Source organism: Sceloporus occidentalis, unplaced genomic scaffold (assembly GCF_023333645.1).
Source record: "Sceloporus occidentalis isolate IW3139 unplaced genomic scaffold, rSceOcc1.0.p SCAF_20, whole genome shotgun sequence".
Taxonomy (NCBI): Eukaryota; Metazoa; Chordata; class Lepidosauria; order Squamata; family Phrynosomatidae; genus Sceloporus; species Sceloporus occidentalis.
The window spans coordinates 4,861,811-4,916,485 of NW_028317000.1; the positions used below are offsets into that span (position 1 = coordinate 4,861,811).

The 54,675-nt window shown below is 46.3% G+C and overlaps 3 protein-coding genes across 6 annotated transcripts; all 3 read right to left on the bottom strand.

Moving 5' to 3' along the window:
• Window positions 1-6,785: 6,785 nt before the first annotated feature.
• C2CD4D (C2 calcium dependent domain containing 4D) lies at window positions 6,786-11,736 on the bottom strand. The gene is made up of 2 exons (XM_089483597.1): window positions 11,106-11,736; window positions 6,786-9,207 (listed from the first exon to the last, which is right to left on the bottom strand). Exon 2 carries the CDS (start codon window positions 9,118-9,120, stop codon window positions 8,056-8,058), a length of 1,065 nt encoding a protein of 354 aa, XP_089339723.1. The 5' UTR covers window positions 9,121-9,207; window positions 11,106-11,736; the 3' UTR covers window positions 6,786-8,055.
• Window positions 11,737-21,742: 10,006 nt separating this feature from the next.
• LOC149301831 (acyl-coenzyme A thioesterase THEM4-like) lies at window positions 21,743-32,285 on the bottom strand. Of its 2 annotated transcripts, none has more exons than XM_089483111.1 (7): window positions 32,154-32,285; window positions 29,602-29,824; window positions 26,519-26,678; window positions 26,235-26,400; window positions 25,226-25,336; window positions 24,249-24,373; window positions 21,743-23,804 (listed from the first exon to the last, which is right to left on the bottom strand). In XM_089483111.1, exons 2-7 carry the CDS (start codon window positions 29,728-29,730, stop codon window positions 23,758-23,760), a joined length of 738 nt encoding a protein of 245 aa, XP_089339237.1. In that variant the 5' UTR covers window positions 29,731-29,824; window positions 32,154-32,285; the 3' UTR covers window positions 21,743-23,757. The 2 variants fall into 2 exon arrangements, with proteins under 2 accessions (XP_089339237.1, XP_089339236.1); XM_089483110.1 differs by having other exon boundaries at window positions 29,602-29,911.
• Window positions 32,286-36,882: 4,597 nt separating this feature from the next.
• LOC149301832 (protein S100-A10-like) lies at window positions 36,883-51,123 on the bottom strand. Of its 3 annotated transcripts, XM_089483095.1 has the most exons (4): window positions 51,016-51,114; window positions 41,719-41,797; window positions 38,414-38,576; window positions 36,883-37,362 (listed from the first exon to the last, which is right to left on the bottom strand). In XM_089483095.1, exons 2-4 carry the CDS (start codon window positions 41,772-41,774, stop codon window positions 37,198-37,200), a joined length of 384 nt encoding a protein of 127 aa, XP_089339221.1. In that variant the 5' UTR covers window positions 41,775-41,797; window positions 51,016-51,114; the 3' UTR covers window positions 36,883-37,197. The 3 variants fall into 3 exon arrangements, with proteins under 3 accessions (XP_089339221.1, XP_089339222.1, XP_089339223.1); XM_089483096.1 differs by lacking the exon at window positions 41,719-41,797 and having other exon boundaries at window positions 51,016-51,123; XM_089483097.1 differs by lacking the exons at window positions 41,719-41,797; window positions 51,016-51,114 and adding an exon at window positions 44,737-44,834.
• Between the last annotated feature and the right edge of the window lie 3,552 nt (window positions 51,124-54,675).

Here is a 54,675-nt window from a genome sequence, read left to right on the forward strand (position 1 = left end):
GCCGCGGTTGTTTAAAGTGGTATCGAACTGCATTATATCTACAATACGTAGACCTTGTGGCACCTTTGAGACTCACTGAAAGAAAGAAGTTGGCACCATGAGCTTTCCTAGACCTAAATCTACTTCCTCAGATGCATTTGGTGGAGTGGAAGCCAGACACAGACATCCCGATCTCCTTCGTGCGAGAAACTCCTATGGGGCAAGAAAGGTGGCAACCTCCATCCAAGGCCCCAAGATGCAGAGATTCAAACTCGGGGTCCTCACAACGGAGGCCCTCGAAAGCCTTGGGACGAGGGGGAGAGATGTGTTGCTTTCGATCCCACCTACATTTGTGCACAATTTTGTTCCTTTGCACAAATTTTGTATGTTCTTTCCGGGAAGCAATACAAAATCCTCACTTCGGCTTCCAGCAGAGCCATGTTGCCCTCTAGTGGCCAGGAACTGTCTTGCGCCCTCAGTGCTTAAGATGTTTCCTTCTTGCCAAAACCTATGAGAGTCGAGCCAGATTTCCTTGAGACTTTTAACAGCCAGGCGGTTGTTATATAACCGGTCCTCTGACTCACGTGTTTTCGAACGCAGGGTTTTGCTTCGCAGGGCGGGGCGCGTCAGTTTTGGTTTTCAGGATTCGTTTCGTTTCCCAAAAATCCGGGTTTTCGGAAAGCGGGAGCCCTTGCGGTCGTGCGCAAGCTTCACCTGTTGAATGAGATTGCTGGGTTTGCAGATTTCACTGGGTGTGTGTACACACACATATAATAGAGAGGGTGAAATACATATATATGTATTAGTGTGTATGCATGTGTACCCACATTGATTTCTAGTACACACACACACACACACATCTGTAACATCACACTTGAGTCCAGACTTCACTAGCTCGCTCGCTCTCTCTCTCTCTCTCTCTCTCTCTCTCTCTCTCTCTCTCTATATATATATATATATATATATATATGTGAGAGATACAGAGGGCCAAACCCATGTATATATATCAGTGTGTGTGTGTGTGTGTGTGAGAGTGAGTGTGTACTGGAAATCAATGTGGGTTTTGCCCTCTATCATCATATGTGAGTCCAGATTTCACTGGGTATGTATACACACACACACATGATAGAGAGGACCAAACCCATGTATACAGTATGTATCACTCTGTGTGTGTGTGTGTGTGTGTGTGTGTGTGTAGTACATATATATTAACTCGTTTCAGTAAGGCTTTTGACAGGGTTCCCCATGACATCCTTGCAAACAAGCTAGTGAAATGTGGGCTAGACAAAGCATCTGTTACATGGATTTGTCATTGGTTGGCCGGCCAAAGCCAAAGGGTGCTCAACAATGGCTCCTTTTCATCCTGGAGAGAAGTGACCAGTGGGGTGTCAAGTGGGGCTCTGTCCTGGGCCCAGTGTTATTCAACATCTTTATCAATGACTTGGATGACAAAATTGGGGACATACTTATCAAATTTGCAGATGACACCAAATTAGGAGGAATAGCTAATACCCCAAAGGACAGGATCAAGATTCAAAAGGACCTGAATAGACCAGAAAGCTGGGCCAAAGCTAACAAAATGAACTTCAACAGGGAGAAATGTAAGGTACTGCACTTAGGGAGGAAAAAGGAAATGCACAGATAAAGAATGGGGGACACCTGGCTGAACGAGAGACTTATCCATGTGAAAGGGATCTGGGAGTCCAAGTAGACCACAAGTTGAACATGAGTCAACAGTGCGATGCGGCAGCTAAATAGGCCAATGCAATTTTAGGCTGCATCAATAGAAGCATAGTATCTAGATCAAGGGAAGGAATAGTGCCACTCTCTTCTGCTTTGGTCGGGCCCCACCGGGAATAATATTGTGTCCAGTTCTGGACACCACAATTCAAAAAGGACATTGAGAAACTGGAGCCATGTGTCCAAAGGAAGGCGAAGGTGAAGGGTCTGGAAACCACAAAGCCCTATGAGGAACGACTCAGGAAGCTGGGGATGTTTAGCCTGGAGAAGAGAAGGTTAATAGGTGATGTGATAGCCCTGTTTAAATATTTGAAGGGATGTCATACTGAGGAGGGAACAAGCTTGTTTTCTGCTGCTCCAGAGAAAAGGACCCAGAGCATTGGATGCAAGCTCCAGGAAAAGAGATTCCCCCTCAACATTAGGAAGAACTTCCTGAGAGTAAGCGCTGTTCGACAGTGGAACACATTCCTTCCTTGGAGAGTAGTGGCGTCTCCTTCCTTGGAGGTCTTTAAGCAGAGGCTGGATGGCCATCAGTCAGGGATGCTTTGATTGGGATTTCCTGCATGGCAGAATGGGGTTGCACTGGATGGCCCTTGGGGTCTCTTCCAACTCTATGATTCTATGATTGAATGTGGGTCTGGCCCTCTGTATCATCACACTTGAGTACAGATTTCACTATGTGTGTGTATGATATATATATCATATGATATTATTATTACTATTATTATGTTTATTTATATCATGCCTTTCTCCCATCATTTCAGCTTATCAATATCCTTCCTTATCATTTACTCCTTTGTACTAATTGCAACCCCTCCCTTATAGATAAAGTGATCCTTGGCTTATCAAACCCATATTGATGGCTTTGGTCCTCCAGTTGTTTTGGACTTCATGGCCATCTTGGGCCAATGGCTTGGGATTCTGGGAACTGAAGTCCAAAACACTTGGAAGGCCAGAGTTTGGGAATCACCGGATTAGAAGATCCACCTCCAAGTTCATCCATGGAGAGATGAAGGTCTTAGATGAGCTGGATCCACCATGGATCAGATGGCGAAGGAGTGGAGGAAAGTCAGGACAAAATGGAGGTTGACCCATCAGGGCTGGACTCTTTGATATTGATGATTGGCACTTGTCCTGAATGTCTGGTTCCACCTTGATAAGACTTCTTATCTCCACATCTGGGAGTATCTCCACATCTGGATAAGGGAAGGGCCCTTTGCAAACCTGTTCTGGGATAAACCTGGTCCGTGTGCGACTCCTTCCAGACAAGGTTTGGTGAGAAGGAGCCTTCAAGGTCCATTTGGGTTTCTGTACCCTCCAACTTGGCCATTCCCAAACTTTGGTCCTCCAGATGTTTAGACTTCATCTCCTAGAAGCCCTAGACATCTTGGCCTACAGTCAGGAATTCTGGGTGCTGAAGTCCTCAACATCTGGAGGACCAAAGCTTGGGAACCCTTGCTTCCAAACTGTACCAATCTGGCCACAACCGGAATAGTCGATCCTCCAGGAATCGAACCCTGGTCCTCCAGAGTTGTAGTCCAACGCTCGGACCACTACATCGCATGCTTTCTAAACCAGGGTTGACTCAAAGGTACGCAACGACAATGATGACAACGGTCCCAATATAGATACAAAAGGACCCTGTGCTCACATCCTTTGCAACGACAGCCCCTTGGGTTTTCTCATTTTGTAAGAAAAGGCACAAGAGCTGCATCCAATTCAGCAGTTGGCAGCCTTGTCAGAACAAACGCATGACAAATAATAACAACAACCTGAAACGGCTAAGTAGGCCAACAAGGTCCTATATAATAGATGCTATCGACCTGCTAATTCTAGCTCTGCACTTAAGAATTAAGACCAAGGAGTTGCAAGACTATATTGACCCAGGCTTTTATTGATCGATCGATTGATTGATTATCCTTTGGATAGGATAAACATTCAGACACACACTTATGTATAAGAACAAAGAGAGAGAGTGTTAGCATTTGTCTAGAACCGAAAGCAAACTGCTGTCCCTTGCCAGACACCTATATTCTATGACCATTGACTGATATCGGAAAGTACTGGGTTATATAGAAATGGATAAGCTGACCAGTCTTATTAGAAATAAGCATAGAATATATAATGTTCTATGGTCATTATAGTCTAACAGCTGGAATCAATGCTGGTCCAAGAGTGCTCTCTGGTGGTTGATATTGGCATTTCAATACACATTTTCTGATGTGAAGGCTTTTCATGGCCTGCATCCATGGGTTTGTTGTGGGTTTTTTGGGCTCTGTGGCTGTGTTTTAGAAGAGTTTATTCCCGACGTTTCGCCAGCATCGGCAGCTGGCATCTTCAGAGATTTGTCAGATATAGCCATGTCAGTCAGTAGAATCAGTATCGAGAGATCTTGCAGCAGCTTTGAGACTCACTGAAAGAAAGAAGTTGGCAGCAGCATGAGCTTTCCTAGACTGTGTGTGTGTGTCTGTGCCTGGCTTCCACTCCACCAAATGCATCTGAGGAAGTAGACCAAAGTCTAGGAAAGCTCTTGCTGCCAACTTCTATATTTGCTATTTTAGGTACGGGACACCATTTTAGGATGGCATTGCATGTAATGGGATTTGGGCATCCACAGATTTTGGTATCCACAGGCCACCCTGGAACCAAACCCCAGCAAATACTGGTCCTCATTCACCAATTGAATGGGAGGGAACCACAAAGCGATAATGCAAGCAGAGACTGACAACTACCAGCAGCTAGAAAGCATCCTTGCCTGTAGGAGTGTGTTATGAGAAAGGCATCACCGAGTCAAAGGAGGCAACAGGAATCAAGGTCCAAGGGTCGAAGATGCCAGGGAGTCTGGAGACAGGTCTCAGGGTCAGCAATGCTGGCCAGGGAACCAAGGAGCTGCTTCCAGGCCTTGGCTGTTAAACAGCCTGACTCCAGCTGATTCCTATCAAGCCTGGCTGAGCATCTTTCTCCTAGAAGGCCCCAGGTGTGTCCTCTGCCTCATCACCTGCAGGTGAGTCTTGCTTTTGTCTGCAACAGCGAGATTGGCAGGCTGGAAGACTGACCGGCCATTAAGGGTGGAGTTGGGGCGTAGCGTCCACATGACACATGTGCCAATTCTGCCCCCATGGCAGCGCGTTGTGCGCCACATCACATAGCACACAGCATTACGGCGCTCCTCCGACCCTGCGTTTAGATGATGCAACGCCAAAGGAATGCCATAAAGCCACGGTGCCCTTTCCAGGGTGCGGTTGCCGCGGCCCCGATTCTGGTGAAGATGGAGGTGGCTGCAGGCTTCTCTAGGCATTTGTAGGTCCTCCAGCATGATTCTAGGATCAACCTTTGGCAGATGTTGACCACAGAGTTGCACTGGAGGACCTGGAGATTCCTAGAGAGGTACAGTGGGGCCTCTGCATACGTGGACTTTTTTTAAGCGGCTTTGAGCGTATGTGCTCAAGCCGCTGGGCGCGCGCGGGGGGCAAAAGGAGCAGCGCGTCCCATTCAGTTGAATGGGCACGCGCGCTGTTGCGCCGCGTGCGCGCCTGTTGCGCCCCGCGCACCTCCGCGCGCGAGCCCCATTGTTTACAATGGGGCTCGAGCATAGGCGGAAATCACCATACGTGGCAGGATCCAGAACGGATCCCCCGCGTATGGTGAGGTTCCACTGTATTCTCATAGGTAAAAAGAATAGCGTTTTTTATTATTTGTGGTTTCCCCACATTCACGGGGATCCTTCACCCCGAACCCCAACGAATGTGGCGGAAGCACTGTAGAGTCACCCCTCCATTTTCACAGACTTGAGATCTGTGGTTCTGGTTATCAGCGGAGGGGAGACTCCCATTAATGGTGCATGCACCTGTGGCACATATGCACAGCTGTGCGCAAGAACGTGAAGCCATTCAAGCCTATCTGCGGATTCCCAAATTCACGGGGCCCCAGGAACTGATTCCCCGCAAATTCAGAGGGAGGACCATGAAAAGAGCTCTCCAAAGTGATGGATACTATCCTTCCTTTGGAACCACTGCCCCAGTGATAAGTTGGACGCTAGACCCCTTTCATTTTAAACCCTTCCCTCTCTGAATCGAATCTGCGTTCCTCTCTGCTATTCCCAGTGGAGTAGCGGAAAATACGTCCCCGACTCCAACAAAAATGAGGGAGATAACAACGACACGCGCAGCTTGGACAGATGGTCTCCTATAACGCTACTTAAATATTGATCCTGGGGGTGAGGTGGGCGTCAGAGACGTTTTCCATTGCGCAGTCACAAGCGTTTTAATGGCTTTAGAGGAGGGGAAGGAAAAGCCCCAAATGCGGAGGGATGTGGAAAGAGAGACGAGAGGCAAAATGTCATGCCAATGCTTAGTGCGCACACTGTGCGTAGGGTGAGGGAGGCAGGACGTCACAGAGCATGGCGATAGGTGCAGAACTGTTTGCTAAAATAGCGGTCCATTTATCCACCTATCTATTATCCATCTACTTAGCCATCTCCCTCACTTCCGTCTATCTATCTATCTCTGTCTCTGTCAACTACGCATTTATCTATCTATGCATCCACCCGCCCGCTCATCTATTCTGTCTTTCCTCTTTACCTCTCATCTATCCCTCCATCCGTCAATCTGTCTTTCTTTCTGCCTTCATCCATTTCTCTCTCTCCATCCATCCACAGGTTGACTTTTTCTTAAGACGTGTTTTCGATTTTGGAATACCTGCATTTGCACATAAAAATGAGATACCTTGGAGACAGGCCCAAGTCCAAACACAATATTCACTGATGCTTCATATTCACCATATACCATATCTATCTATCTATCTATCTATCTATCTATCTATCTATCTATCTATCTATCTATCTATCCACTCATCTATCCTCCCTCCCTTCTATCCATATCTATCTGGAGTTGATCATATTGGGGCTGATTTCGGCATTAAAGAGAGATTAAATTGCATTTAAAGCGTCCCGCAAATAAAGCAGAAATGGCGAGTCGTTGCGCAAGTGATTATCACACACAAAATGATATCGGAAAGGCATTGTCACTGAAATCCCGAAAGCAAAAGGATGCGCGTTAATGCTTCTTTGTGACCATTTTAATGGCGGGTTTTGTGCGAAATCATTACACGTAATTGCATGATTTTTCCAGGATATTCACGGGATAAACTCCTGGATCTCCTTCATGTGATAAGCTCCTCTGTCTGCCTATCTAGCTTCATCCATCCTTTTTTCAATCATATCATATCATATCATATCATATCATATCATATCATATCATATCATATCTATCCATCCATCCTCCCACCTGTCCAACCAGTTGTCCATCTGTCCATCTGGCTACCAGTTTTTCCCATCATATGGCAATGTATCTTTCCTGCTTTTACCTATTGAACATATTGCGGATACATTTCCACACCACACGCTGCTGCAAAAGGTGTCTCCATGCCACACTGAATATGCGCAATTCTCTGTGGCTTTTGTGTCTCTGTGTGTGAAGGGGGTGGTGGTCACTCTTTTAGTGAATTCCCCCCATTCTTCCAAACCTTCAGATCACCCCAACCTCACTCACGCTTCCCTCTTGCCTTCCACCTCTTGTTTCGGCTCCTTAGCCTTTGGCACTCATCTCCTGAGTCGGCTATGAGAAGGAGCAATGGAAACCAGCTGTATGAGCCATGGGTTTTACTCATGGAGTTGCTGACACAAAAGAGCCAGCCAATATATAATCTGGGGTTTTAAAGGATCACGCGAAATCCCATCGTTCCACCCCACCCTACTTGCGTCGCTTGATGACAGCTGGAAAAGAAGCTGCAGTACCACTTCTGGCCTGCGGCATTGGTGGTGCCCAAGAGCAGCAGAGACCAACCCAACAGTGCCCCCTGCTGGCAATCATGAGAGCATGGACCAAAAATTGGGAAGGAGCTGATTCTTCTTGGCGTTTATGGATCGATTCGGGTCTCAACCCATCCATCTTTTTGACTGCGGCCATTTTGGGTCAAAATATAATAGCAATAGCATTTACATTTCTATACCACTTTATCAGTGAACACAGCACTCCCTAAGCTGTTTACGATCTGTAAGCCACAAGTTGGGTCCTCATTTTACCGACCGATGAAAGGATGAAAGGCTGAGTCAACCGTGGAGCCCTGGGTTTGAACTCAGAACCATGTGGCTGTAGTACCGGCATTTAAACACTGCCCTACCAGGGCTCCCTTTATAAGGAGGAAAGGAGACAAAAGGGCCTCTTTTGTTGGGAAAACTCTATTGTAGAGATGAAGGGAGTAACCGAATGAGGCTCTCCCAATAGCCCTGCTTCTTCCTGATGCCATTGTACCACTTCTTGTGTGTTGTTTCCCCTTTCAGGGCAACAGAGAATCAAGCGGGACATCGCATTCGCCCAACACGGTGTCCCTCCGCATCCCGGAGCCTTTGTTTAGTACCTTGAGCCTCAGGCTGAGCCTGGGAAGTTCGTCGGAGGAGACACCCTCAAAGAAAAAGTCCTCATTGAAGATGGGGTCTCGGCTCCTCTTCACAATGGCACTGCGCTGCTTCTGCCTGGCCCCTGGGCGCAGCCGAAGGGAGACACAACAGTGGATGTGCCGCGGGTCGCAATGGGAAGGGTAGAAGGCCTCGGCATTCACCAACCGGATGCGGAGCCTCCCTTGCGGTTGCAAGTACTCGCTGGAGAGCCTCAGTCGTCCCCCTTTGCTCACTGTCAGCATCACCTCCTTGGTGAGCCTCTCATGGCAACGGATCCAGCCCAGCGGGAAAGCCGGCAAATGTGGCGGAGGGGCCAGGCAGCCCCAGAAGGACTCCTTTTCCCGGCGGGGGAAGCTGGGGCTCGTGTCAGTGGAACTGGTCTCCTCCGTGGACAACGAACTCGGCCGAGCAGTTGTGAGGACATTACTGGAGCGGCCCGTAAACCTCCGGCGATGCCTGTGGGCATGACACAATGGAACGGCACCCAAGGAGCGCATCAGGAGTGGAGAGCTGTAAGGGGAAGTCTCGGCGGAGGAGGCCGTGTCACTGTCCGGAGCCAAACCAGGGTGTGATAGGGGTCTTGTGGTTGGAGAGGAGAAAGTGGCAACGTGGCACTGGTGGGGAGATCGTCCACCGTGGAAGAGAGACTCCCGTCGGCGAGTGTGCGGACTCTCGGGAAGCAAGGGGAGGCCAGAGAGCTGAGGCATGGAGGAGGCCCCATGGAGATGTCCGCCGGCCTGGATTTCCTCCGAGTTCTCCACTTGGATAATGTGGTCTGTGGCTGACCGGCCCTCGTAGGCTTCTTCAGCCTCGCTCTTGCGTGAACGCCGGCCTTGAAGGGTAGCCAAGTTGGGTGGGATAAAAAACGGAGGGATTTTGTCCGGAGTGAGCACGTTGGGGCAGGACACAGGTGGAAGTTTGGAGGCTTTCTTTCTGGAGAACATCTCAGGTTGTGAGGGGAGAGCTGAAGGAGGTCAACACGGCGTGTGAGATAGATGCCCACAGAGATGGCGGGTAGTCAGAGTTGAAGTCTGTCAGGACAGCCCCGAGGGAAAAAAGAAAGAGAAATGGTAAGACCATTGGAAGATAAGCATTACTTTCAGTTGTTTGAGCCACAAACAGTCCTAGGGTGTTTTGGGCTCTGTGGCCATGTTCTAGAAGAGTTTATTCCTGATGTTTTGCCAGCATCTGTGGCTGGCATCTTCAGAGAACGCTGGCATGGAAGTGAGAATATGCATTCTCTGAAGATGCCAACTACAGATGCTGGCGAAAACGACAGGAATAAACTCTTCTAGAACATGGCCACACAGCCTGAAAAATCCCACCAAAAACTATGGATGCCGGCGCATGAAAGCCTTTGACTTCACAGTCCTAGGGTGCTTTGCTGTAGAAATAATGCAACTTGACACCACTCCTATGGAAGGCTGGAGTTTGTAGTTTTGCAAGATCTTTCGCTTTCTCTGCCAAAGATTGCAGATGCCTCACTAAACTACAAATCCCAGGATTCTGTAGCATGGAGCCATGGTAGTTATAGTTATATGCAATAGTTATATATGGTAGTGTCAACCACTTTCCCCTTGGCACCATCCACTCCTGGAATACACTCCCTTCCAGAACTCCTCAGCAGCGAATTCAACCCTTGAGCTGAAAGAGGCTTTGCACCCTTAACAGCAAATCTAAGAAGTATGTATCCCTCCAAATGCTGATGGTCCCAAAGCTGGCTGCTGGACGGTGTAGTCCAACAACATCTGGAAGGATGCATAAATCCCAGCCTTGTTTTACACAGTGGACAATGAAGCCTGAAAGCTACCTTCCCACCCTGAACCAAGGCGAAATGTGCTTGCAACCTTATGCTGCAACCACGAGGCAACATTGCTTGCAACAAGAACTTCCTATACATTCCTGTGATGTTTTTTTTTACTCCTCCTGCCTATTTCATCAGCAAGGAGAGACATTTCCAACCACCAAACCCCCCCAAAATGGAACCCAGCCATGAAATAGCATGCTTGCCAGAGCGTAGCTAAGTCGCTCTTCCCCGCTGACGTTAGTCCTATGGTCTCCTGAGCCCTGTGAAAAGTTCCTGAAATGTCAAGAGACGGCTCGAACATGGGGAGCTATGTGCAAGCATCCGTGTGTACAGCCGAACGGAGACGCAAACCTTTGTGACTTTGCGTTCTTCCTGGAAAATCAAATAATTTAAACTCTTTTCTTTTCCTGCGGTGAGAGGTTCTTCAAAAGCTGGGCTGTGGAGGAGGAATATCTGCAGAGATTCCTACTCTTGTCTTGTCTTATCCACCACGATTTACCACTTTAATTCTAATATGACTTATTATTATATTGCACTTCTTATTCTTTGGAGAAAACAAAAGAAAAAGATTAAATGCTTCTGTTTTGAAAAGATTCTATACGGATCTGTCGGTCGGTCAGTTACAACTCACTCCCTGTTAGCTACCCCTCTCTTCTTCTTCATTTTTCAATCTGTATTTTTAATATCTACAAAAAGTACATAAAAACTAGCTTCCACAAAAGTTGCACAATACAGAAGGTTGCTAAAATTACCCTCTAACCAATATATATATATATATATTACAAAACTTCCACAGTCTCTTTAATACCTGGGCTCCAATCTTTCACGCCGTTTTTCTTATCCTCGTTTTAATACTCAAAGTTAATTTTTTAATTCTCTCTGTAAAGCCAAAGAGAACTTTTTATCTGTACAGGCAAAAAGCAAAAGCCAGATTTTTGTTGGTCCACAACAATCTTGCGAGGTACCCCTCTGGATAAGTCTCAAGAACCTCTTGTTCCTCTCCATCGGGAAGATGGGCATGGCATGGCATGGCATCTCTCCGCTTGGAAAAGTTTTCCTCCCCGTTTCCGGAGCGGGAAACTTTCCCTCCAACCCGCCAACCCTCAATCTGGCACAACGTACCTCCCATTTTGCCCCTGTTCTGTCTCTCCGTCCGGGTGGCATCCCCTCGCTTGCTTCTTCTGAGCTTCAGAAGACCAGCTGGCACCTGGCAAGGCATTCATCCTGCTGTTTATACTTTGGGTACTCCAACGTCACTCGCTTATGTGACTCACGGCTCTGTTTCCCACTAGAGGGCTCTTGAGGGTAGAAAAACCACGACACAAAAAACACACCAGAAAGGTAAAGTATGGACAGGAGTATGCCGAAGAACAGAACATAAGTCACTTGGGGTGGGGTGGGGGAATAAGGACAGAAACAACAACAACAACCACGAAGCAAAGGAGCCTGGGTGACAACACATAGCTATTTCCAGAGGCTGAGCGACCTGTTTTGATTCCTCTTCTTGTTCAAGCGTCAGACTGACATTTCACTCCCGCAATTGTGTTCCTTTGGCCCCGTGCCCCGAGGCCTCTCCACTTTGGTTTTCTTGCTGGGAGTGCTAATACAAAGGAGCCATTCTTCCGAGCGACGGCAAATGTTTGCAAATGCTTGAGTGCTAAGCCCCTTCTCTTCGCTACGGTGAGCTGTTACTGCTTTACGCAACGCACATAGGCCACGGTCAAGGGACTCGTTTCTCCGGTTCAACGTGCTTCTGGTGTGGTCCTCATATAGAATCGTACAGTTGGAAGAGACCATAAGGACCATCCAGTCCAATCCCATTCTGCCATGCAGGAACTCTCAGTCAAAGCATATTTGACAAGATGGCCATCCAGCCTCTGCTTAAAGACCTCCAAGGAAGGAGACTCCACCACTCTTCAAGGCAATGTCTTCCACTGTCGAACAGCTCTTACTATCAAGAAGTTCCTCCTAATGTTGAGGTGGAATCTCTTTTCCTGCAGCTTGCATCCATTGCTCCGGGTCTTATTATCTGGAGCAGCAGAAAACAAGCTTGCTCCCTCCTCAATATGATATTCCTTCAAGTACTTAGAGGGCTATCATATCACCTCTTAACTGTCTCTTCTCCAGGCTAAACATACCCAGCTCATGATCTGTTGGAGGTTTGGCGAACTCTGAGACAGAAGGAAAGAAGGAAGAGTATTTTCCCCCCCTCAATTCAAAGCAAGGAAATTTAAGAACTTAATTGGTGTTCCCTTTGCAGTCCATCTAAGGCTTGTCAAAGGATTTGATCCATTCACTGAGAGCCAAGAGCTCCCTTTCTGGCGTCTCAGAAAGAAAAGGTGGTGGAACCGGAGATTGGAAAACGGTGACCTTTCCTGGGACTGTGGAGGGGGGCAAGGTTTACCAAGCACCATTGTTTTCTGCCACACCATGGAGCGCATGAATGTAGGTCAGTTCCTGCATTCCCCCTTGCCCCAAACCTCAGTGCCGCGTGCGCAGGATCGTTCTTGGCATGCAAAAACAAAACACCGCAAAACCATCTCTGCCCCAGTAAACTTCAAGGATGTGTTTTGACATTTGCTGCTTGGCAACCTCCTTTCTTTCCGTATTCGCTCAGGCTGTGGAACGCCTCGCCACAGGATACTATAGTTTGAAAAGCAGAAAAAGAGAGAGAGATTTCCCACTTGGAAATGTGGTTATGTGGATTGACTTGCCAATACATTTTTAACCCAGTAAGAAGCCCCTGGAAGGGTTAACGCAAAAGAAACAGCACCGATTCTTATTTACAAGCTCTCCTGTTGTAAGAGATTAGACATAATATAAGATATGGACCTATAGAGAAATATAGAAAAAGGGATAAGTAAGGAAAGGCGGGTGATTCTTCTTGATAATACAATAGATGTTGTCCAAGGAAGGTGGAAGGCATAAGGAGGATATAGGGAAGGTAACAATGGACCTTATCACACTAGCAAAATCCCGCTGAGAAATGGGATTTGGAGTAGAATTACATTTTAAAAATCCTGCAAATGCGGAAAGTTTAGAGCACCTCATTCCCGCAAACATGAAATAACACAAAGCTAAAGCAAAGGTAAAACACAAAAAAATGGCAGCTTTTCACTTTCAGGAGCCTTCGCTTTAACTTCACGTTATTTCATGTTTGCAGGAACGTTGTCTGATAAATGGGATCATCATCTGAATCATCCCTGGTCCAGCCCAGCCTGTTATTGTCTCCTCCCAGTAAGTTGTATTATGAGACCCAACATAGCGCAGTGGTTTGAGTGTTGGTGAACCTTTTAGAGGCTGAGTGCCCAAACTGCAACCCAAAACCCACTTATTTATTGCAAAGTGTCCCTCTGGCTTTCTAGTAACAAACTCTGGCAAACTCTGTGCTGGGGCGACGGCACATGTGCCTACAGAGAGTGCTCTAAGTGCCACCTCTGGCACACATGCCATAGGTTGGCCATCACTGAAGACCAGGGTTCGATTCCCTGCTCAGCCATGGAAACCCACTAGGTAACCTTGGGCAAGTCACACACTCTCAGCCTCAGGGGGAAGGCATGGGCAAACCTCCTCTGAACAAATCGTGCCCAGAAAATCCCATGATAAGTTCGTCTTAGGGTTGCCATTAAGTGAAACATGACTTGAAGGCACACAACAACAGCAAGAGACCCAATAGTGATGGTGAACCTTTTACAGACCAAGTGCCCAAACTGCAGCCTTATTTATTGCAAAGTGCCACGTCCCTCTGGCTTTCTAGTAACAAACTCTGGCAAACTCTGTGCTGGGGCAACAGCATGTGTGCCCACACAGAGGGCCCTGAGTGTCACCTCTGGCATGCGTGCCATAGGTTCGCCATCACTGTGCTAACCAATGAGACCATCTCTAAATAAAAGCATTTGTTTTCTGGTGGGTGACTTGGAGGTCTCTCATTCATAAAGTCACCATAAGTCAAAGTTGATCTGACGTCAGCTGACAACAACAAAATATTCAAGGCTGTATGCGTCTTTATCACTCCATTCTTGTGATGGACATTGGCGGCTGCCTTATGTTGAATCAGATTCTCATTTCTTCCAGCCCAGGATTTTCATCTCTGGCTGGAAGCCATGGTTCTTGAAGGGTTCATGCAGGATTTCTTCCTTACTTAGAGATACCGCTGGAGGCTGAACCTGAGACCTTCTGCATAGGAAGGTCTTACCCTTGGTCTATCCGACCCAATATTGTCCACTGGATTGGCCAACCTTCTGTTCCATTGGCACTATCCCATTTTAATTAGGGGATGGCCAGATAATTAAAAAGTCGTTACCAAAGCGCCCAAGGTGTAATTAGTCCCGTCTGGGGAGAGGAGACGTAACTCCGGCGTCTGCAGCCTGGCATTACTCACATCCTTTTCGCAGGCTCAGAAAACGGGCTTTTCGTAGAATGATCCCCGAATGACTTTGGAGATAATCTGGGCAGAACTTCCTATTCCCAGGATTTAATGAGCGCATTTGTTTTGCAGGGACCCAGTTATTATTCATTAAAGCGGGATTCACTTCATCCTTCCTCCAGCTGTTCCACGGTTCACTTTTTGTTTTCATGACTGCGTCTCAGTTCTCATGTTGCCTCTGAAGTTAGGAGCTAAACCCATCTTAACAGACCTGTAATGTAACTGGGTCTTGTCCAAGGATATTACTAGCCCAAATTAATCAGGAACCTTAGAAATGTAGACATCGAAGGGGTACCCCAGATTCACCTAGTCTGATTCGGACACAGACAAGCGTCCATCCAACATCTGCTTTAAAAACTTCCAACAAAGGAAAATACACCATTTTGGATGATGATGATGATGATGATGATGATGATGATGATGATGATGATTTCTTACGTGTCCCTGTGGATTATGGTGGGGAACAACAACAAACACAAAAGCATATAAAACCAATTCATATTAAGTTGGTAGTTGGTTCCATTACTGAACAGTTCTTATCATCATAATATTTCATTGGAATCCTCTTTCTTTTAATTTGGATCCACTGGTTTTGAGCCTTATCCTATGGAGGAACAGGAAACCTTCCTCCATCTTCCATGATAGCCCTTTGGACATCTTTAAATGTTGCGTGGGAGGAAGGGATAATGGGTTTTATTCTTCATTGCACTTTTACCTGTACTGTAAGCTGCCTTGATCCAACTTGAGATGAGGATGAGGATGATTATTGTATCACTTCTCCATCTTCTCCAAACTGAACATACATCATGGCTCCCTAAGTCCCTAAGATGAGGCTTGATTTCCAGACCTTTGACCATCTTGGTTACCCTCTTTCAGACATATCCCAGCTTGTGAATATCTTTCTAAAACTGTTGTGCCCAGAACTGGACACATGCAAAAGTGAGACTATATGCTTCTATCCTTTCTCTTCATCTGGACAGTACAGTTCTGTACAACAGAGACCACCCAACCTCCGTTTAAAGACCTCCAAAGGTGGAGAGTCCACCACCCTTCAAGGCAATTTATTCCACCATTCAACAGTTCTTTCAGTGACAAAGTTCTTTTTGGTACATTTTCTGATGCCGTTTCTGGTTCAAAAGGTGGAAGAAAGTGTTTTTATCAGACCAAGTTGGAGGGGAAATGAATAACGAAATCTGAAAGAACTCTGTGTAACAGGCCAGGTTAGGCTGGAGATGACTCAGACCATGATCCAAGGAGGAGATCACCTTCTGTGACACAATTAAGATGGGTATAAAAGGCAGCCAGCTCCACGCTGCTCTCCAATCCATAGCTTGGAAGCCTGCAGACCGCTATACTGACCAACCAAGGTGAGCTGAAATTTCATGCTATCTCATAATAGGAAGAGCAAAGAATGTGTACTGTGATGCAAACGTTTAGATGAAGCTCCATTTTAAAGAGGCTGTTCCCAAGAAACTGAAAATCCAAATGCGTGGAGAAAGGTTAGGTCACATTTTGTAAGGGTCTGAGGGATTTCACCGTGGGGTGTATCATGGCAATTAATATGGGGCACTTGGTGGACGGTTCAAGAATAATGAATGTGATGGATAGAGAAGTAAGAGACTAATCCTGGGCTAACTGGAGTTGTTCCTTCTCCAGGCCACAGAGAAACGAGTTGGAAGATGGCTTACCTTCTGGAGAGCATCCACGCCATTGCTGAAGTCTTCCACCAGTATGCCCAGTGTCACAAGGGCACCTTCACCCTAAACCAGAAGGAGATGAAGTTACTGATTCAGGAAGAGTTCGCCGAGGCCATCAAGGTAAGTAGAAACCAGAACACAAAATGCTTCCCTTCCATTTAAATGCACAGCTGATGCGATTTGTTAAGACTTCTTATTACTAACAGGGTTCTACAGATTCCAGGGCTGAATGTAGTATTGCAATGTGACATGTCTCTAAGACTTGTTGTTGCTGTGTGCCTTCAAGTTGTCTCCGACTTATGGCGACCCTAAGGCAACCATATCATGGGGTCTTCCCTTATGTTCAGAGGTAGTTTGCTGTTGCCTTCCTCCAAGGCTTAGATAGTCAGCTGTCATGGCTGAGCTGGGAATTGAACACTGGTCTCCCGAGTTGTAGCCCAACACTAAAAAAATCACTATGTCCATGTAAATCAGGATGGGAATCATGCACATTTCCAGATGTCTTTGGACTCCAGCTGCCAGTATCCCTCATCATTGGCTATGTTGGCTTAGGCTGCTGGGATCTGGAGTCCAACAATATATAGAGAGGCACATGGTTTTGACTCCCAGTATAAAGGAATGTGCATGAACACTAAAGCACCATATAATGCTTTGGCTGATGTTTCATTTTGGATAAGAAGAGTCATGATGGATCTGAGCAACTACCTATCTATTTCAAGATTCAATTCCCACAGAGGCAGAAGGGATGCCCCATTGGGAAGCCAGTAGCAGGGCAGATGTACCATAAAACTCCCCAGGAACACACACACACAAAAGGAGCTGGGAATGCTTTGAGGCTCCTAATAGGAGGCTTTGTCAGAGGGTGACATGATATCAGATCACACAACCTAAAGAGCTGATTTCCTTCTTTCCCCCTTTTCCCCACTTCCCAGGACCCCTGTGACCACAAGGCCCTCGACCTGGCCTTGCACCAGCTGGAAGGCAACAAAGGTTTGATTGACTTCGATGAGTATCTGCATCTCATCTTTGGAGTGGCCAAGGCTTGCTACAATGACATGGGGGCAAAGGAACGCCTCTTCCAAAAGGGAAATAACACTTGTTACCTCATAAAAAGAGTCCCACGTAGGGAGGAAAGTCCCTGCCACCAAGGTACTAAGAAAGAATGGGAAAGAACCAAAATCCACAGGAGAAGAGATGCTGACAACATGTGTCTCCGTCCATGTGATCGTAAGAGAGATGGGGAAGAGAAGAGGAATTGCCTTGCACAAGAGTCCAAGGCCCAGAGATGCCACCATGATTGCAGATTTGAGCTTTACGAGTGGAAGGATGAAGACATGGGCCAAGGATGCTGCATGTCCAAACAGCAGACTGATGTGAAGACATGTTGGCAGTCCAAGGACTGTGAGGCATGGGAGGATGAAGAAGTGGACCTAGATCTTTCCCTGGAGGAGGAGGAGGCAGAAGAGGAGGATCGAGCCCTTTTCTTACTTCAGCTGCAGCAATGGGAGAGTGATGAAAGAGAGAGAGACTCCTACCAAGAGGCAAAAAGAGAGGAAGAGAAGAAGCTATGTCGACAGAGAGAGGTTGAGTGCCAAGTGGAGGGAGAGAACCTGCACAGCCCATTTGAACCTGAACCAAAAGAAGGTAGGAGGAGGAGGAGGAGGAGGAGGTGGGCAGATGAAGCTGAGGAGGGGATTCAGAAGAAAGAGCAGCAGTATGAAGAACCTGAATGCCGAGAAAGAATTGCTGAATGTAGAAGGTGCCTCTCATGTGAATTTAGAGAGGAGAGCAATGAGAGAAAGAAAGAATATGGATGGGAGAACCTGGAAAGGGAAAGCAGGAGACGAAGATCTCAGGGATGTGAACAAGGATTTAGAGAGGAGAAGCAGAGAAGGCAGCATCCTGACCACCTTGGAAGAAATGATGAGTGCAGGAGCGCTCAGGGACATGAAGCCACCAGAAAAAGAGAGGAGAGTCAAGGGAGGGAGCATAGTCCCCGAGCTGAAGATCTGGACAAGGAAAATGGACAGAGAAGACATTGGGGACGTGAAGAAGGATTTAGAGAGGAGAGGCAGAGGAGGCAGGAAAGTTGCCGCACTGGTCACCTTGGAAGAGATGTTGAGTGCAGGAGCCTTCATGGACATGAGGCCACCAGGCTGAGAGAGAAGTGTCCAAGAAGGGAGCAGTGTTCTGGAGCTAAAGACCAGGACAGTGAAAATGGAAGGAGAAGGTCTGAGGAATGCGAAGAAGTATTCAGAAAGGAGAAGCAGGCAAGGCGACAGTGTTATCACCCTGAAGAGCTTAGAAGAGAAGTTGAGTGCAGGAGCATCCAAGGACATGAAGCCACCAGAACTAGAAAGGAGAAATATTCTGGATCTGAAGACCTGGAGAGGGAAAATGGAAGGAGAAGATCTCAGAGATGCGAAGAAGTATTTAGAGAGGAGAGGCAGAGGAGGCAGCAGTGCTACCAACCTGTTTACCTGAAAAGGGAAGCTGAGCAGAAAAGGTCTTCAAGACGTGAGGCTGTCAGTCCAAAGGAAAACAACCAAGAGAGGCAGCAATGCCGTGACTCTGAAACTCTGGAGAGGGATGGTAGGAAGAGAAGCAAACCTCAAGGACATGAAGCAGGGCTGAAGAAGGAGGTTCAGAGGAACCGGCATTTCTGTGAATCTGGCCGGAGAACTTCTCAAGCCCATAAATCAACACCAAGAGAGGATGGCCCAAAAAAGCAGAGCTATTATGAACCAGAATACTTGGATTGCAGAGATGTTGAGGAGAGGAGTTGTCAAGATGCAGATCTCCTCCAGAGAGAAGACAGACAAGGGAGGGACTGGTGTTATGACTCTAAGCCACTGGAAAAGAGGAGTGAAATTAGAGAGTCATCACAAGGACAGCATTCTGACTCTTCTGAAGATGAGGGAAAGAAGTCTTGGTCCTGTCAGGTGGCACTGGAAGAAAACGCCTGGAAGAATCCCCTCTATTATAGGTCTAAACTCCTTGCGAAAGAGTGCGAGAGGAGAGAAGGTCAAGCTTCTGGAGCAATGCCGATGGATGATGTCCCGAAGGCAAAGAAGCAGTCTTGTGAACACCTTAAAAGAAAAAGAGACCGGAGAAGGTCCCTGTTGACTGGGCTTAAAGCCACAGTTGAGAAAAAGAAAGAGTCTCCAGCAGAGAGAGAAGAGGGTCAGGGAAAGGAGCACCACTGTGAACCTGAGACCTTGGAAGGAGAGTTTGTATGGAGAAGGCCCCAGCAATCTGAGCCTGAACCCAGAGAATGTGAGCGAAGGAGAGAGGTTGCTTGACCGCCAGCGAATTGCTGAGTCTCACCCCATGATCAAGAGAAGAGAATTAGTCTTCTAGAGAGAATGAGGACTCCTTGCCCCATTAGAGCTCTGCATTTGCTAAATATCTCAACTCCTCTATCTGAAAAGAACCAAGGCATGCCAAAGTCGAAAGGTTCCAAAGTACTGACCTGGATTATTCTTCTTCCCTACTATTGCTTGAAGGTCCTTGGGTTGCAGCCTTAAATAGATGTTTTCCTCTCCCACATAGCTTGCTTCTAGCTGAGATAAAAGATCTTACAAATAATAATCAGCATTGTGTCTTTTGTGTTAACATTGTTTGCCAGTGCCTCATACACAACAGGGGTGGGCCGAGGGGCAGCCTGCATGTTTGCCTTCCGCCGTTGCCCACCCTGATTTACACAACCTACGATTCAAATAAGTCCAGCTGCATCTTTTCGTTAGGGACATTTTTCTTGCAATGCTAGAATTTAAAACCATGGTAGGAGGTAAAAGCAAGACATAATTCCAAACCATTCTGATTTCCTCGCCCCTTTTCTTACTTTCATTAGCAAGTGGGCAGCAGGGAGTGAGCAAGGATTTCTCTTTTAAGTCACTGAAGACTTTCATTAGTCCTGAAAGAAACCTATTTAGAGAAAGGCAGAAGCGGCAGGTCAAGCACCAGTCTTGACCTTCAGAGAGGGACACAGTCATCTCTGAAGCTCCAGCAGGATGCCAGATTGCCTTGTTTAAACCCGCAGGCTATGTAAGGTCTCCTCTGTGTTTGTGTATAGCTGTTCTGCATCTTGCATTTTGAGTTCAAGGAGTAGTTCTTTAGATAAATATCCCCTTTCTGGGTTGGAGTTGATTTCAGGCAGTCAGTAAGCAGGCAGGCCTAAGGTGGAAAATCAGGTCCCTGGATAGCTTTCTATGAAGTTGTCCCCAGAGGGTTGGCTCTGGTTTGTTGCTTGAATTTATTCAAGATGCTGAACAATTTGGCCCAAGCAGACCACCATCATACCTCTCCCTTCAGAGCTTTTCTGAAGAAGGGGCAGCCTTACCGTAGAAGACACTCAGCAGATGCCTGAAGACCAGCCATACTGATTTTTTGTGGGTTTTTTGGACTATGTGGTCATGTTCTAGAAGAGTTTATTCCTGACGTTTCATCTACATCTGTGGCTGGCATCTTCGGAGAATGCTGGCATGGAAGAGAGTTGGGTAACGTCAGGGATAAGCCCTTCTAGAACATGGCCACATAGCCCGAAAACCCCACAAAAATCTATGGATGCTGGCCATGAAAGCCTTTGACTTCACACCAGCCATATTGTCCATCCATTCAAGTCTGATTTCAGGATCAGAGGAGGAAGAGCAGGGTTCCCCCTGCATCTAGGGGAAAGAAGAAGGCTCAAGCATCAGGCCCAGACTCTTCCCCTGATGCAACCCAGATGATGGTCGAGAACAACGAAGACACAGGGGAGCTCCTGGGAGATTGATGGCCAATGCTTGGCACCAAATTAGCATCTCTGATTCAACAGCCATTGGGATTGGTCCTTCTTTCTTCACCATTCAATAAAGGATGTGTGTGTGTGTGGTGTGTTTTCAGCCTTTGCCATCTCCCACAAGGGGACAGAGGTCCCACAGTGCCACAGGACTCAGAGAGAGCTCCATGATTAGGAACCATCAAGACTTTAGAATCACAGAGTTGGAAGAGACCACAAGGGCCATCCAGTCCAACCTCCTGCCATGAAGGAACTCTCAGTCAAAGCATCCCGAACAGATGACAGATGACTTTAGATGGTGTGTTATGACAGGTGGTCCCTGTTGGGGATAAAAGTTGCACCATCTCACACAGGGATCTTGAGGGTAGTTAAGAGGTCCATCACTACCTTGTTCCACCTGTGTGACCACCAGCTGTGATGGACCCCTTAAATACCCTCAAGATCCCTGTGTGAGATGGTGCAACACTGGGGGCTAAGGTGGGGCCCTCCACTCCCACCAAATGTGAGGACCACCACAAACTTCACTGCCATAACCATGGGTAAGCGGTTTTCCCTTGGCAGTGGAGGTTTAGGTAGAACCTCATCCCTGGTGGAAAAGCCATGGGATAAAGGGGCAGAAGCCCCACAGTGTCACCTAGTTGGATTGACAAATGGATTAAAGCTATGTGTCTCATAAACAGTGGCAGGTAAACTTGTAGCAATTGATAAATGGTTCCATATCCCTGTTTTGTTCGTAATCGGGTTTCCTAATCCCAAAAACTCAGCCAGTTTATTCTGAACTCAGTTATTGATCGAATACAGACCCTAAGGGCAGGTGGTGCCTTTAGCCAAGGAAATAAAAACTCCGACAACACAGTTAGAGTCAAAAATATAATCTCTGACATAGACCCCCAAAGGAAATCTCTAATTATACATACAATAATCAAACCAGTATACAGATAATATACCCTGTCAGTAAAACGTAAGTGCTTCGGAGGAAGGAAAACCTTGCGTATTCCCTTATTCCTCTATCTAAATGCTCTTCATTTACAATAAATAAAACAACAGCCCAAAATTGCCTCGCCCCTACTTTAGTTGCCTATTTCTCCTTTGCTTCTGGTTGCTGCCAGGAGGAGGAGATTTCTCAAACAGGTAAACACAATATTAATTTCTTGAGAATCTCAATTCACTGTGAAATTTCTTTTCCGATAGTGCAATCCAGGGCAACTGTTGGGTGGCATTGGAGGGTTGCAGGGGGCATTTTTGATATGTTTTGGGGTCACACCAGACCACTGTAGGCCTAGGAGGTATCCTTTTTTTTAAAACAAAACTAAGTGAATTGAAGGTCACTTTCTGTTTCTGAAGAAGGCCACTCTTGGTATAGAATGGTCTCTAGAGGCACTGGGAAGCCTTTTGGGGCAAAATAAAATAATTGACAAGGGATCATGAGTCCCCGAAATAGCTCTGGGTGCCATGCTTTGCCTAAAGCATGCTCTAACCCAAATAGGCTCCTGCATTGGCAAATAATAAAAATATTCAAAATAATTTGCTTTTCATGCAAAGGCTAGAATACCTTGGAAGTACCACTGTCCTCAAATGCTGAAAGAAAATGCTCCGTTGAACTGATGGCTATGTAGTTGTTTGGTCACAACCACATGAGAAAGTGACCGAAGGTGGAGTCAGTCCCAAATGCACACATTGTGGTCCCTTGAGGGATCAAAGATGCTGCAAATGTGTCCTCTGCCCTCCTGCCTTAATAGGTTACCAGCATGTGCCAAATAATACTCATTGTGTTTCAGTGGAGCCGTGTATTTGAAGAATTGCTATTTCTGACACACTATATATATATCCTTGAACTGAGCTGGTTGAAGGCTGCTTTGCAAGCATTTACCTTGGGCACACACTCACACCCATCTAATATTTTGATGGTGAGAAGTTGCCTCCATATACTACTTATCCACCATCAAAACCTTCCCATCAGTCCCAGGGACTGAGCGAGGGGTTGATTCCTAAGAAGGATATATAAGAATAAACTATAATAATACTATTTGGTCCAAGTCATTGCTCTGGAAGACCCAGCTATTGTATGTGAGTGTGTGGAAACATGTGTATTGAATTTCCAAGATCTTTATTTCCACACTCAGAAAACATATATATTAAAGGCCTGTATTTCTAGGAACCAAGGTAATAGTTTGAGTCTCACTTATCCAAAATGCTTGGGACTAGAACTGTTTTGGATTCTTGATTTTGTTCCGGATTTTGGAACAGTTGCATATACATCAGCAGACGTCTCGGAGATGAGACCCAAATATGAACATTACCTGAAGGTAATGTTATACACAATGTTTTAAATAGTTTTATGTTTGAAACAAATGTGAACCATTGGAAAGCAAAGATGTCACTCTCTCAGTCAATCGTATGGACAATTGTGGAGTATTTTGGAATTCTGAATAAGGGGGACTCAACCTGTAGGAAGGTTTCCTTCCAGTGACAATTACTGAAGAAGCAAGGGTTGGTTATTAGGGAAGACTTAGTAACCTTTTATGATCATGGAAGACTACCTTTGTTTGTAAAAGGTCTCCCAAACAACGCCTCCTGGAAATGTAATACTGAGGGTGAACCTACCAAGATTTGCACAGATCACTATGGCTAATGAAATAGGACCAGACCAACACCGATTGCATACTAGTGAGAAAAAGCAGCACAGCTAGGGTTCAAGGGTGTGTAAGGGAATGCCCCAAAAGCTGGTGTAAGTGACGTTAAAGGCTTTGCTTCTTGCTTGAACCAGGATGAGAATGGATGATGAGGAATTCTGACCGGCTCCGTTCAAAGACAACTGGCCAGAGGAGAGGACATGGCTTCCTCATGAGAGGCGCAAGAGTGTCACTTGGATCATGCTTGGTTGCTAGAGGGAACTGACTGCAGTTGGATGAAGAGACCTAGTTGGGGGTTGGTGGGAGAGACAGAGAGACAAAGAGACAGAGAAGAGAAAGATGTGTCAGTTAGTCAAGGAACAAGCTGATTTCCCCCTCCGATAGGCTCTAATGTCAATGACTTGACCAAGCTAGCCATTAAACATCCCATGGATTCTTTTGAGGAGGTTGGTAGATGCTAATTACAGATGTTGCTACTGTTATTACTATGATGATGATGATGAAGAATTTATATGCTACTCTTTCCCCTAACAATGGAACCCAAAGAGCTTTACAAGTCGCTAAAATTAATACAGGGGAAAAAACCACACAAAAATATCACCTCTCTCTACATATATAAATGCAAGTAGGATACAAGTTGGTATTTCTCAAGGCTACAGAAATGGACTCATGTTAACTGTCAAGCTCAGGGTCGTTAGGATGCCATGGCTGGGTCAAGCAAGTGCATACCTGTGGCATCTGCATGAACAGTCCGCCCGTCGACGCTCCGCATCTCTCCAGTGACAAACACCTTCCTGCCCTCCACTCGGTCCAGTTTGCTCTCCACCAGGACCACAGAGCCCAGTGGGGTGGGGCTGTGATGAGAAAAGTGTGCTTGTCATTAAAAAGAGGGCTTACTGTTCCGTTGTAGCAAGAGCATCACCGAATCTCTCAGGGCCCTTTAACAGGAGAGGTTTAGGGGGCAAGGTCTGACTTGAAAGTTACACACGTGTGTGTGTGTTATGTGCCTTCAAGAGACCTCTTGACTTACAGTGACCCCATGAATTTCATAAGGTTTTCTTCAAAAAGGAATCCTCAGTGGGGCTTTTGCCTGTTCCATCCTCCGAAATATAGCCTACAGTACCTGGTATTTTTTGACAGTCTTTCATGCACAAACTAATCAGGACTAACCCTGGTTAGCTTCTAAGATCAGACCAGACCTGAAATCTTTAGGGTAGACTGATGTGTGTGTATATGTGCCTGCATAGTTTCCAAGACCAGACAGGATCTTGGACCTTTAGACAAGTAGCCTGCAACTTTACAATGTATGAAAACATTGTTTAGATTTATATACTGCCGATGGCTCATGTGAACCTATAGGCATCTCCTGTGTTTCAACACCCCATGTTTCAACAACCTGTTCTTTCTACCATTCTAAATTACTATCTGGTACCATATATTCAAAGTATGGTTCGCTCTTTCGACCATGTGTAGAATTAATGTGTTCTGGTTGTGTATAATTCTTGCATGGCAGGAGGTTGGACTAGATGGCTCTTGTGGTACCTTCCAGTTCTATAATTCAATTGAAAGGCATACATATTCACATACATACATTCAGACCAAGCATGAAGTCCCAGCAGCTGAGCACAAGGCAGGAGAGAGTTCATGACAAAATCCAATCCTGACTGCTAAGTTGTACTTTTCAGGCACAAGAACATTCGTATTACCTTTTATAGTTAATGTTGAGGTTAGCAGTCATTGCCGTGGAAGTGACACACATAGCCAGTGATCCAAGGACCATGTCCAGAACGGTGGCGACGGAACCTCCATGTGCAAATCTGGAAAACGAAATGGAAAAAAGAACACAAGAACAGTTGGACAACAAAGGAGAGAAGTAGGAGATGGACAAAGAAGATGAACCATATCAAAGGCAGAACTGAGGGGCGGGGAAAGACGAGGGTGGCTTGCGAGGCATAAAAAGCCTGGGCTGGGAATAGAGACATGTAGACTCTGTTCAATGGACTTTGTGGGGAGCTGTGCCTACCAGTCTGCAAGTGTAACTGGAAGAGGGAAATGGGAAGATTGAAGGGAGTGGGCTAAAGAGACTAGAGAGCAAGGGAAACCTTCACCCATTTGCAAGCATCTGAAGGTCCTAAGCCTTTGGGGGGGGGGGGGGGTTGTCAACGTGAAACCCCCACAAATACATGCAGCCTCATGACTACATGCAGTTTCTGTGGCCCCTCAGTGAGCCCTTTTCTGGTTTTCTGGCGGCCCAGAAAGCAGCAATTCATAACAGTTTAAAACGCTAGAACATGTTGGTAGTAGTGCTACATACTGGAAGGCTTGAGTTCAGATGCAGTGTCTGCAGTAGGGAAATCAGATGAATAAAATGTCACAGAGGAACTATGAGGGGGGGGTCTCTACAGTTGGTGGCCATCATGGTGGGACAGGAGAAGGTCCTCCCATTGGTGGCAGAGGTGGGGATAAGGGAAATGGCAGTAGTGTGATAGATAGAACTCCTCATCCTTAGTGGCAGCACTGAGATTAGTGGAAACCCTCACATCTGGCCAGTTCTCAAAGCTACAAACTAGCCAGCTTTCAAAAATGGGTTTCCACTTTGCCACTTTTGGGGAGGCATTTGGGCAATCTGTGTAGATGCAGCTGTTATCATCCCTCATAAGAATATTATCTGTCTCTGCAAACAAGGAAACCTGGGTTGTTCTTTTTAAGCCTCACCCTGGGGGTCCCTCGAGATAAGGACCAAATTGGACGACGCATGCCATCTTTTTCTCTGAGCGGTTCAGGAACATGGCATATTCAAAGCCCATGCCTTCAGCATCAAGGTTCCTGAGGAAGAGACGAGTGCCTTTATCCTTCAACTTGTACTTTTGCTTCACACTCTCTGTGGGAACAGCAACCATTAACATCAGATACCCAAAACAGAGACAGTGCTTACATTTGCAGAAAAGATTTTAATGGAGAGAGGGAAAAAAACGTTGGAACAAAGCCGAAATCCTTACCCGGGTAGTGTGCTAGACTATGCCGATAAGAAATCAACCTTTCCCACGTCTTGTCTTTCGTCATCTCTGTGAGCTTGTTGAACTGATCCATCATCTCCTGGCTCCAGCTTGAATTAGGGAGGGAATAATCCTTTAGCTTCCCAGAATGACAGAGACGGATCTGGATGGGGTTTGGGGGCGGGGAGATTAACAAGTTACTATGAAATATAGATGGGCATCAGAAGACAAGAGATTCCAGGTTTCGTGGTCACCAAGTATCCTTTCCTCTTCTCTCAGCAAAGGGCTATCTGCATTTTGAGCTGCTGATCATTTTGACTTGCTGATATCCTACAGGCATACCCTCCAAGTAACAAAGTTGCACAAAGTTTTTCTAAACCCATCTAGACCCCCTTAGAATAATAGAATCATAAGACTGGAAGAGACCACAAGGGCCATCCAGTCCAACCCCATTCTGCCATGTAGGAAATCACAATCAAAGCATCCCCGACAGATGGCCATCCAGCCTCTGTTTGAAGACCTCTAAGGAAGGAGACTCCACTAAACTCCAAGGAAGGAGTTTGTTCCACTGTCGAACAGCCCTTACTGTCAGGAAGTTCATCCTAATGTTGAGCTGGAATCTCTTTCCCTGTGACTTGCATCCATTGCTCCATTGGGTCCTATTCTCTGGAGCAGCAGAAAACAAGTTTGCTCCCTCCTCAATATGACATCCCTTCAAGTATTTAAACAGGGCTTTCAATCACCTCTTAACCTTCTCTTCTCCAGGCTAAACATTCCCAGCTCCCTAAGTCGTTCCTCATAAGGCATAGTTTCAAGACCCTTCACCATTTTAGTTGCCCTCCTTTGAACATGCTCCAGTTTCACAATGTCCTTTTTGAATTGTGGTGCCCAGAACTGGACACAGTATTCCAGGTGATGCCCGACCAAAGCAGAATAGTGTGGCACTATTACTTCCCTTGATCTAGACACTATACTTCTATTGATGCAGCCCAAAATCTCATTGGCCTTGTTAGCTGCTGCATCGCACTGTTGACTCATGTTCAACTTCTGGTCTACTTGGACTCCCAGATGCCTTTCACATGTAGTCTTGTTTGCTATCCAGCTAGAAATCTTTCTAGCACCATCAGCATGTGGGTTTGGTGAAGGAGAGGTAGAGAAACACAAACTTTCAGTAGTGTGTCTGCTGTAAAGAATGCAATAATGCTTGAGCTGGGAAAAATGGGATTCTCCTCTAGCCAGTCCTATGGGTACCTACCTACAACAAGTAAGGTAAGTGGGATCTGCCTCCAGAATCTGAGCATGTGTGAACAGCAAAACATAGAGAGATAAGCCTTCCTCTTTAGATACCCCCCAGCATTAAAAAAACCCAAAGAAACAAAAAATCCAAACAAACCCAAATCTTCAAATACCAGAACACAGATCTGCATGTTTGGCACTGGGATGGAAGCTATAAGAAACCATGATGAAATAAAACAGCATCCCGGATGCACTTCAGAAGAAGCCTCCAAGCCATCTCTGAAAGGCTTAAGATGTTTGCTTCTGCAAGAGTGATCTGATCCGGTTGTTTCATTTCACGCCTACATATAGTCAACCTCTGAATAAACAGCTTGCTGAAACATGTCGAACTGCTCTCCTTTTTTCTGTGGTGTAGGAACCTCTCCCTATTCTTTTCACTTTCCTTTCTGCCTCTGGTATGGCTCACTGTGGGAAAAAGAGGGCTATAATAGCCCTGTTTAAGTATCTGAAGTGGTGTTATTCACATTGAGGATAGGGCAAGCATGTTTTCTGCTGCTCCAGAGACTAGGATACGCAGCAATGGATGTAAACTACAGATAAGAGATTCCACCTCAACATTAAGAGGACCTTCATGACAGTAAGAGACATTTGACAGTACAGTCAACCCTTCTTATACGTGGATTTCTTATACACAGATCCAAGCATCCACGGTTTAAAAATGTTCCAAAAAAGTATAAATTTCAAATATCAAACCTTGATTTTCCATTTTTTATAAGGGGCACCCTTTTGCTATGTCATTATATTTAATGGGACTTGAGCATCCATGGATTTTGTTATCCACAGGGGATCTTGGAACCAAACCCCAGCGTATAACAAATGTCCACTGCACAACAAACTCCCTTGGAGGACGGCGGAGCCTTCGTCTTTGGAGTTCTTTAAACAGTCTGGATGGCCATCTGTCAGGGGTGCTTTGTGAGTTACTGCATGGCAAAATAGGTTTGGACTGGATGATTCTATAATTCGGTGTCACTCATGAAACTGAAGACAGGATCTAGGAGTCCAAGTAGACCATAGGTTGAACATGAGTCAACAGTGAGATGTGGCAGCTAACAAGGCCAATGCGATTTTAGGCTGCATCAACAGAAGTATAGTGTCTAGATCAAGGGAAGTCATAGTGCCACGATATTCTGCTTTGGTCAGGCCTCACCTGGAATAATACTCTGTCCAGTTCTGGGCACCACAGTTTAAAAAGCATGTGGAGAAACTGGAGCCATGTGTCCAAAGGAGAGCAACTAAAATGGTGAAGGGTCTGGAAACCATGCCCTATGAGGAACGACTCAGGGAGCTGGGGATGTTTAGCCTGGAGAAGAGAAGGTTAAGAGGTGATATGATAGCCCTGTTTAAATACTTGAAGGGATATCATATTGAGGAGGGAACAAGCTTGTTTTCAGCTACTCCAGAGACTAGGACCCAGAGCAATGGATGCAAGCTCCAGGAAAAAGAGATTCCAGCTCAATATTAGGAGGAACTTCCTGAGAGTAAGGGCTGTCCAACAGTGGAACAAACTCCTTCCTCGGAGTGTAGTGGAGTCTCCTTCCTTGGAGGTCTTTAAACAGAGGCTGGATGGCCATCTGTCAATAGGGATGCTTTGACTGTGATTTCCTGCATGGCAGAATGGGGTTGGACTGGATGGCCCTTGCAGTCTCTTCCAACTCTATGATTCTATGATTCTATGAGTAAATCCACAACAGACAAAAAAAGGGAAGCCTTTCTCAAAACAAGGAAGGCAGATTCTAGATTTTATTAACAAAACCTTAAACCCTTAATGGTTCATCGCCCTCAGTACTCACCGCAGCATTGCACACAGGAGGGATGCAGAAACCCCGCAAGGCCCCATCCGACGTTGCTAGTTGCAGATCCCATCCAGGGAACGTCCCGCGAACGAGCGCCTTTCTCAACCGGTTGCAGCTCCTCAGCATGACCTGCCCCAAGGAAAGCTCTGTGCCTCTTCCGAACAGTCTTCAGCTCTTGGTCTCACTGATCCTGAGACGGCTTTCTCCCTCCTTCATAGCGCTAGAATCAAAGCAGAACGGTGGGAGATTTCGACATCACGCTAAGCTGCTCTGAGAGCCCTTAGGGCTGAAGGGCGGGATATAAATACTGTAAATAAGAAACAAAAGTCGGATAGTTAAAAAGGTCCTCTCTTTTAAAGCCATCGCAGCCTATTAGGCGAACACTTGGTTGACCAGGTTTGGACTTCTTCGTTCACCCAAGGGCCATCCAGTCCAACTCTCTGCCATGCAGGAACTCACAATTGAAGCATCCCTATTGACAGATGGCCATCCAGCCTTTGCTTAAAGGCCTCCAAAGGAGGAGACTCCACCATTCTCCAAGCCAATGTCTTTCACCATTGAACAGCTCTTACTGTCAGGAAGTTCTTCCCAATGTTGCATCCATTGCTGCATTGTTTCCTAGTCTCTGGAGCAGCAGAAAACAAGCTTGCTCCCTCCTCAATGTGACACCCTTCAAATACTTAAACAGGGCTTTCATATCACCTCTTAACCTTCTCTTCTCCAGTCTAAACATCCCCAGCTCCCTAAAGCGTTCCTCATAAGTCATGCTTTCCAGACCCATCACCATTCTAGTTGCCCTTCCTCTGGGTTCACCTTAGGACTGCCGTAAGCTGGAAACGATTCGAAGGCACTCGACGATAACAAAACCTTTCCACCTTCTCCGAGAGAGAGAAACGGCGTGGGGTAATAACAACTGTACTGTTACATTGGAACTTAGGAACTTCAGCTCCACTAGTTTACTTTGGCCCAGTCTCTCTCTCTCTCTCTGTGTTTGATCTGTGTCCCAGGATTACGCTGCATCAAGGTCACTGGAGGAGGACCAAAGGCCACCACAAATATAAGGACATTAATAGGAAATGAATTTTGAATCACGCTCTGGTTAACCTTCCAGACTGCACACGCCGACTGTCGCCATTACTGACATTTTTATAGCATTGCAAATATACCAATAAATAAATAAAAATCAAATAGGTGAACCATTAAATCGTAGACATAGACTCTTGAAGCCACAAGGTAAAAAGGTATCTCTAGGTCCCATACAGACAGGCCAAAATAAAGCTGCTACAGGTCACTTTGGAGGCATGCTCTTTAAATGACACACGCATCTTAAGAGGCGAGAAGCTGCGCCAAAGCTGCGCTCCGATCCTTAGGACTGGAGCATGGCTTTGGCGTGGCTTCCGGACTCTTAGGACGCATGCGTCATTTAAACAGCATACCTCCAAAGTGACCCGAAGCAGCTTTATTTTGGCCTGTCTGTATGGGGCCACTACTTATTCTGCACTAGAATGGAGCCCTGCGTTCAGTTCTGGGCACAGCATTATAAGAATGATCTATACTTTCTTTTAGGTTGTATCAATAGAAGTATAGTCTCTAGATCAAGGGAAGTAATAGCGACACTCTGTTCTGCTATTGGTCAAGTCCCACCTGGAATAATATTGTGTCCAGTTCTGGGCACCACAATTCAAAAAGGACATTGAGAAACTGGAGCCATGTCTCCAAAGGACTAAAATGGTGAAGGGTCTGGGAACCATGAGGCCCTATGAGGAAGGACTCAGGGAGCTGGAGATGAGAAGGTTAAGGGGTGATATGGGAGCCCTGTTTAAGGACTTGAAGGGATGCCATGTTGAGGAGGGAGCAAGCTTGTTTTCTGCTGCTCCAGAGAATAGGATATAGAGCAATGGATGCAAAGGACAGGAGGAGAGATTCCAGCTCAACATTAGGAGGGACCTCCTGAGAGTAAGGGCTGTTTGACGATGGAAGGTATTGCCTTGGAGTCTCCCTCCTTAGAGGTCTTTAAGCAGAGTCTGGATGGCCATCTGTCAATGGGGGTGCTTTGACGGGGAGTTCCTGCATGGCAGAATAGGGTTGGACTGGATCAAGGCCCTTCTTGGGGTCTCTAGTTCCAACTCTACGATTCTATGATTCTAGGTCCAAAACACACTGCAGAAATAATGCCGTTTGAGACGGCTTTAACTGCCCTGGCTCAGTCCTGGGGAATCCTGGGAACTGTAGTTTGGTGAGAGATTGAGCTTTCTCTATCAGTCAGCATGAACTGGAATAGCCTTGATGCAACTAAATCAGGATACAAACAAAATTAGAGTCAATTAAGAATGTCCTTAATGCAAATAAATGAGGATGAATTAGAAACAGTTACAACAGCAATCATCATCATCATCATCATCATCATCATCATCCTCATTGTTATTCAGAGCCGCCCTGAGCCTCTGCCTCCCCTTTTCCTGCCTTCTGCATGGCCTCCAATGAGCCAGCCTTGGCAGTGACCCTTGACCCTTGACCTTTGACCCCCTCCCCTCAAAAGTGAAAAGCACCTGCCGAACGCCGCTTCTCCTTGCCTTGCCCTTTGCCTCTTCTTTTTCCCTTCAAGCCACAGAATAAACAACCGGCTTTTCGTTTCCGCTGACGTCGACGGAAGTGACGTTACGAACGCTATTCGGCCGGCAGCCTGTACGCATGCGCACTGTCTTCCACCGTGACGTCACGCGGCCCGCTACCTTTCAGGGTTGCGGCTCTGCGCATGCGCCTCCCTCTCCCTCGCTACCTCCCGTTTGGCCAAAAACAGAGCCCTAGGCTTTCCCAACGCCTGAAAACAACTCTTACTTCTCATTGGACTGCGTAAACGTCAGTCTAGCAGAGTCTCAACTCTGATTGGGGCACTTCGGACCGAATGTTCCGGATGAGCGGCTCTGATTGGGCCAACGGCCTTTATGGGCGTGGCTAACCACTCTGGCTTTGTGCTGGCTCTTTGAGGCTTACAATAAATGGCGTCCTGCGCATGCGCAGAGAAGCAATAGTGTTTGCCTCAGTTTCAGGCTGAGTCCATACTGCAGAAATGAAGCAGTTTGATACCGCTTTAACTGTCATGGCTGCTTGATTAGTAGAATTTGTAATATGTTCTGGTCTCTGCCTGACAGGGAAGAATAAATAACCTCAAATAAAGCTACAAATGCTATAATTCCATAGCATTGAGCCTTGGGTAATTAAAATGGTTTCAAACTGGATTATTTCTGCAGTGCAGATGCAGCCTTTGTAGTGGTTTTATTTGGGCCCAAAGCCAAGGTTGTTCCCTGTTTCTTTCCAACACAAGAGGGAGCCTCTCTGCCAGAAATAAAACAACCATATATATTATTCCCTTTTAGTCCAGACAGTTTAATAGTGTTGTCTGCCAGCATTGATTTGTGGGGCTTTTAAAGCAGCTGGCAACAATCCTATGGCTCCATTACATGGAAGGGACATAATACTTACTTAAAAGGCTGACAAAGGAGGAAGAATTAGGACATAATGTAATAGCGGCAAGGAATATTACCCTAAAATAACATACTGTCTGCATTCAAAGACATAGCCATGTTAGTCTCTAGAACCAGTATGTAAAGAGGTCTTGGAGCACCTTTGAGACTCACTGAAAGAAAGAAGTTGGGAGCAGGAGCTTTCCTAGGCTTAACTCTACTTCCTCAGATGCATATTATTATTATTATTGTTATTGTTATTGTTATTGTTGTTATTATTATTATTATTATTATTAGATATAGCCATGTTAGTCTGTAGAATCAGTATATGGATGGATCTTGTGGCACTACCAGCGCTCTTGTCTTTAATTTCAAAAGGAAGTAGACTGAAGTCTATGAAAGCTCATGTTGCCAACTTCTTTCTTTCAGGGAGTCTCAAAGGTGGTACAAGATCTTTCTACATATCATCGTCATCATCATCATCATCATCATCATCATCATCATCATCATCATCATCATCATCATCATCCCAATCCATGCTGGTTTGAAAGGCCCTGGATTTTTGTCCCTCCATCTGCTTCTAGGAAGGGCAGAAAAATTGGCCGCTGCTCCCAGTGCAATAGCCTAAAGATCAAGAAACCCATTGCACTACAACTCCCATTAACTCTGATCTGATGGGAGATAGAGTCCATCAATTTGTGTAGCTGTGTTTGTATGGATAGGTTCACAAACACATTCCCTAGCTTGGCTGTTATTGTCTGTTGCTGAGAAAAGAGGTCCAAATCCCTAGACTTTGGTGCAAGGAGGAAACCCCCAATTGTGTGTTTGTGTGTGTCAAGGAGGGAGGAAAACAACAGTTGTTGCTGAGGGTGCCAGCCCTAGGCCATCATGGGTATTTTTGTGGTTGTGTTCCCCCTGGCAACGTCAAATATTTGGAACCACACACGGATGAGTCATGCCAACGACAGCCAAGCTAGGCGGGACGGGAGTGCAAAGTTCAGCCGCTAGATGTGGGCCTTTCCCTCTCCTCCCCATTCAATGGGGAATTGCTTTTTCCACATGCTAACCTTGGAAAAGTTACTTTTTAGGCCTACTTTGTTGTTTGTTGTATGCCTTCAATTTATGGAGGCAAACCTATCATGGGGTTTTCTTGGCAAGGCATGTTCAGAGGAGGTTCACCATTGCTTCCTTCTGAAGCTGAGAGAGTGTGACTCGCCAAAGGTCACTTAATGGGTTGATTAGCCAAACCAAACCCTGGTCTCCATCTTGTAGTCCAACACTCAAACCACTACACCTTCAGACTCTCAATTGACCTTTTTCCGTCCAGATCCACCTTTGCGGAGAACTATATTTAAAATGGACTTTGAGCATCTCTTTAGGCAGATCCTTTATGAGCGGCCTTTTGGATGCCTTGCATGGGCTAAAACTGGCCTCCAGATCTGCATCCGCTGCTATACCTCTGTTTAGGACTATTACACCTCCCAGGATCCCCTAAACAGCAGCAGACACATATGCAATATTTAGCTTTCCTCCTTTGTGTTTTACAATGGGAAATAACGGCTGAATTTGTACTTGTCCTGCCTGTGTTATATTGGTAACATATAATATAATGGGGCTGGAAACTTCCACAGATCAACCGTTTGGGCAAGAACTCGAATTCCTATTTGTTCCAGGGTTTTTACTGATAAAATTCCTCTGCCCTGAGATAAACATATCTCTCTCTCCCTCTCTTTTGGTTGCATTCCTGCGTCGCTGTTTGGATAGGCTTAAGCCAGGTGAGGCGCCTGCTTCTCGCTCTTCGAGATTGTGTGATAATGTTCCCAAATCATCCCAGCGACAACGTAATCCTTTCAGGACCGGTGCCATCTTTGTGGCATACCCAAAAACGCTCCCCGTTTGGCAGGGACGGTCCCCATTACTCCTCCGCTGTCCCACTTTCCTGGCGGCTTTTAAAACATCCCGGTTTCTCTGTCCTCCTCCCACTTTCCCTCTTTTCTCGATACAAGAAGAAAATGTTTCCTGGTGAAGAAGAAGAAGCCAATGGAGCTTCGAAAGCTTGCGACATATATAATGTGCATTTTGGTTGGCCCCATAAAAGCATCACTGCCTTGCAAATTTTGGATGATAATGTACTTTGTTGTATGGATACTTCTGATACTTCCTGAGTGACCGAATAACTGAAGGGATTATTCCTTCTCACTTACTTAAGAGAGGCATGAGAAGCAACATTTAATCTGGCCTATTTGCTTCTAACCATAGTGGAGGGTGAGCCCTGGCACCAAATGACTGGAAGCTTAGGAGAAACCTAACAAAGTAAACACATTGGCTGGAATCCTCTCACGGTGTGTATTTTATAACTTTACTTCACACTTAGCTATATAGTAGAGGCGCTGGGAAATGCCTGTTAGTGAATTGCAAAGGTGCGAAACAGAGCAAGAATCTCCCGATACGGATTGCGCTCTCCTGCTGTGCATCAGCACATCCCAGCCGTTGTCCTGATGCACAAAAATCCCGGTGCACATTGGTACTACATCAATCCCGGCGCACAATGGTACTACATCAGTTCTAATGTGCATCGGTTGCTTTGCTGACTACTCCATGTAGTAACACAATGACAGTCCTTTGCTGGATACGGATGTTATGGAACTGCCAGAACAGATGGACCTAGGTCCACTTGTAGTTTTCAACAAGGCCATTGTGTCTTTGCAAGCTGCAGCAATGAAGCCTTGCAAACTGCCTTACTAGCTGACCTGCAGACTTGCATGCAGCCCCTTCCGCTTGCTGGAAGCTGAACAACCCACAAAAGTGGAGCATTTGAACCCTTGTCTCTTGCCTGGCGGTGACCTATGAAAACTGGGAAAATCAGAACCAGGCCCTGAGATCTGGCAAGCCTACCTCCCCAAATCCCTATTAGCCATATTGGATGGGGCTTCTGGAATTTGAGTATCTGGAGAATCAACGTTTGAGCACCCTTGCTTCAAGATACGTTCCCCAGGAATCTCTCTTCCTGTCTGAGACCTCAATGGGTTAAAATTTCGGGTGGAGAAACATCCGACGCATGCAGTGCTGCAGCCTAGGTTAGTCTTATGGAAGTTAAATTATAGGGTGGACGATGTTCTGTGTTGATGGTTATTGAATGCCACCCAGCGTGAAGACGAACCAGGCCCACCATAGGAATGGAGGGATTTTTAAGATTCCTCTGCACAAGAAAGTGTTGTCTTGGAGGGATATACTTTGTCGTTCATGCAAAGACAATGAACATGAGTCAAGGACCCCTCCTTTCTCTGAAGATGCCAAAGCCACAGATGCTGGTGAAACGTCAGGAACAAAGTCTTCCAGAACATGGCCACATAGACCGAAAAACCCACAACAAAACTGTGGATGCTGGCTGTGAAAACCTTTAAAGTCACGACCCTTGCTTTGTTTCTCAGCTCAGTGTCTAGAAGACTGAAGGGCATCATGGAAACATAGAGTTGGAAGAGACCCCAAGGGTCATCTACTCCAACCCCCTGCTATCCTATAACCACATTTCGATTCTGGGTATTGAAAAAGTGAAGACTATTGATGGGGAGATTCTGAAAATGAAAGAGGTAGAATGACGTATACAGTAAGACCACTCTTACTATCAGAGTTGGGTACTTGCACAGAATTGGCTCAGGATCTGGGTTCAGATGCGGCCATTGCTACAAACCAGCAATCGTCTGCTCTTCTGACATCTCTGCAGAACCACCTTTGCAGGATGAGCACAAAAAACCTCACATATCCTTCAGGTATAGAAACAAATTATTCATCACCGAAGGAAAAACAACAGGAATAGGAAACAAAAAAAAATACGTTTTATTTCACGGTTAAGTAGTGGACATTTGGGCACAAGGGAAGCATACTTGGTCCCGGTAGCGGCGACGGGCGCAGGTTAGGGATGCAAACGTATCTGGAAAAGGATTACGGGAATGGAAAAAAGGGAAACGGACAAGGTTTTGTTAAGGTCTGGATCACCCCCAAATGGCTAGATTTGAGACAGAGATTTGGCACTCTGAAGCGCAAGCGGGTTTGGTTCTGGAAGGTTTTTGGGGATCCAAATGGCACACCATCAGCGCTGCGGAGTTAGGGCAGAAAGGCTCTCCTCCCTTCAATATTTCTTCCCGGTCGGCTTCATCTTTTTCACGTAATACTCGTTGCAGCCGTTGGTCAAGCCGGCAAAGAGGGAGAGGTAGCCCTCAAAGCCGATCTTTCCGTCTCGACACTCTTCCAAGTTCTTCATGATGCGGTCGATGGCCTGGGGGTCTTTCTGGTTCTGGAAGGGAAAAGTTGGGAAAGGAAGGGGGAAAACAAACCAGAGAAGGCATTTTATTTATTAATTCAAGCACTTCCAGGTATACACCAGTTAACTAAATTGATACAGTCCTGGGTATTGCTTCTTTAATGGGAAATTTGGTACCCGAGGCATCAATAACATGGGAAGAATAGGGACAGGTTCCGACAGGTTCCTAAAGCTCTCCATTTTACGCTAAGTGCAACTTTTCCATTTATGTGATCTAAGTTGATGTATGCCTCAGTGGGTCTATTGATGGTAAATAAAGATTGATTGATTGATTGATTGATACAAACCCAAAATAGAAGAGCAGGTCAAGATGTTTGGTCAATATTGGACTTGTTTGCACACAATTGCCCATTGCTACTTTAGAACTTATGTGCTCAGAGATGCATTGTCTATAGGAAACGTCTTAGGCCTGATTCCCACTACCTTTTAAACCAGATCGCAAATGGGTTTGAACTGGTTTAAATGACCCTGGTTCGCACTTGAAATAAATTGCTGAAGCAATTTGGAGAGGGGGACCATATGCTAGAGTCATTTAACCCGCGTCTTTTTGACTCTGATTTGACGTCTTTTTGGATGAATTGATTCTGCGCAAGTGTGAACCAGATGCGGATCGGAATAGATTTAAACTTGCCCTTCGGTTGGCCAGAGCATGGGTCCATTTTGAACCTATTCATTCATGAACGTAAATGGGTTATTTTATTTTATTTTGCAACAGGAAAATGCGGTCGGGGCAAATGTAGTGTGAACCACGCTCTGATGCCGAACCGATCCATCGATTCATTTCGCAAGCGATTTATTTGTAAGTGGGAATGCGGCCTTAGTACATATGTATGTACCCAAAAAATCCAAGAGCGAAACCAGACATGACTACTATGGCTTGTTCCAGATAGGGCTGCCCTTGGAGACAGTCTGGAGGTGTCCGCTTGCCATTGCCACTGTGTCGGAGCCGCAGTGTTTGCATTTTGCCCAAATCCAAGAACCCTCCCTCCCTGCCGCACCCCATTTCCAAACCAGCCTCACTCACTTCCATATACCCCGGGACCTCTTTCTCCATCAGCTGCCGCAGGTCTTCTTTCGTTAGGTAGTTTTTGTCGCCTGCAAACTTGTGAAATGTGAGCATGACGGTTTCCATGGCGTGCTCCAGCTGGGATGGCATCTTGGCGTTGTTGTCGGGATCTAGTCCGTGCCTGGAGAGGGAGAGAAAGAGAGAAAGCGGTTGAGTTTCATGGCTGTGCAATCCCATCCCAAGCAAAGGGAGGCTTACTTGGCCCTGGTCCTTTTACCTTTCTATGGCAGTCAACAATCTTTTGATTCAGGTGGGCCTTTGGCTTCTCTTTTTGGTGGCAGAAAGAAATTCCATGACAGTTAAAGTGGTGTCAAACTGCATTAATCCTTCAGTGTGGCAGCAACCATATATCTTGTTTAATGTGATTTTATTATAGTATGGAGGTGGGTGGGTGGGAGTTAATGGGTTGTATTTTAACTGTAAGTTGTATTTTATACTATGTTTTACCTGATGCTTTAAGCTGCCTCGATCTTATGGGAGACTCCACATATAAATAAATTATTATTATTATTATTATTATTATTATTATTATTATTAATGTTATTATTAAGACTTGAGCATCCATGGATTTTGATATCCACGGAGGGTCCTGGAACCAAACCCCATCAAGAGATGAGATAAAAATACAACCTATGACCCACAAAAACACAAATGGGGTTGTGTTTCTATCTCATTTACAGTGGTCCCTAGGTATCTCCTGGCCTTTGGTTCCAGGACCCACATGGATACCAAAATCCATGGATGCTCAAGTCCCATAATATATGACTACTACCGCCACACTGCAGGATTAATGCAGTTTGGCACCAGTTTAACAGTGATCGAGCCCTGAGATTTGTAGTTCATTGTGGCACCAGAGCTCTCCGATAGAGGAGGCTAAATAGCTCAGAAAACTAGACATCCCCAGATCCCATAGCAGTGCCAAATGACATTATTTCTGCAGCCTGGAATGGGATACTAAAATGTCCCCACTTTAATAATGCAAGAGATTTTTTTTTGACCATGTTAGTCATAGGCTTGCATTGTCAAGATGTTGTTGGCCTGTGACTAACGTTGTCAAAATACTTTTTTGTATGATTTTTAACCCCTGATGAAGAAGCCAGTGGTGCTTCGAAACCGTGCAACGTATATTTTGCACATTTTGGTTGGCCCCATGTTTGGTTGGTTTGCATGTTATTGTACACTGCAATCATGTTCACGATCTCTTGGAAAATTCCTTCTTGGGATGCACTGTTCCCAAAGAGCTGCTTGCATCACTCTTTGATTGAAAAGCATTTAAAAAAAATCCTCTTCAAATATGGTTTCCCTCCCATGTTTCGCATTCTTTCCGTAGCCCCACCATTGGCTGCGACTCTCTTTGATCCGAGGGCCTTTTTGTACAAACTAGAAGCATCATCTGGTTCCTATCTGGAGAGGTCTCCGCCTGAGGCCAAAGGCGTTGGCTGGCATTCCTCCGTAGAGATCCTTGCCAAAGAGATCCCCAGCCTCCTCGCCCGCTGCCCAAAAGGCACTTTGAGGAAACACAATCTTTCTTACTGACTTCCTTTCTCAAACTCCGAATGCTTAGCTGGTTAAAAAACCCCTAAGACTAGAAAACTAGTGTCTGGAAATGGGAACGATGGGCTTTTTGAGTTTGCCTCGATCAAAGTAGGATCGGAACTGGTTTCAAATGGGAACGATGGTCATATAAACCGATCAACAATTCGCTTTAAATCATAGTGGGAACGAGCCCTTGGTCTCCAACTATTTGCAGAACTGGAAGGACAGGCGACTCTGTGAGACAACGCTGCACCCACAACCCACTCCCAAGGAGAATTTGGGGGGATGCAGATTATGGTGGGATCCTCTTTATCAACCCGGTTCTAGGTTACGGCACAGGATTTCCTGATGGCGAACCTCTAAGGACTGGCGCCAAACATGGGGACCACTATTTCTCTCAGTATAATGGCACTAAAGTTCCCTCTACCCTTGAATCACAACATAAACCACATGCCACATCTGTGGAACTGGGCTCGGAAGCAATTTTGGTTGATTTTTGTGGGTTTTTTGGGCTATGCGGCCATGTTCTAGAAGAGTTTATTCCTGACACTTTGCTGGCATCTGTGGCTGGCATTTTCAGAGAATGCTGGCATGGAAGTAAGTGGGGTATATATCTTGTGCGACCCAACTCTCTTCCCTGCTGCCATTCTCTGAAGATGCCAGCCACAGACGCTGGCGAAACATCAGGAATAAACTCTTCTAGAACATGGCCACATATTACCTGAAAAACTCACAAAAAACCATGGATGCTGGCCATGAAAGCCTTTGGCTTCACAATTTTGGTTGAGCTCAAGAGTTGGAGGAAATGTACCAATTTAATGTTGCAAAGGAAATGTACCATCTTGTTGCAAAGGCATAGCAGCATGGAGGTTCACTCCTTCCCTTTGACGGGAAACAAAACCAAACATGGGTCAAATTGAAAGCCCGAATGCTTTGGGTTTCTTTCATCCCAATAGCCAAACTCAGTTTTAGGGAAGTCCGAGGGTCACGTTCAAATAGTTCGTTGGTGTGTACCTTCAAGTCATTTGTGACTTATGGTGGCCCTAAGGCGAACCTACCATGGGGTTTTCTTGGCAAGGTTTATTCAGAGGAGGTTTGCCATAGCCTTCGTGAGGCTGAGAGCATGTGACTTGGCCAAGTGCATCCAGTTGGTTTGCATGGCCGAGCCGGGATTTGATCCCTGGTCTCCAGAGTCATAGTCCGACCCTCAAACCACTGCAACATGTTAGCTCTCAATAGTAGATGGGGGGCAAATCAACCAGCCTATTTTAGTAGAAAGCTCTTACTATTAGGGTCTAAGCCTTGGGAGATGCAGTTCAGTTTTTTAGACTGTGGAATAAAAGCAGTACAGTGCAAGCCATCTCCACGGATTCAAGCAACAATGAAGCATTTGCAGAAACGCTGCATTTTTGTAATCCCACTCTCTTTCCCTCTCCACTCCTCCTTTCTTAAGGACCCAAAGAATGAACCATCCCACAATGTGAACTTTCCACCTCTTTCCACAATGACAGCTTCTGGTGCAGAAGCCAAGAAAGACGTAGCGGGAAGGAGTCACATTGGTGCAAAAAACCTGAACAGAGCATGCTGGCACCGGAGGGTGCGGTTCCAGAAAACCTGAAGTCTTGGTTACTGGCTGCAAGCCGTTCATAACCTACTATTTCTCCCATTACATCTTCTGCAATGCACACCTTGCACACACCTTGTTTCCCAAAGACACTCGGACTTACCGGTGCTTCAGTCCCACCTGAGAAGGTGTGGGATTCTGGACATACACAGTGGTCATCGTTTTTTGTGGTTCTTTGGCGTCTTGCGACAGCAATGTGAAAACAGCAGAGAACAAGAGAGAAAGACAGGTAGAGACAGAGTGAGAAAGGAAAAGAAAGAACTGAATATAGGAATACAGTGCAGCAGGATGCCATGCATCTGAGGATGTAGACCAAGGCCTCATTCCCACTACCTTTTAAACCGGGTCGCAAGTTGGTTTCAACCGGTTCAAATGACTATGGTTCCCATTTGAGGCGATTTGAAGAAGGGGGCCACACACTTGACCCTTAGATTGAGACGAGGCCTTAGATCAGTGATGGTGAACCTTTTACAGACCAAGTGCCCAAACTGCAACCCAGACCTCACTTATTTATTGCAAAGTGCCACATCCCTCTGGCTTTCTAGTAAGAAACTCTGGCAAACTCTGTGCTAGAGCGACAGCATGTGTGCCCACAGGGAGGGCCCTGAGTGCCACCTCTGGCACGCGTGCCATAGGTTCGCCAATACTGCCTTAGATTGTAATCCTGAGGGTGCGGAACTTCCTGATTAGGATTTGTAATGCCCAAATGTGTGCCTTCAAGTCCTTTCCGAGTTATGGTGACCCTAAGGCAAAATCTGTCACGGGGTTTCCTTGGCAGGTTTCTTCAGAGGGAGTTTGCCATTGCCGTCCTCAGAGGCCGAGAGGATATGACTTGCCCCGAAATCACCCAGTGGGTTTACACGGCCAAGCGGGTATTTGAACCCTGGTCTCCAGAGTCATAGTCCCATGCTCAAACCACTACCCCATGCCGGCTCTCAATGGAAAAGTGTCAATACTGCGAATAAATAATAATAATAATAATACTAATAATAATAATATAACATTAGGGTAAACTTCTTGGCAGTAAGGGCTGTTCAACAGAGGAAGATCCTCCCTCGGAGTCTGGTGGAGTCTCCTTCTGTGGAGGTCTGTAAACAGAGGCTGGATGGCCATCTGTCAATAGGGATGCTTTGATTGAGAGTTCCTGCATGGCAGAATGGGGTTGGACTGGATGTCCCTTGGGGTCTCCAGAGAACAAGACTCAATGGAGCAATGGATGCAAGCTGCAGGAAAAGAGATTCCACCTCAACATTAGAAGGAACCTCCTGACAGTAAGAGCTGTTCGACGATGGAAGATATTGCCTTGGAGTCTCCTTCTTTGGAGGTCTTTAAGCAGAGGCTGGATGGCCATCTGTCAATAGGGATGCTTTGTTTGAGAGTTCCTGCATGGCAGAATGGGGGTGGACTGGATGGCCCTTGGGGTCTCTTCCAAATCTAGGATGCTACGATTCAATGAAATAGTTGGCTCACTGATCACTTTAGAAAAGCATTAGTGCCTCTTTGCTTACAAGCCCCAGAAGCAGAAAATCCTTGCAGACAGGGAAGGAATTTAGCTTCTCTGCAGAGGTTTCCTAGCAGTGCCAACACATTGCCTCCTGGGTGATGGCTTGTAGCCACCAAGTTTTTTTTTTGGGTGGCAATGTTGGGGAGAGAGTTATGATCTCTGCTGGTTGTCCAGATGAATAGAGAGAGCTTCATAGCTCCCAGCAACCTTTGCCTCCTTCCTCCGCCTTCTCGGCTGCTTTCACTAGGACTGCAGAGTCCCTGCCCTTTTGCAGTCCAGAGCGGATGGGCGAGGTCAGGACTTGGCTGGCATCTGCGAGAAGGAGGGGGAAATACTCTTGGGAAATGAGCAAAAGCATGTGCATTGGGGGAAGTGGGCAGACAGAATCACACCCTTGCAATGCCAAACTTCTCTTTTTGCAACCGCATGAACATTTGCTTCTGCAATCTTAGGAAGTAGACGTAAGCCTGCGAAAGCCTCCTCCTGCCAACTCCTTTCTTTCAGTGAGTCTCAAAGGTGCTGCAAGATCTCTCTACATTGCTTCTGATGTTGGCTCTCAGTCCAGATTCCAATCCCACCAGTCCAGCGAAAGGCATGTGCAAATTAAAGGGAAGGGAGGCCACCAAGGAATACTAAAACTGTAGGCTACAGTTCAGAGGAATGCAATGGCAAACTGTCTCTGAGTATCCCTTGCCCAAGAAAACCCTATGAAACCCATAGGGTTGCCATAAGTCGACTATAAGGCGACTTGAAGACACATACCCACAATGAAGGGCAAGACCTTTGTAGAGCATTTGGAGGAAGAAAGTTTGCATTCTCCCAGTAATTCTGCTCTATCTTTGGAACAAGTTTGAGGCATGCAGAGCTTTATCCCAGCTCTGTTTGCGTCAGTTCTTCACGCTACCGAAAATGTGGATCTTTTAAAAAAACCTAATATTGATTATCCCGGATTAAGTGGGTTTTTTGGTGCCCCGCCCCAACTAAATCGGGTGCATTTTGGATACGTGTGAACAATGGAAATTCAACCTGGATTGACAGCGTGAATAACCCCTACAGAAGGGTTACAGGGTTGTAAGCCTAGTTGATGGTGCAGTAACCACCTTCCAGGGTGGCACTCCTTGGGTAGCTAACTAAACCTCTCCTTCATCTGCCCCCAGATTCTGATGCTGCTGGACTACTCTGGACATACATTTTTCCAGGCTTCAACGTCTCAAGGCTTGGCTTTTAATTTTCCCCGGAGGGAACAAGCTGCTCTGCAAGGCATGGCCAGTCCACTGCAGCGAGAGCATGAAAGATTTATAATATGCAATCCATTGCCAAGACCTTCAGCCCTCTTAAAAGGTTTCCCTGGCAGTCTGTGTTTTGCTGCAGACACGGCGCATTGCGCACAGAGAGGAAGATGGAGGCAGAGAGGATGCTGGGAGCAGACTCAGTACGCAAATACAGAGACAGACTTGCAGGCCAAAGATCGAGCGTGTTACAACTTCTTATTATCGGGTGAGATCCTATATCACTGCCCATGTTCCAAAACATCACACATTCATAGCTATGTTGCAGAAATGCAACGTAACACTATTAGTGAATATACATTAGAGTGCTCCAGTTCAGACCTGGTACCTTGGTTATGCGCTGAGTGCTTCTGTTGTGTTCTGGCACTTTCCTAGACAGTGCCCAGATTCACACCGAAGAGCATCCCAATACGCGTTGGTGTCCATTACGAAGCTGACCATGGCGTCTCTGTCGCTCCACTGGTTATCCTTTCACAACAAATACCTGCCTGTTGTAACATCACAGCAGCCCCTGAATGAACATGGATTCTGCCAACCCACTCAAATCAATTGTGTACACATGCAAGGCCACATGGGTACCTTTTGTGTCTTGGGACACAAAATAGGGCCTCCTTTGAGGATCTCACATTTTGGACAGGCTCCAATGTGAGGAGGTGGACCTTCAGATACTTGGTCCTGAGCTGTTTAGGGGTTTGCATGATGTAGTGTTTTGAATGAGTAGGACTCTGGAGGCCAGGGTTGAAATCCCAGCTTGGCCATGTAAACTCATTGGATGACCTTAGGCAAGTCATACTCTCCTAGCCTCAGGGGAAGGCAATGGCAAACCTCCTCTGAACAGATCTTGCCAAGAAAACCTCATGATAGGTTCGCCTTAGGGTTGCCATAGGTCGGCAATGGCTTGGAGGACACACACAGGTTCGCTTTAGGTTTGCCATAAGTTAGAAATGACTTGAAGGCATACAAAACACACATAGGTTTGACTTAAGGTTGCTATAAGCTGGAAATTACATGAAGGTACACAACACACACAGGTTCGCATTAGGGTTGCCATAAGTCGGAAATGACTTGAAGGCACACAACATATGTATAATTTCACCTTAGGCTTGCTATAAGTTGGAAATGACTTGAAGGCATACAATACACACATAGGTTCACCTTAGGTTTGCCACAAGTTGGAAATGACTTGAAAGTGCACAACACACATGCAGGTTTTCCTTAAGGTTGCCGTAAGTCAGAAAAGACTTGAAGGCACACAACAACAACAACAACAACAAGGTCAAAACCAGCATGTTGAATTGAGCTCAGAAGCAACTTGGAAACTGATGCAGTTCTTGTAAGACCGATGTTGCGTGGTCTCTAAAATGTACACCTGGCAGCAGTGTGGCCAATGCATTTTGCACGCATTGCAAAGAGGGTTTCCTGATGCTCACTGCTCTAATCGTTGAACTACACAGTACACAACTCTCCCTGGCACCCGACCGGATGACACAGAAAGGGGCCCAACCGAGAGCTCAGGAAACCACTGCGCTGAATCACCAGGGCGTCCGCCTCTCCCCTGTCAGCGTAGGGTGTATAATAAAAATTGTAGCATTATGCTCTGAGTTGCGAGTAAATTACTCATGGGTGGAATTTGGCTCATGCTGAATAACTGCGATCGGTGGCAGGAATAGGTCTTGCAGGCATGCACACACGCGCACAGGAACCCGTCACGCCTTGTTGACTTTAAGCGATGCCTTTTGTTGAAAGAACATTTGGCTTAATGTTGCTGCCGCCACCGCCGCCCTATTCTCGAACCCAGACCCTCCTTGCAACAATCAGGGGCTGGGATTCGTGGTTTCCCTTGTTCAAACACTGGATTAGGAAAGTGTCAGAGCTCAGAAATGTTCCTTTTTCCTGGCTACGTGCAAAAAGGAGAGTGATTCCGTACCTGTGGAACTCACTGCCACTAGATACAGAGATGATCCAGTAAGTCAGGTAAGTCAGATAGACTAGATACAGAGATGTAAGTCAGATAGAGTAGATACAGAGATGCTCCAGTAAGTCAGATAGCTTTTTAAAAGGGATTCAAACTGATGTGAAGTTGAAAGCTTTCATGGCTGGCATCCATAGTCTTTTGTGGATTTTTTGGGCCATGTGGCCATGTTCTAGAAGAGTTTCTTCCCGACGTTTCGCCAGCATCTGTGGCTGGCCTAGAAGAGAGTGGGGGATATATATATATATATATATATATATATATATATATATATATATGAATGACCCCTCTCTCTCTCTCTCTCTCTCTCTCACACATATATATATGAATGACCCCGCTCTCTTCCATGCCAGCATTCTTTGAAGATGCCAAAGCCACAGATGCTGGTGAAACATCAGGAATAAACTCTTCTAGAGCCTGAAAAACCCATATGGTTCAAACCATTTGAGGAATAATATCTTTCCTATCAGATGCAGAGGCATAAATGCCTATCATACAGAAGCAGGGAGAGGTACCAAGTGGGCTAGTAGTTAGTTACTTTTCTAATTACATTCTAACATAGGAACGCCTCTCATTATTAGATGCAAAGGCAAGGCGGAGGCACCAAGCAGGCTAATGGTCAGAAATATAACCCATGAAATAAAGACCTAAGAAACACTGGCAAGGAAGGGCCCTGGGCTGGCTAAGGGGAGTTTCTGGAAAAGGAGATCTTCCCATGGTCTGCCCTAATCTAGCCTAATCCGGGAATGAAATCACTTTGACTTCGCCACTACGTCTCTCCGAAATGCCACCCATGAAATATACATTTTCGAGCCCCACCCTCCTCAGTCTTTCTCTCTGCAGAGCTGGAAGGAGGCAAGGCAAAGAACTGGACTTTCACCAGGATGACAGATCCAGTCTTCTGGCGGGAAAAGAGGCATTTTCTGCCAAACATGTGGCCTCACAAGCCGTTTTAAGTAGGTCACTGAAACTCTCAAGCACACAAAATCCATGCACACACACCCTCTTTTCATCCTTCCAGACTACAGTTTGGGTTTTGGGCTCATTCTCTTTCCTAGCTTTAATAAAGTTTGACAATGGTAGCTTTATAGTCTTCTTCTTCTGTTGTGCGCTTTCAAGTCTTTTCTGATCTATGGCAATCCTATCATGGGGTTTTCTTGGCAAGGTTTGTCCTTAGCATCCTCTGAGGCTGAGAGTATGTGACTTGCCAACGGTCACCCAGTGGGCTTCCTTGGTTAAACGAGGGATTCGAACTCCATACTCCAGAGTCGTCGTCATACTCTATCAAAATCCTAAGGGAATCTTTAAAAGTCTTTGGATTTTGGCTCCTTTAAGGTACCCAAACCCTGATATAAACAGCATATAGGCCTGCTACAGACTGCCAAAATAAAGCTGCTTCGAGTCTCTTTGGAGGTATGCTATTTAAATGATGCATTGGGTCCTAAGAGTCTGGAGGTTGCGCCAAAGCCACACTCCATTCCTAAGCACTGGAGTGCAGCTTTGGTGCAGCTTCCGGATTCTTAGGGTGCATGCATCATTTAAACAGCATACTTCCAAAGAGACCCAAAGCAGCTTTATTTTGGCAGTCTGTAACAGGCCAAAGTCTTGTTTGGGAAGCGTTAAGTGCAAGAAACCAACAGAAGAGCCTGAGAAAAGATCTTTTGGGGACTACAACACCCAGCTTCCCCCTGCTAGCATGAGCAGTGGAGGATTCTGGGAGTTGTAGTCCCCACAAAAGGCAACTTTTCCATTAGAAAGGAATTTCAGTAACCTGAGCTCAACTAAAATCCAGAACTTCAGCAATGCTGAACAATGCGCAATTGTTGGCATCCATAGTTTTTTTGTGGTTTTTTTGGGCAATATGTGGCCATGTTCTAGAAGAGTTTATTCCTGATGTTTTGCTAGCATTTGTGGCTGGCATCTGCGGAGAATGCTGGCATAGAAGTCTCATCTCATGCTTTGCAAAATGACTCTGGGTTTGGTAGGCTCCAGTCCGATCCGGAAGCCCACTTTTTGCTTTGAATCTGGGATGGTTTTGCACCCAGTTTGGTCAAGACGCTTATCTTTTAAGCCGACTGCAGTGAAGCATGCCCACTTTGTGAATTTAACAGATACTGGTCTGTTAAATTTGCAAAGCCATTCCCAGGGAGTGGCATCCCATGCATTGCGGCTCCACTGGGAGCAAACCAGATGGACATGTCTGGATGGATATACATCTCATAAGGAGCAATTGTGGTCAGATTTTGATCTCTGTTTTCCACAATGCCTTCCACTTTCAGTAGGTAAGTCTCCAGGTTGCTTTAGACTGGCTGGGGGATTCTGGACTTTGTAGTCCCAAGGGACAAGCACTTCACAAACCCTCCTACATCCCTGCAAGCAGAAGTCTGTGGACTTTGCCCCCTCTCCGTTCAGATCCACCCGTTCAAACAAGCAAACACCCATTCGTCTTCTCTCCGGGAATAGATTTTTCCTATCAAGGATGGCAGTAAAGATTGGTTCATGGTGTAACCGCAATGCATGTGGTGCCACTCCCTGGGATTGAATGGGGTGTGGGCAGAAAACGTGGCAAAGCAAGCAGACCCCATCTGCTGCAGATGGAGGCCAACTCGGGATGGGCACAGGCCAATTTCCAGACAGATAATACAGCTTGCACCTATTAACTCATCTTGTTTTTGTTGCAAAATGACTCTGGGTTTGGTCAGCCCCAGAAGACCACTTTTTGCTTTGAATCCGAGATGTAGTTTTTTGTGGGGTTTTTGGTCTCTGTGGCCGTATTCTAGAAGAGTTTATTCCTGATGTTTCACCAGCATCTGTGGCTGGCATCTTCAGAGAATGCGGGCATGGAAGAGAGTAGGGTCACACAATACACACACACACACACACACACACACACACCACTCTCTTCCATGCCAGCATTCTCCGAAGATGCCAAAGCCACAGATCAGGGACGTAGCCAAGGGGGGGGGTTTCTTGGGGTCCGGACCCCCCCCCTTCCATTAGAAAAATGAATGTGCGTGCTGCTGCGCCGCCGCGCCCAAGCCCCATTATAATGGTAGCACTTAGTCTGGACCCCCCCTTCCTAAAATCCTGGCTACGTCCCTGCACAGATGCTGGCGAAACGTCAGGAATAAACTCTTCTAGAACATGGCCACATAGCCCCCCCAAACCCACAAAAACACCACCGATGCCGGCCATGAAAGCCTTCGACTTCACAAATCTGAGATGGTTTAGCACCCAGTCTGGTCAAGACACTTATCTTTTAAGCAGACTGCAGTGAATTTAGCAGATAATGGTCTGTGAAATTTGCAAAGCCATTCCCAGGGAGTGGCATCATGTTCATTGTGGTTCCTCCAGGAGCAAACCTTTACTGCCACCCTTGATAGGAAAAAACCTTGTGCTGGAGAGAAGAGGATTGGCTATTTGCTTGTCTGATCGGGTGGATCTGACCGGAAAAATCCATAAGGCTATTTCAGTGTCAGTCTTGCAAGACCTGTTCTTCCATCTGGTTGTTTCCCCCTCTGGGCTGGGCAGGCTGAGTCCTGGTGGATTCTGGCAGCAAAAGCTGCAGTTGTTCAGAGCTGGGGAAAGTTCCTCGTTTGTACTACAAGTCCCAGAATCCCATGCCTCCCAACTATCCTGATTCAGCAAAGACAGATCCAGTTAATTCTCTGCTGTCCCACTTTCCCAGCCACTTTTAAAACGTCCCAGTTTCCCTCCCAGATTTCCTCCTTTGTCCACAGTTTGCTGCAAATGGAGTTCAAAGCGCAAAAGTACAATGCATTCAGTTAACTCAGCAGGGAGGAAAGGAGAAAAGAGACGGTCAGACCGATGAATTATATACTTTTCAACTCTCCTGATGGATGAATTGTATACTCTCCAGCTGTTCCGATTTGGCAAGGAGAGGTCCTGCTATTCCTCTGCCGTAGAAAGCAGTTGGTACCAGGAGCTTTCCTAGACTTCAGCCCACTTCCTCAGATTCATCAATGCATCTTAAGTCTACAAAACATCCTGCTGCCAACTTCTTTCTTGCAGTGAGTCTCAAAGGTGCAACAAGATCTCTCTACAGGCTGCTTCCACAGGCCGACACGGCTATATCTTTGAATATTAATGATAATAATAATATGCATCTGAGGAAGTAAAGTTAAGTCTAGGAAAGCTCATGCTGCCAACTTCTTTCTTGCAGTGCGCCTCAAAGGTGCTACGAGATCTCTATACATAGGTATCAAATAGAATAGAATGGAAACACATGGACAACAACATGCTACTAAGGTGCAACAAGATCTCTCTACAGACTGATTCCACAGAGTAACAGGGCTATAGCTTTGAATCCTACCACTATGGTTTACCCCTAGTTGGCTAGACCAAATGCATGGGGTGGCCAGAAGTCAGAAGGAAAAAATATTGCAAAGGATGGGGGAGAAAAGGTGCTGAGGATGTAAGAGGAAAGGGACTATTGCATTCCTTCCATTTAAGCCTGGCAGCCTTTTTACGCATGGCCCCCTTTTGCGCACCGGTCTCTTTTTATGCACAAAAAGAGAGAGATCCCTCTGCAAAAGAAGGGACCCAGCTTTCCCCATTAGTTGCAGCACACTGGAGAGAGACTGCAAGGAGAGGGACTAAGAGAAAGAGACTCACCGGGGTGGATCTGTCTCCTCTGAACAGATGGAGCAGCCTGGAGCGATGTTGGCAGAGGAACTGACCTCCCTTCCAGCGCCTCCGCAAAGCCCTTTGCCAAGGCTGGGCTGCTGGGGCGGGCAGAGAGGCGGAGAAGGCAGGGAGGGCCAGGCTCTTTCCAGCCCCAGATGCTGGAAAAGGTGGGGGCTAGCAGTCCAGAAGAAGGAGGCACCATCCCTGAGCAAGCCCAGCCTTTGCCTCCTGGGTGGCTTTCCTTTTCTTCTTTCTCTGCTTTGCAATAAGTATAGTAGTCCCTCCACATTTGTTGGGGTTTAGGGGTGAAAGCACCATTAAGTACTAGCAGAAAACCTCCCGGACAACATGACAAGCAACATTTAAGCAAATAGGCACATCATGAAAGTCTATGGAATGCCCTTAAAGACGTGATGGGAGTGCCAAAGCATCTGATAGTAAATGAGGAACAAGTGCTCAGGAGAGATAACTGTTAGGACAGAACGTGGGCCGCATTCCCACTTAGAAATAAATCGGTGTGCAATCCGAATTGAGGGATCGGTTCGACATCGGAGTGCGGTTCACACGACATTTTCCCCCGATCGCATTTTCTTGCTGCAAAATAAAATAAAATGATCCATTTGCGGTTCACATTGATGAATGAATCAATTCAAAAAGGACCAGCTCCAGCTGTCCAAACGGCAAATTTAAATCGATTCATATCTGCATCTGGTTCACACTTGCGTGGAATCGATTTATCCGAAAAGATGCGGGGAAAAAATCAGCGACAAAAAGATGCGGGTTAAATGGGTCTAGTGCGTGCCCCCCTTCTCCGAATAGCTTCAGCGAATCAGTTCAAGTGGGAACTAGGGTCATTTGAACAGGTTCAATCCAATTCGCGATCCGGTTTAAAAGGTAGAGGGAATCAGGCCAAGGAGAAACAGAATGGTTCCCAAATGGCAAAGGGATCAGACAAGGCTGCATCTTATCCCCCTCTTTATTTAATCTATATGCAGAAGATATTGTAAGCAAAGTAGGCTTGGACACAGAAGGAGGTGGAGTGAAAATAGAAGGAAGGAATATCCAAATTCCAAGATAGGCAGATGACACCGTAGTACTTGCAGAAAACCTCCCAGACCTGGAACAACTACTAAGGGAGATGCAAAGAAGAAAGTGCAAAGGCCAAGATGACCAAACTGAGTCTGTCGTACTTTGGACACATCATGAGAAGGAAGGACTCATTGGAAAAGACCATAATGCTGGGAAAGGTGGAGGGAAGGAGGAAGAGAGGAAGGCCACATGCCAGATGGATGGATATTGTGCATTTTGGTTGGCCAGTAAAGGTGTCACTGTTTCGTGGATTTGGGGTGTCACTGGAGGTGAAGAATATGTGTTTGGTCCAAAAGGGATATTGTTGGGCAATATAGTTCCATATAGTAGGGCAATATAGGTCTCTGTGGACCTTGCAGAGTTGCACCATCACAGCCCCAGAAAGAAGAATTTTCTTTTGTCCCTAAACATCTTCTAGGGGTGTAGGCACATCTCCACAATACATTTGCCCCTCTGGACTTTTTTTGGCCAAGAGAGGTCTGTTTTAACAAAAGGACATATCTGGAGCTCACTTCCTTTATATGCCCTGTTCTCAAAAGGCTCAAAACATGGCAAGACGCCCCCATGCCCCCTTGAGGACATTTCAGGACAAAACATTTTTTAAATACACTATTTTTTATCCTCGGAGGCCACAAAAATGCCCCCATTTTGTGGCCCGCATCCTTTGCCCAGCTCTGTTTTAACCGAGGTGGATGCTCTGTTTGGCAACATTTCCATTTTTCTAGTAGCTGTGCTTTGCAAACCTCTCATCCTGTTTTCCTAGCTTTGCTGCTGGGGACCTTCCCAACTCCTCTTCCCCATGGCTTTTTCCTATGTTGCTCTTTCCATTTTTCTTTTGAGATAATGCTTGCCCTGCCCTAACCTGCTCTATTTCCCTCCTTCGATATCTGTGCAGTGAAATTCCACTGGCAGGGCAATAATGCAATGCTGGATTGTTGTCGTTGGCTGTCCTTTTGCTCTGTTGCTTGCACATATCTCACTCTTGTTTTGTTTCGGTGTTGCAGGAGAGGCTCTTTTCCACTGGTGGGGTGGAGTGAGGGGAAATCCATAAGCCCAATGCTATAAAAGGGGCACCATTTCATTATATATATCATTCTTTTTTCTGGGGCTGTGACGGTGCAACCCTGCAAGGTCCACAGAGGGGGGGGGCTAATGTGCCACTTTAAACTATGGTGCGGTACAGAGCACCAAAAAGAGGCGCCAGGGAGGCGCCTCTCCTTGCTCTGCAGCAGCGCCACAGCAACTAAATTGTGCGACACTGTTGCGCAGCAAGAAAGGAGCGTCCAGAAGCGGCTCCTTTATGTGGCGCAGTTGCGATGCCGCAAACCACCAGAAATGTTGTGATGGTGTCACAGCTGCTCAGAGCTGTTTAGATGCTGCGTTGCTGCAACGTCATAGCTGTGCATGCCGTATAGATGGTGTTGCGCAGCTGCGACATCCTCGTCACGTGTGAGGGGTGAGGGGTGTCTGGAAGCGCCACCTCTCGCATGTGGCGCCATATCACACCCGTCTGTATAGCACCTAAATTGCCCTACAGTATCCGTTTTGATCCAAACACATCCAATAACATCCAAAATCCACCAAACAGTGATACCTTTATTGGCCAACCAAAATACACCATTTACATGTTGCAAGCTTTCGAAGCACCACTTGCGGCACGTATATCATGCAAAGGTAGCACACAGCATTGGAAGGTGCCTGATAACAGTGGATGCATCTTTGTTGTTGTGCCTTCAAGTCATTTCCAACTTATGGCGACCCTAAGGCAAACTTATCATGGGGTTTTCTTAGTAAGATCTGTTCAGAGGAGGTTTGCCATTTGCCTCAAGTTTGCCTGAGGCTAAGAGGGTGTCACTTGCCCAAAATCACCCAGAGAGTTTCATGGCCGAGCAAGGAATTGAACCCTGGACTCCAGAGTCACAGACTGCATCTGCACTGCACGACTAATGCAGTTTGATACTACAATTGGCCCTTGGAACTCGCGGAGGATCCATTCCAGACCCCTGCAAGTTTCAAAACCTGCGCATATCCAAGCCCCATAGGCTTGAACGGGGCACATGCATGCGGGGGGCATGCCCATGGCCATTGCTGTTAATGGCGCTCACCCCTCTGAGGATTTTCCAGTCAGCACATCTCAAGTCCGCGGACTTGGAGGGGCGATTGTACTTTAACTGCCATGGCCTCCATGAGATGGAGTGCTGGTATTAGTAGAAATTTAGCCTTCTCTTTCAGAGAGTGCTGGTGCCGCAACGATACAAATCCCAGCCTTCCACAAAACGGAGCTGTGGCAGTCGAAACGGCCTCAAGTTGCGCTAATTCTGCAGCGTGGCAGAAATGGACTATGGTGCCTTGCCTTCTTTTGCAGTTAGGACATCTGGTCACTCTGGATTCACCCATTCCCAGTGGTAGCTGAAAGGTACTTTGTACATGCTCAAGAACACACATCCAGAGTAAAATTGGACGGTGGGGTGGATCCACAACAACCGAGTAAGAGTGCCGGATAATCCTCCCCAGGTATAAGAACTGCATTGTCCTCTCCTGGGAACAGTGCAGCTTTTT

Excerpts from the sequence above, each read along its gene's own strand:
- C2CD4D (XM_089483597.1), bottom strand. The coding sequence starts at position 9,120 with ATGTTCTCCAGAAAGAAAGCCTCCAAACTTCCACCTGTGTCCTGCCCC.
- LOC149301831 (XM_089483111.1), bottom strand. The coding sequence starts at position 29,730 with ATGCTGAGGAGCTGCAACCGGTTGAGAAAGGCGCTCGTTCGCGGGACG. Across the intron at positions 26,401-26,518 it reads TAGTCTAGCACACTACCCGG|AGAGTGTGAAGCAAAAGTAC; the intron begins GTAAGGATTTCG and ends CTGTTCCCACAG. Across the intron at positions 23,805-24,248 it reads TGTTCATGCAGATGCCACAG|GTCTCTTCATCCAACTGCAG; the intron begins GTATGCACTTGC and ends ACCCCCAACTAG.
- LOC149301832 (XM_089483095.1), bottom strand. The coding sequence starts at position 41,774 with ATGACCACTGTGTATGTCCAGAATCCCACACCTTCTCAGGTGGGACTG. Across the intron at positions 38,577-41,718 it reads CAGGTGGGACTGAAGCACCG|GCACGGACTAGATCCCGACA; the intron begins GTAAGTCCGAGT and ends CTCCCTCTCCAG. Across the intron at positions 37,363-38,413 it reads AGGTCCCGGGGTATATGGAA|AACCAGAAAGACCCCCAGGC; the intron begins GTGAGTGAGGCT and ends TTTCCCTTCCAG.